This window comes from Schistocerca piceifrons, unplaced genomic scaffold, assembly GCF_021461385.2.
Source record: "Schistocerca piceifrons isolate TAMUIC-IGC-003096 unplaced genomic scaffold, iqSchPice1.1 HiC_scaffold_2196, whole genome shotgun sequence".
NCBI classification, from domain to species: domain Eukaryota; kingdom Metazoa; phylum Arthropoda; class Insecta; order Orthoptera; family Acrididae; genus Schistocerca; species Schistocerca piceifrons.
Genome location: NW_025728115.1, coordinates 322837 through 394925, shown reverse-complemented (window position 1 = coordinate 394925; position 72089 = coordinate 322837). Strand labels below are relative to the sequence as shown.

Sequence of the window (72089 nt, the reverse complement as noted above, 5' to 3'; positions counted from 1 at the left end):
GGCGATGAAACACCGAAATTGCATCGGAATTAAATACAAAAGGCACAATGCCGACTTAAGTACAAAAAGACTGACTCTTCTTACTGTCTATGTTTTGAACCATTCCTGTGACACTAGATATAGATTCCGATGCTTCACTTCAGGTTTACTGTATCCCTCTGACCTTCTTAGTGACGATGAAGCACAGAAATTGCATCGGAATTAAATACAAAAGGCACAATGCCGACTTAAGTACAAGATAACTGACTCTTCTTACTGACTATGATTTGAACCATTCCTGTGACACTGTTTATAGATTCCGGTGCTTCACATCAGGTTTACTGTATCCCTCTGAGCTTCTTATTGACGATGAAACACAGAAATTGCATCTGAATTATATACAAAAGGCTCAATGCCGACTTAAGTACAAGAAGACTGGTTCTTCTTACTGCCTATGTTTTGAATCATTCCTGTGACACTAGTTATAGATTCCGATGCTTCACTTCAGGTTTACTGTATCCCTTTCACCTTATCATTGACGATGAAACACAGAAATTGCATCTTAATTAAATACAAAAGGCACAATGCCGACTTAAGTACAAGAAGATTGACTCTTCTTACTCTCTATGTTTTGAACCATTCCTGTGACACTAGTTATAGTTTCCGATGCTTCACTTCAGGTTTACTGTATCTCTCTGACCGTATTATTGACGATGAAACACAGAAATTAAATCTTAATTAAATACAAAGGGCACAATGCCGACTTAAGTACAAGAAGACTGACTCTTCCTACTGTCTATGTTTTGAGCCATTCCTGTGACACTAGTTATAGATTCCGATGCTTCACTTCAGGTTTACTGTATCCCTCTGACGCTCTTATTGACGATGAAAAACAGAAGTTGCATCCGAATGAAATACAAAAGGCACAATGCCGACCCAAGTACAAGAAGACTGGCTCTTCTTACTGTCTATGTTTTGAACCATTCCTGTGACACTAGTTATAGATTCCGATGCTTCACTTCAGGTTTACTGTATCCCTCTGACCTTCTTATTGACGAAGAAACACATAAATTGAATCGGAATTAAATAAAAAGGCACAATGCCGACTCAAGTACAAGAAGACTGGCTCTTCTTACTGTCTATGTTTTGAACCATGTCAGTGACACTAGTTATAGATTCCGATGCTTCCCTTCAGGTTTACTGTTACTCTCAGACCTTCTTATTGACGAAGAAACACAGAAATTGCATCGTAATTATATTCAAAAAGCCCAATGCCGACTTAAGTACAAGAAAACTGACTCTTCTTACTGTCTATGTTTTGAACCATTCCTGTGACACTGGTTATAGATTCCGATGCTTCACTTCAGGTTTACTGTATCACTCTGACCTTCTTATTGTCGATGAAACACAGAAATTGCATCTTAATTAAGTACAAAAGGCACAATGCCGACTTCAGTACAAGAACACTAACTCATCTCACTCTCTATGGTTTGAACCATTCCTGTGACACTAGTTAAAGATTCCTATGCTTCACTTCAGGTTTACTGTATCCCTCTGACCTTCTTATTGACGATGAAACACAGAAATTGCATCGGAATTAAATACAAAAGGCACAATGTCGACTCAAGTACAAGAAGACTGGCTCTTCTTACTGTCAATGTTTTGAACCATTTCTGTGTCACTATTTATGGATACCGATGCTTCACTTCAGGTTTACTGTATCCCTCTGACTTTCTTATTGACGAAGAAACACAGATATTGCATCGGAACTTAATACAAAAGGCCCAATGCCGACTTAAGTATAAGAAGACTGACCCTTCTTACAGTCTATGCTTTGAACCATTCCTGTGACACTAATTATAGATTCCGATGCTTCACTTCAGGTTTACTGTATCCCTCTGACCTTCGTATTGACGATGAAACACAGAAACTGCATCGGAATTAAATACAAAAGGCACAATGCCCACTTAAGTACAAATAGACAGAGTCTTCACACTGTCTATGTTTTGAACCATTCCTGTGACACTAGTTATAGATTCCGATGCTTCACTTCAGGTTTACTGTATCCCTTTCACCTTCTTATTGACGATGAAACACAGAAATTGCATCTTAATTAAATACAAAATTCACAATGCGTTTTGAACCATTCCTGTGACACTAGTTATAGATTCCGATGCTTCACTTCAGGTTTACTGTATCCCACTGACCTTATTATTGACGATGAAAAACAGAAATTAAATCTTAATTAAATACAAAAGGCACAATGCCAACTTAAGTACAAGAAGACTGACTCTTCCTACTGTCTATGTTTTGAACGATTCCTGTGACACTAGTTATAGATTCCGTGCTTCACTTCAGGTTTACTGTATCACTTTGCCGCTCTTATATACGATGAAACACAGAAGTTGCATCCGAATTAAATACAAAAGGCACAATGCCGACCCAAGTACAAGAAGACTGGCTCTTCTTACTGTCTATGTTTTGAACCATTCCTGTGACACTAGTTATACATTCCGATGCTTCACTTCAGGTTTACTGTATCCCTCTGACCTTCTTATTCACGAAGAAACACATAAATTGCATCGGAAGTATATACAAAAGGCACAATGCAGACTCAAGTACAAGAAGACTGGCTCTTCTTACTGTCTATGTTTTGAACCATTTCTGTGTCACTAGTTATAGATTCCGATGCTTCCCTTCAGGTTTACTGTATCCCTCAGACCTTCTTATTGACGAAGAAACACAGAAATTGCATCGTAATTATATTCAAAAGGCCCAATGCCGACTTAAGTACAAGAAAACTGACTCTTCTTACTGTCTATGTTTTGAACCATTCCTGTGACACTAGTTGTAGATTCCGATGCTTCACTTCAGGTTTACTGTATACCTCTGACCTTCTTATTGACGATGAAACACGTAAATTGCATCGGAATTAAATACAAAAGGCACAATGCCGACTTAAGTACAAGAAGAATGAGTCTTCTTACTGTCTATGTTTTGAACCATTCCCGTGACACTAGTTATGGATTCCGATCGTTCATTTTCAGGTTTACTGTATCCCTTGGACCTTCTTATTGACGATGAAACACAGATATTGCATCGGAATTAAATTCAAAAGCCACAATGCCGGCTTACGTACAAGAAGACTGACTCTTGCAACTGTCTATGCTTTGAACCATTCCTGTGCCACTAGTTATAGATTCCGATGCTTCACTTCAGGTTTACTGTATCCCTCTGACCGTGTTATTGACGATGAATCACAGAAATTGCATCGTAATTAAATAGAAAAGGCACAATGCCGACTTAAGTACTAGAAGACTGACTCTTCCTACAGTCTATGTTTTGAACCATTCCTGTGACACTAGATATAGATTCCGATGCTTCACTTCAGGTTTACTGTATCCCTCTGACCTTCTTAGTGACGATGAAGCACAGAAATTGCATCGGAATTAAATACAAAAGGCACAATGCCGACTTAAGTACAAGATAACTGACTCTTCTTACTGACTATGATTTGAACCATTCCTGTGACACTGTTTATAGATTCCGGTGCTTCACATCAGGTTTACTGTATCCCTCTGAGCTTCTTATTGACGATGAAACACAGAAATTGCATCGGAATTATATACAAAAGGCTCAATGCCGACTTAAGTACAAGAAGACTGACTCTTCTTACTGTCTCTGTTTTGAATCATTCCTGTGACACTAGTTATAGTTTCCGATGCTTCACTTCAGGTTTACTGCATCCCTTTCACCTTTTCATTGACGATGAAACACAGAAATTGCATCTTAATTAAATACAAAAGGCACAATGCCGACTTAAGTACAAGAAGATTGACTCATCTTACTCTCTATGTTTTGAACCATTCCTGTGACACTAGTTACAGATTCCGATGCTTCACTTCAGGTTTGCTGTATCTCTCTGACCTTATTATTGACGATGAAACACAGAAATTAAATCTTAATTAAATACAAAAGGCACAATGCCGACTTAAGTACAAGAAGACTGACTCTTCCTACTGTCTATGTTTTGAGCCATTCCTGTGACACTAGTTATAGATTCCGATGCTTCACTTCAGGTTTACTGTATCCCTCTGACGCTCTTATTGACGATGAAACACAGAAGTTGCATCCGAATGAAATACAAAAGGCACAATGCCGACCCAAGTACAAGAAGACTGGCTCTTCTTACTGTCTATGTTTTGAACCATGTCAGTGACACTAGTTATAGATTCCGATGCTTCCCTTCAGGTTTACTGTTACCCTCAGACCTTCTTATTGACGAAGAAACACAGAAATTGCATCGTAATTATATTCAAAAAGCCCAATGCCGACTTAAGTACAAGAAAACTGACTCTTCTTACTGTCTATGTTTTGAACCATTCCTGTGACACTAGTTATAGGTTCCGATGCTTCACTTCAGGTTTACTGTATCCCTCAGACCTTCTTATTGTCGATGAAACACAGAAATTTCATCTTAATTAAGTACAAAAGGCACAATGCCGACTTCAGTACAAGAACACTAACTCATCTCACTCTCTATGGTTTGAACCATTCCTGTGACACTAGTTAAAGATTCCTATGCTTCACTTCAGGTTTACTGTATCCCTCTGACCTTCTTATTGTCGATGAAACACAGAAATTGCATCTTAATTAAGTACAAAAGGCACAATGCCGACTTCAGTACAAGAACATTAACTCATCTTACTGTCTATGGTTTGAACCATTCCTGTGACACTAGTTATAGATTCCGATGCTTCACTTCAGGTTTTCTGTATCCCTCTGACCTACTTATTGACGATGAAACACGTAAAGTGCATCGGAATTAAATACAAAAGGCACAATGCCGACTTAAGCACAAGAAGACTGACTCTTCTTACTGTCAATGTTTTGAACCAATCCTGTGACACTAGTTATAAATTACGATGCTTCACTTCAGGTTTACTGTATCCCTCTGACCTTCTTATTGACGATGAAACACAGAAATTGCATCGGAAGTAAATACAAAAGGCACAATGCCGACCTAAGTTGAAGAAAACTGACTCTTCTTACTGTTTATCTTCCATTCATTCCTGTGACACTAGTTATAGATTCCGATGCTTCATTTCAGGTTTACTGTATCCCTGTGACCTTCTTATTGACGATGAAACAAAGAAATTGCATCGGAATTAAATACAAAAGGCACAATGCCGACTTAAGTACAAGTAAACTGACTCTTCTTACTACCATGTTTTGAACCATTGCTGTTACACTAGTTATGGATTCCGATGCTTCACTTCAGGTTTACTGTATCCCTCTGACCTTCTTCTTCTTCTTCTATCGATTTCGGCCATCTTTGGACCACGTTCAACAATTCACTTGCCCGGCTTTTTGATCTTTTTCTATCTCTTCCCAATATTTCCTCATCTTTTTCGAGTGGTTCCTCCTCCGCTCTTCCGACCATTTCCTGTTATTATTCTTTAGTTTCGTTTCTTCTGGAAAACACTTAATTTCGTTCACTATTTGTCTAAACTTTTCCCTGTCCCTGATTGACTCACGGGTGACATTAAAATAGGCCAAATCCATTTTCACCATCTGTATCCATTTATTGTTGGTTTTTTCGTTCGTGTTACTATGTTCAAACACTTTTCTTGTTAGTCTGTTTCCATCCATCCTCGACAGGTGACCATAAAACGTTAGTCTGCGTTTACGCATCGCCTCACTCACTTTCTCAATAGTTTTGTATATTTCCTTATTACGCTTTAGCTTGTACTCTTCTCCAGTCTTTCTCGGTCCTAATATTTTTCTCAAAATTTTCCTTTCTTTCTTTCCCATGTTTTCTATTTCCCCCTTTTTGTTAAGAGTTATTCACTCCGATGCATACAGGCATTCTGGTCTAATGACAGTTTTATAATGTCTTAATTTAGCTTGAATCGAAATGTTTTTTTTGTTATATATGTCTTTGGTTTTTTGAAAAGCAAATTCCATTTTCCTTGCTCTCGCCTGGTTTGCACTCTTGTCTAAACCATTCACTTGAATTATTTCACCTAAATACTTAAATTTTTCTACTCTCTTAATATTGCCGTATTTAGTAATAAGATTTTTCTTGTTATTTCTATGATTAGACATATACACGGTTTTTTCAAATGAAATCTACAGTCCAGCTCTGGCCGAAACTTCTTGTAGTTTCTCCAGGTAGTTCTGAGCTATTTCTTCGTTTTCTGTAATTATTGCCAGATCGTCTGCAAAAGCTAAACAGTCCACTTCTATTTTTTCTTTTTTTGTTCCAATTCTGATGTCATTCTTGGTGCCTTTGAGTTCTTCTTTCCATATTCTGAATATCTTTTCCAGTACGCAGTTGAAGAGGATTGGGGATAAACCATCACCTTGTCTAACACCTGTTTTAATTTCGAACTTCCTTGAAATTTCACCCATAAATTTAACTTTGGCCTTACTGTTTGTTAGCGTCTGTTTGATAATTTGAATTGTTTTCGTATCGACCCCAAATTCTTCCAATACTTTCAGTAATGTTTCTCTATCTACCGAGTCGTATGCTTTTTTGAAATCTACAAATACTATTGCAAATCTCTGGCCTCTTGAGATTCTGTAACGAATTAGTGTTTTCAGGTTAAATATTTGTTCAACACAGGATCTACCTTGTCTAAAACCTGCTTGATATTCACCTATTTCTTTATCCAGAACTGGCTCCACGATTTGAAGTAATTTCCTTGACAAAATTTTGTATCCTACTGGTAGTAGCGAGATCCCTCTATAATTATTAACATTCATCTTATACCCCTTTTTGTGTAGTGGGTGTATCAGGGCACACTGCCAGTCTTCAGGAATTCTTTCTTCGTCCCAGATCTTCTTAAACATATGTTCCAAAACTTGTGGGAGGTTGGTATCCATTATTTTTAGGATTTCTGGTACTATGGAGTCTTCACCTGGGGCTTTATTGTTTTTTAGACTGTGTATTATGTGTTTTATTTCTTCAGCGTCTGGAGGTTTTGACTCGGTATTAGTATTTCGGTGGTTTTCAAAACTCATTTTATCTTTGGGTGGTTCACAATTTAGTAGATTCTCGAAATATTTTGCTAATATTTCACAATTAGTCTTGTTTGTCAAACCTAGCTTGTTCTCTTCATCTTTAAAACATAAATTTGGGGATTGGTATTTGGTTAGCTGTTTTCTAAAAGTTTTATAGAAATCTCTAGAATTATTTCTTTTAAAGTCTTCCTCAATCTGTTCTAGGTTATCCTGAAATTGTCTTCTTTTTTTATTACGGAAAAGCTTAGCTGTTTCTCTTCTCTGGATTTTAAAATTGTCAAGATCTTGAGGATCTTTTGTGGAGTTCCATTTCTGCCACAATTTCTGTCTCTTCTCCAGGTTCTCATCACATTCATTGTCCCACCATGGATGTCTTCTTACTCTTTTCACGAGACAATTTTCTTTTGCTATTTCAACTATTTCGTTTTTGATCTCCTCCCATCCCGCTTCCTTATTTATTGTGGATATGCCATCGCTATCTTTGTGCAATGCTCTTTGAAACCGTTGTTTAATTTCTTCATTTTTTAACGTTTCTGTGTTATATTTTGGAATTTTGTAAAAGATTTTCTTCTCTTTTCGAAATGGGAGTGGTCTGAATTTAATCGTAGTCAAATAGTGGTCTGAATCAACATCAAGGCTTTTCAGCACTTTAGTGTTTTGAATTTCTTCTTGACAATGAAGTGAGATAGCCACATGGTCAATTTGGAATTCTCCGAGAAGTGGATTTGGTGATCTCCATGTTTTAGTTTTTCGGCTCAGCTTTTTGAAATGTGTTGTCATTATTTTCAAGTTGAAATGCCTACATACCTCTATAAGCCTTTCTCCATTTTTTGAAGTTCTTTTGTGACCTGGGAAGAGGCCTACTGTTCCATGGTATTTTTTCTCCCTTCCTATTTGTGCGTTAAAATCGCCTACTAACATTTTTATGTTCTTCTTTGAGCATCTATCCAGTTCCATTTCAAGTATCTCCCAAAATTCTTCAACTTTCTCCGGGTTATTTTTGTTGTCCTGGTTTATGGGTGCATGGCAGTTGATTATAGAGTATCCTTTGTTTTTACATTTAATCTCAAGAATGGATAGTCTCTCAGAACTCGAGTAGAAGTTAGTAACTGAGTCTAAAATTGAGTGATGTACCAGAAATGCTGTTCCCAGGTATGGCATTTGTTTCATTAAGATTTTACCTGGTTTTCCTTTAAATAAACGATAGTTTTCAAAATCTAAAGCAGTTCCATCTAAAAACCTTGTTTCTTGTAATGCACATATTAAAATTTCTTTCTGGTTCAGCTTTTCAATCAATAATTTCAATTTTCCTACTTTAATTAGAGAGTTTACATTTAGGGTTGCAAACATAGTTGCTTTCTTAAATTTCAGTGTTGAGGGCTGCATACATGTTGGTTGGGGTCCTCCAAAATCCTTTGACCCCTTTGCATTGTTTCTACGAACAACGGAGGATTTGCCATTCGGTCTACCTCTTGGAGTAGTGTCTATCTTTGACGACGTTCCAATCATGCTTTGCAGTAATTGTTGGATAACAAATTGGGGGATCGGGTTGCCACGAATCCGAAATTAAAACCAAGGTAGTAAGCCCTGGAGTTAGCTCTTCCGCTCTCTCTGCCGTTGGGAAATTGTTCCTCTTCCGCCATTGAGACCGTTGGCTGGGTTTCACCTAGTAACCCTAGGCAGGGGCCCTATGACAGGGTGCTACCGTCTGGAGCCGGACGGACCCTGGTTTTTTTACGAGGTTGTTACTCCTCCACCTCCACACTTCCCCATCCTCTTGTTTTTAGATGGGCCCGGGCTTGGGACCGGCTTGCGGCGGTGTTTCTGACCTTCTTATTGACGATGAAACACGTAAATTGCATCGGAATTAAATACAAAAGGCACAATGCCGACTTATGTACAAGAAGACTGACTCTTCTTACTGTCTATGTTTGAACCATTCCTGTGACACTAGTTATAGATTACGATGCTTCACTTCAGGTTTACTGTATCCCTCTGACCTACTTATTGACGATGAAACACAGAAATTGCATCGGAATTAAATACAAAGGGCACAATGCCGACTTAAGTACAAGAAGGCTGGCTCTTCTTACTGTCTATGATTTGAACCATTTCTGTGACACTGGTTATAGATTCCGATGCTTCACTTCAGGTTTACTGTATCCCTCTGACCTTCTTATTGACGAAGAAACACAGATATTGCATCGGAATTAAATACAAGAGGCACAATGCTGACTTAGGTATAAGAAGACTGACCCTTCTTACTATCTATGCTTTGAACTACTCTTGTGACACCAGTTATAGATTCCGATGCTTCACTTCAGGTTTACTGTATCCCTCTGACCTTCGTATTGACGATGAAACACAGAAATGGCATCGGAATTAAATACAAAAGGCACAATGTCGGTTTAAGTACAAAAAGACTAACTTTTCTTACTGTCTATTTTTTGAACCATTCCTATGACACTAGTTATAGATTCCGATGCTTCACTTCAGGTTTACTGTATCCCTCTGACCTTCTTACTGACGATGAAACACAGAAATTGCATCGGAATTAAATACAAAAGGCACAATGCCGACTTAAGTACAAGATAACTGACTCTTCTTACTGACTATGTTTTGAACCATTCCTGTGACACTGGTTATAGATTCCGGTGCTTCACTTCAGGTTTACTGTATCCCTCTGAGCTTCTTATTGACGATGAAACACAGAAATTGCATCGGAATTATATACAAAAGCCACAATGCCGACTTAAGTACAAGAAGACCGACTCTTCTTACTGTCTATGTTTTGAACCATTCCCGTGACACTAGTTATAGATTCCGATGCTTCACTCCAGGTTTACTGTATCCCTCTGACCTCCTTATTGACGATGAAACACAGAAATTGCATCGGAATTAAATACAAAAGGCACAATGCCAACCTAAGTACAAGAAAAACTGACTCTTCTTACTGTTTATGCTTTGAACCATTGCTGTGACACTAGTTATAGATTCCGATGCTTCATTTCAGCTTTACTGTATCCCTGTGACCTGCTTATTGACGATGAAACAAAGAAATTGCATCGGAATTAAATACAAAAGGCACAATTCCGACTTAAGTACAAGAATACTGACTCTTCTTACTACCATGTTTTAAACCATTGCTGTAACACTAGTTATAGATTCCGATGCTTCACTTAAGGTTTACTGTATCCCTCTGACCTTCTTATTTACGATGAAACACAGAAATTTGCACGGAATTAAATACAAAAGGCACAATGCCGACTTATGTACAAGAAGACTGCCTCTTCTTACTGTCTATGTTTGAACCATTCCTGTGACACTAGTTATAGATTTCGATGCTTCTCTTCAGGTTTACTGTATCCCTCTGAGCTACTTACTGACGATGAAACACAGAAATTGCATCGGAATTAAATACAAAAGGCACAATGCCGACTCAAGTACAAGAAGGCTGGCTCTACTTACTGTCTATGTTTTGAACCATTTCTGTGACACTAGTTATAGATTCCGATGCTTCACTTCAGGTTTACTGTATCCCTCTGAACTTCTTATTGACGAAGAAACACAGATATTGCATCGGAATTAAATACAAAAGGCACAATGCTGACTTAAGTATAAGAAGACTGACCCTTCTTACTGTCTATGTTTGAACCATTCCTGTGACACTAGTTATGGATTCCGATGCTGCACTTCAGGTTTACCGTATCCCTCTGACCTTCTTATTGACGATGAAACACACAAATTGCATCGGAATTAAATACAAAAGGCACAATGCCGACTTAAGTACAAGAAGATTGTCTCTTCCTACTGTCTATGTTTTGAACCATTCCTGTGACACTAGTTATAGATTCCGATGCTGCACTTCAGGTTTACTGTATCCCTCTGACGCTCTTATTGACGATGAGACACAGAAGTTGCATCCGAATTAAATACAAATGCATAATGCCGACCCAAGTAAAAGAAAACTGACTCTTCTTACTGTTTATGTTTTGAACCATTTCTGTGACACTAGTTATAGATTCCGATGCTTCCCTTCAGGTTTACTGTATCCCTCTGATCTTCTTATTGACGAAGAAACACAGAAATTGCATCGTAATTATATTCAAAAGGCCCAATGCCAACTTAAGTACAAGAAAACTGACTCTTCTTAGTGTCTATGTTTTGAACCATTCCTGTGACACTAGTTATGGAATCCGATGCTTCGCTTCAGGTTTACTGTATCCCTCTGACCTTCTTATTGACGACAAATCAAAGAAATTGCATCTTATTTAAATACAAAAGACACAATGCAGACGTAAGGACAAGAAGACTGACTCTTCTTACTGTCTAAGATTTGAACCATTCCTGTGACACTAGTAATAGATTCCGATGCTTCACTTCAGGTTCTCTGTAACCCTCGGACCTTCTTATTGACGATCAAACACAGAAAATTCATCGGAATTAAATACAAAAGCACAATGCCGACTCAAGTACAAGAAGACTGGCTCTTCTTACTGTCTATGTTTTGAACCATTCCTGTGACACTAGTTATAGATTCCGATGCTTCACTTCAGGTTTACTGTATCCAGCTGTCCTTCTTATTGACGATGAAGCACAGAAATTGCATCAGAATTAAATACAAAAGGTACAATGCTGACTTAAGTACAAGAAGACTGACTCTTCTAAGTGTCTATGTTTTGAACCATTCCTGTGACACTAGTTATAGATTCCGATGCTTCACTTCAGTTTTACTGTATCCCTCTGACCTTCCTATTGACGATGAAACACAGAAATTGCATCGGAATTAAATACAAAATTCACAATGCCGACTTAAGTACAAGAATACTGACACTTCCTACTGTCTATGCTTTGAACCATTCCTGTGACACTAGTTTTAGATTCCGATGCTTCACTTCAGGTTTTCTGCATTCCTCTGACCTCCTTATTGACGATGAATCACAGAAATTGCATCTTAATTAAATACAAAAGGCACAATGCCGACTTAAGTACAAGAAGACTGACTCTTCTTACTGTCAATGTTTTCTACCATTCCTGTGACACTAGTTATAGATTCCGATGCTTCACTTCAGGTTTACTGTATCCCTCTGATCTTCTTATTGACAATGAAACACAGAATTTGCATCGGAATTAAATATAAAATGCACAATGCCGACTTAAGTACACAAAGACTGACTCTTCTTACTCTCAATGCTTTGAACCATTCCTGTGACACTAGTTATAGATTCCGATGCTTCACTTCAGGTTTACTGTATCCCTCTGACCTTCTTATTGTCGATGAAACACAAAAATTCCATCGGAATTAAATACAAAAGGCACAATGCCGACTTAAGTACAACAAAAGTGACTCTTCTTACTGTCTATATTTTGAACCATCCCTGTGACACTAGTAATAGATAACGATGCTTCACTTCTGGTTTACTGTATCCCTCTGACCTTCTTATTGACGATGAAACACAGAAATTGCATCGGAACTAATTACAAAAGGCACAATGCCGACTCAAGTACAAGAAGACTGGCTCTTCTTACTGTCTATGCTTTGACCCATTCCTGTGACACTAGCTATAGATTCCTATGCTTCACTTCAGGTTTACTGTATCCAGCTGACCTTCATATTGACGATGAAACACAGAAATTGCATCGGAATTATATACAAAAGGCATAATGACGACTTAACTACAAGAAGACTGACTCTTCCTACTGTCTATGTTTTGAACCATTCCTGTGACACTAGTTATAGATTCCGATGCTTCACTTCAGGTTTACTGTATCCCTGTGACCGTCTTATTGACGATGAAACTCAGAGATTGCATGGGAATTAAATACAAAAGGCACAATGCCGACTCATGTACAAGAAGTCTGGCTCTTCTTACAGTCTATGTTTTGAACCTTTTCTGTGAGACCGGTTTTAGATTCCGATGCTTCACTTCAGGTTTACTGTCTCCCTTGGACCTTCTTATTGACGACGAAACACAGAAATTGCATCGGAATTAAATACAAAAGGCACAATGCCGACTTAAGTACAATAAGACTGACTCTTCTTACTGTCTATGTTTTGAACCATTCCTGTGACACCAGTTATAAATTTCGATGCTTCACTTCAGTTTTACTGTATCCCTCTGACCTTGCTATTGACGATGAAACACAGAAATTGAATCGGAATGAAATACAAAATTCACAATGCCGACTTAAGTACACAAAGACTGACTCTTCTTACTCTCAATGTTTTGAACCATTCCTGTGACACTAGTTATAGATTCCGATGCTTCATTTCAGGTTTACTGTATCCCTCTGACTTCTTATTGTCGATGAAACACAGAAATTGCATCGAATTAAATACAAAATGCACAATGCCGACTTAAGTACATAAAGACTGACTCTTTTTACTGTCTATGTTTTGAACCATTCCTGCGACACTAGTAATAGATTCCGATGCTTCACTTCTAGTTTACTGTATCCCTCTGACCTTCTTATTGACGATGAAACACAGAAATTGCATCGGAATTAATTACAAAAGGCACAATGCCGACTCAAGTACAAGAAGACTGGCTCTTCTTACTGTCTATGCTTTGACCCATTCCTGTGACACTTGCTATATATTCCTATGCTTCACTTCCGGTTTACTGTATCCCTCTGACCTTCTTATTGACGATGAAACACAGATATTGCATCGGAATTATATACAAAAGGCACAATGCCGACTTAAGTACAAGAAGACCGACTCTTCTTACTGTCTATGTTTTGAACCTTTTCTGTGAGACCGGTTTTAGATTCCGATGCTTCACTTCATGTTTACTGTCTCCCTTGGACCTTCTTATTGACGACGAAACACAGAAATTGCATCGGAATTAAATACAAAAGGCACAATGCCGACTTAAGTACAATAAGAGTGACTCTTCTTACTGTGTATGTTTTGAACCATTCCTGTGACACAAGTTATAAATTTCGATGCTTCACTTCAGTTTTACTGTATCCCTCTGACCGTCTAATTGATGATGATACATAGAATTTGCATCGGAATTAAATACAAAACGCACAATGCCGACTCAAGTACAAGAAGTCTGGCTCATATTACTGTCTATGTTTTGAACCTTTCCTGTGTGACCGGTTTTGGATTGCGATGCTTCAATTCATGTTTACTGTATCCCTTGGACTTTCTTATTGTCGACGAAACACAGAAATTGAATTGGAATTAAATAGAAAAGGCACAATGCCGACATAAGTACAAGAAAACTGACTCTTCTTCCTGTCTATGTTTTGAACCATTCCTGTGACACTAGTTATAGATTCCGTTGCTTCACTTCTGTTTTACTGTATCCCCCTGACCTTCTTATTGACGATGAAACACAGAAATTGCATCGGAATTAAATACAAAAGGCACAATGCCGACTCAAGTACTAGAAGACTGACTCTTCTTACTGTTTTCACGTTTTTGTTTATTATTATTGCATATATACGAAAAGAGCCGAGTGAAATACTTTTAGCAATGCTGTGCTTTGCTTTTCTTTATCATCATTACCCTTTAGCGGAATAAAATGTATATATCGAAGTCTTATTGTTCTGGATCTGGCCTACAATTTAAGGAACGATTTTTCGTAACTGCAACTCATGCTAAGAATCAATAATCCTCCCTACTTCATAGTGATTAAAAGTTGAAATTACTTTGTTATGAGCACTGGTGTTACAGTCCATGTCATCGTTCAAAAACACAAGTTCGCAGTGGATTTTATTTCTCGTTAAAATGCTATTTCATACCACGACTAGCCCCAGAACATGAGACTCTCATTAAAAAAATACGTTGTCACTATAAAGTTTGCCAGATCAGAACGGAGCACAGCAAGATTCCTATCAGATCCTGAAGGTACATTAAATTATTTGCACTGTAAATTATATCCTATCAGCAGCCCGCGTCAATCTGCAACACATTATAAAATCTGCTGATCTTCAGTGCCAGTCTGGGAGCTAAAAGAAATAATATTATTTTACTATTATTTTACCGCTTCCTTGCGGTATGCTCGACTATATTGTAAGTCGTTTAAATACGCCGCGGCAGCGGCTCTTCGTTCTCCACGCAGCTCAGCACCACAGATAATATTTATATAACTGAAAAATGTCTCAACAGGATGGGATAATATGCAAGCAAGCTTAACAATAAATAATACAAGTTTTCATTTAAACAACTCTATTAAAACCTTTAAATATCTCAGTGATTACAGACCTTTGTGAATTCACACGTAATGGCGTACATTGCTTAGTCTCGACAAAAGAATGCTACACTAGCGTTCGCTACTACGACACAGGATATCTTATTCGTTCGACTCCCTGATGAAGAAGACAAAGAAATTGCTATTCGTCACGTATTATATACTAGTGACTTATTTTAATCTCTGTTTAACATTTATCTTCTGTGTCGGTTTTATTACTCGCCGACGCAGATATTCTCAAAATAAATAATAAAAAAAAATACAAAGTTTTATACAATGACACAATATGGTACATCTAATTCTCTAATTACTACATAATCTATTGTTTTTGTTTCTCTAGACGTTACAATGCCCCCTGGCAGCAATTGACTAACGTTGGAAATGTTCGGCAATATGCTGCCACTAACGTCTGTTTGGTTATTGTCTGTTACCTTGGTTGGATCATTCACTTTACACTTCTTAGTTCTTTTACACTGTAGGTTTAATTACACTTTTTATACTGTTCTTTCACTTTGCGAGGTGACCGTCAACCTAGTCCCAGGGTCATTACATTTATTTGGCTCCCCCATTCGGGCTACGTGCGATCAGAAAACCTGGGAAAACTGCGCCGGAGCCATGGTCATCTCGTCTGGTTTGTTTTAATACCCAGTTTGATCACAAAAAGTTCAGATTCTATCCAATGTTCACATATAACAAAGGCTATTTGTGAGAGCATGTTAAACCTTTAGTCTCTTTGTTACCCATATAATATTTGTGTTTTAGATTGTAATAAAAGTCACTTGTTACACATTTTTACAGTAGTATCATGAATCGTCCTTGCATTTGCTCACGACAATTGGTTTAAAATGTCCAGCATTCATGCGAGTATACTTCATTAACATGACGAAAACATATTATATCTATATATCACTGAACCAATGAATACTTTGAGTCCGTATTGAATAACTCAAGAAAAAAAAACAAATGTTTGTCACGTCATTTCGTGTCCACTAAACCCTATTCATGTTAGTGCATTAAACACATATTTGGTAGTTCATTTGAATGACAACAATGTTGTACGGAGCTGGCGGCGCGAAGCAATTGTTGAGTCGCGTCGTCTGGAACGCCGCGTGCCGACGGCCGCTGGGTTCGACGACCGGCTCTCAGTAACAGCGACGTCGTGCTGACGTGGCGCCCAAACAGTCGCGAACCGCGGCGAACCATTCGCCGATGTCGGCGAGTGGCAGTGGTTTACCGCGACCAGCTGGCTGGCGGCACGGCACTCGTCTCGGCTTCTCCGCATGGCTCCCCGTTGTAGCGCATGAAACAAACATTCCACAACGGTGTACTGTCTTTAAGGACACAGATTACTAGCTGTGGAAGAAGATGCAACTTGTTAAAAGCGTTTATTGTTCAGTAAGCCGTCGCTTCACTGGTATGCACAGGATGGTTTGGCGTGATAACAGGTTTCTTGTGGCATTGTGACACTGGTATTCAAGGTTCGTCACACGCACATTGTACTACACATTTTCACTCACTCCACGGTTGGTACACTGCCAGAGCGTCTTTCAACACGTGAAAATGTTTCGTAACACACATACTAAATGTCCCCGTCGAGCGATGTTCGTTTAACTCGACTCCGAACGGATCAATAACTACTGTTTTTATACACTGTCTATTGTTCGTTGAGCACTGCACTAGGACAGTCTGTCACTTAACATTAGACTTATCGACGTATATATTGGTGCAGATACAACAGTCATTTTCTGTCCCTGCTACACACAATATTCCGTCCTTTCCTCCATTGTTTATGCACACAGTTTATTTTTTAATACCTTTTAACTGTTCTTCGCATATTCACTCTCATCTACAGGGCGTCTATTTGTTTTTACCTATTCACAACACACTTTTCATATTGTTACTAGGCGTATATAGCCCTTTTGTAAAATTTTTTAATTTTCTTATCAGTGTAGCTTGCCTGGTTATCACCCATGTATCAAACAGATTTTACCATGTGCATGACAGCTTGACTTGGGCATATTGATCAATAAATACTTCATTTAGCACTAGCATTATTTTTAATGATTTTTCCTATATGACTACAGTGTAGGTTCCACATTGGTTGACTTAATTCGCGTATCGCGTAATGAATATTCAAGGGCGTGTACCAAGTACACAGGCTTCAATTGAAGCATTGTTATATACAAAGCGGATTTTCCACGGAACGGGCTTGTTTTTGGATTAGCTTATGCTCCATTGTCGTTCTCATATCACTACTGGCAGCAAACATCACATAATTGTTGCATATTACAAAGTCCATGTTTGGCTAGTCAAGACTCTCTTTCTCAGGGTTCCTTATCCTAATACAATTGCAACAGTTACCTTACTATATTAGATGGCATCATTAATTGCACTTACATACTACACATAGAAAATGGTTCAAGAAATTAATCCTTTGTATAATGATTCAAGAAATTAATCCTCACTTTGTCAACAAGAAGATTGTTCGTTGCTTAATGAGCCTATAATTTTTAAATGGCTCTAATTGTCTGTAAACAAAATCTTTCCTGTGTAAGCTATTGCCTACTTTCTGAATCCACTTCCTCCAAGTTTCATTACACACAAATTTCTTTCTTAATACTAACATACTTATATTCTAAAACACAATTAAAATCTTCTTACAACTATTACTCTTTATATGTGATATGTCACTGAATAAATAACTTCACATCTTTACGTGGATACAATCCTTTGATCTTCCCCGTATGGGGATGTGCTAACAAATAGCTACATTCGTGTGGCACGCTTATTACTTCAAAAGGCCCTGAATATAGCAATTGCCACTTACTATTCTGTTTTAAGGTGGCTGAGGATTTAGCGTGGTTACGAATAAGTACTAGATCCCCTACATTATATTTCTGTTCGTTAGTTACACCTCGGTCGTACTTCCTTTTCCTCTTTGCCGCACAGCTGGTTAGTCTGTTCCATATCTTTTTCATCTTTTCCTCCCTTGTTTCTGCCTTGACTGTTAGTCTCGGCAAAGGCATGAGCCATTCATTCGGTGTCTCACTAAATCCCTTCAATATCTCTACCGGTGGATAGCCTGTACTTGAATGGGGTGTTAAATTGTGTATTTCTACAAATTTCGGTACTAGCCCTGGCCATTTGGTATGTTGGTTCCCTATGTAGATTCTAAGGAACTTATTCAATTCTCTGAATATTCTTTCAACTAGACTGGCTTCGGGATGGAACCGGGATACCAGAATATGCTGTATATTTTGTTCCCGTAGGTAATTTTTCCAAGTTCGACCCGTGAAATAAGAAGCATTATCAGTCGTTATGGCTTCGGGTTTTCCCACTTGGGGCAAGTATTCTTGACTGATCCGCCTGACCATGGTTTTGGCAGTAGCTGATTTTATGCAATAAATTGCCAAGTATTTGGAAAAAATATCGTACATGGCCAGTATATATTTCATACCTCCTCTGGCCATGGGATAAGGACCGGCTACATCCACAGATACTATTTGAAGCGGCCTGAGTGGAACTATGGGATGTAGCTCAAACTTAGTGGATCTATTATAATGTTTTGCTTTTTGACATATCACGCAAGTTCTAACTGTTGCCTGAATCTGGTGTTTCATACGGGGAAAGTAGCAGTATCTCGCCATGATCTCTGCACACTTTCCAATCCCTGCATGGCCCCATGCCAAGTGCGTGTGCCATATCATCACTTTTACCGACTGGTTAGGTATACATACTGCCCAGCAGTCTTCTTTCGTACTAAGTTTATGATACAAAATATGGTTCACTATTTTAAAACCTTGCTCACCTCTATTGTTAACACTCTCTTCAATATTATTAATGATTTTTTTCCACATCGGATCTGCCCTTTGTAATTCGCAAATGTTTTTACATATATATAAAAAATCCTTCATGTAAGTATTGTCACGCACTAACAACACTTTATACTCCTCGGATTGCTCTAACATTTCTGCTAAATCCGGTAATCCTACCGGCAGTCGCGACAGAGCATCCGCTATTACGTTATCTTGGCCTTTTATGTACATAATCTTTATCCGGTATTCTTGTAGGACAAGCATCCATCTCCTCAGTCTAGTATGGAATAGTTTGCATGACATCAAAAAACTTAACGCCTGGTGGTCACTATACACTTTAATCTCCTTCCCTTGTAAATAATAATTAAACTTTTTCACAGCCCAGATTACTGCAAGTGCTTCCAATTCGGTTGCCGAGTAGGCTCTCTCGCAGCTAGTTAAGGTCCTACTGGCGAAGCCGATGATCTTTATTGTTGTCGGGTCGTTTCCTTCCTCCCACTGAAATAAGCACGCTCCCAGGCCATAGGAACATGAATCCGTCGCAAGACAAAAATCTTTTGACAGATCTGGGTGCTGCAAAATATTTGCATTCAGTAGGGCGGTTTTAATCGCTTCAAAAGCTTGTTGACATTTGTCAGTCCAAACCCACTGCACACTTTTTCGTAGCAGATTTAGTAGCGACGCGTCATTTAACAACTGATTGGGCACGAACCTTCTGAAAAAAGACGTGAGCCCAAGGAACGCTTTCAATTGCCTCTTAGTGCGGGGGCTTGGAAATTCTCGGATCGCCTCTAGTTTTTTGTTGTCTGGGTGTATACCAAGTGGTGTAATAAGATGGCCTAAAAATTTAATTTTATTTCGTCCAAATTTTGACTTTTCTAGGTTTGCTGTCACACCTGCTTGCTTAAATCTCTCTAGTACTCTACGCAACAATTCCATATGTTCGTCCCAAGTAGCAGTAGCGATTACCAGATCATCAACATATACAGTGATTTTTTCTAATAAGTCTGGACCCAGTACCGTGTCTAGTGCAGTAATAAACACTCCAACACTCACATTCAATCCGAAGGGAAGTACCTTGAATTGGTAACTCCGCCCTCCGAATATGAAAGCTGTGTACTTCCTGGATTCCGGTGTAAGGGGAATTTGCCAATATGAACTTTTCAGATCGACCGAGGTCAAGTACTGTGCTCCATGAAATTTTTGTATCTGCTCATCTAAATTCTCAGGGCGAGTCCGGACAGGTATGATAATTTTGTTAATGTCCCTCGCATCTAACACTAGCCTGATTTTTCCATTGGCTTTCGCCACTGTTACAAGAGGACTACTGTATGGAGAGAAGGAGGGCTCAATGATATCCCAATCTAACATCTTCCGAATCTCTTTAGCTACTAATTCCCTCCTCGACCAAGGGATGGAGTAAGTCGCGCGACAGTATGTTTTGTGTGGCATCACCTCTATGTGATAGTGGTACCCTTTGACTATTCCTGGTCGGTCGGTAAATACCATAGTGTATTCCGATAGCAGCTGCGTCAACTGTTGCTTTTGTTTATCGCTTAAACCTTCAGATTCCTGCACTTTGGTTTGAAATGCCTCAATATTTGTTTCAAAATTTCGATCCTCTAAATTCGGGTAATAGAGGTCTGCTGCATGTGACAAATCATCAAGGTGTAGTACCCAAGGGTTCCTACCCTTGATATTGATTCGATTGCAACACGGCACAAGTACCTCCTTCGATTTCATCATAGATAACTCAATCCTCCTACCCCTATTAACTATGCTTAATTTCCCCAAGGAGAGGTCGATCAATGCATCCCTCTCACGGAGATAATCTACTCCCAGAATGCAGGCCACCTTCAATCCTTTAACAACGAGGAACGAGCTCACTATGGCTTCGCCCTCCTTACAAATCTCCACCTGCACCTGGTACTTAACTGATTGGCTCTGTGCACCAATGGCTCCAGACACCTTACAATTATTAACCGGGAAAGTCGGAACGCTATGTCCTTTTCCCAGTGCCTTAAATAACTCCATACTCATTACACTTACCGAGGCACCTGTGTCGATGATTATATTCACTGCAACATCATTGATTTTCGCTTCGATAATAGCTTGCACATTTTCGTTATTATCTTTCTTACATTCGTGTGGTTCGTTCAGTAGATCTTTATCCATACTGACACCATCGTTGTATCGCAGCATACGTATCCCAGGTATATTATTATCACTCGTGTTGCTCTCACTCCATCTCTCGGCCATCGATGGAGAGCATATCGAGGCCGATTCTAGTTTGTTGGATTAGTTGCTTGTGAAGTACTTGGAAGGCTATTGTCCGCGACCTCCACTATATGTACACTCTGATTTGTCGGCCGCCACGGCTGCGCAATAGGCGCGTTTTGCGGCGGTGGTCTATTGTTGTCATACCGGTCATTACCCTGTCGCTCTGGGCTTCTTCGCTGATTTTGCTGCCAATTTCGTTTACTATCACTATAATTGCTCTGCCACTGACCTCGCGCATTTTTCCCGCGGTTGGTCCCTGACATTCCAGATTCGTACCGGTCGTCAAATCGACGTCTTTTGTTATAGGTTGTTTGTCCATACCCGTTCTGGCCTCTACCATTACTACCATTTTGCGAATGTTCTTGCCGCTTGTTACCACCCCCACCATTTCCTTGGTTGTGGTTTTGTGCACTACTATTTCTGTCATGTTTACATCCTGACCCATTATTCCGCGAGTGATCACACGCTGATTTTGCGTCTTCCTGTATCAAGTCTATAGAATCTAGAACAGACAGGAAGTTTTCCATATCGCTTTCTGGTACGTGTATTAATTTCTCTTTGATATGAATGGGTAAATGTGATTTTAGTAGTCTTATTATGTCTCTTGGTGATATAGGCTCGTCCCAGTAGCGTGTTTTGTTTATATATTTTTCAAAATACCGTCTCAAATTCCCCAGACGAGGTGAGTACGGTTCGGGATTATATACTTCTTTTCTTAGCCGCTCTTGTATACAAGGCGACCAATATTTCGATAGAAATGCCCTTTCGAATTGTTCATATGTCATGCAGCTGTCTGCTACTTCTGTAGCCCACAACGCTGCGTCACCTTGAATGTACGACTTTACGTATTGAATTTTCTGTGTTTCGTTCCACACACTGGGCAAGATATTTTTAAAGCTTTTTATGAATACTACTGGGTGTACTGATTTCCGTTCAGTAGTAAACGTTTGAAATTGTCTATTTTTGATTAAACTTTCTTCCACTAATATTTTTGAACTACATGGTTTTGCTCCTTGGACATATGCTGTGTGCTCCGAACCGAAGCTACAGCTCTTCGCATTATCGACTACAGATTCCCCATTGTTGTATCGCGTATAAGTTTGTGCGTTGCCAAAACCATGGGCTGTTGGCGACAGAGGTTCCTGTTCCAAATGTTTTCTGCTTTGTGCTAAACCCTTCTCCAGGTCGGATATCCGTTTGTTCATATTCACTTGCCACTGCGGAATATCCTCACTGAGTATTTGTTTGATGGTTTGCACGTCGTTCTGTACCTGACTATTCACTGCGGTACTGAACGATTCGGATCCTCTATTTGCTATGGCTGCTTGTACTTTGGAATTAATGTTCTTGTCAACCTCACACTCCTTCACTTCTAGCCATGAGTTGAATTCTGTTTCAATTTTAGTTGCTTGTTCGTTCCACTTCTGCTCTACAAGCTGCGTGGAATCTGTTTCTAGCTTTTCTACTCGATTGGCTAATACACCTATTTCGTCTACCCTGTTAGTGTTTGCTACTAGCAGGTTGTTGACCTGTTCAGTCAGCTCCTGCACGGCCTTAGGTATCGACTCAAAATTCTGTTCCATATCTGCAATCTCTTTTTTCATGTTCTCTAACGATTGCACAAGTTGCTGGTCCCGCTCAGCTTGCCGGCGATCTGGCTCAGCTTGCTGGGCAAGTAAATTTTCTGCTAGCCTACGATCTCGCTCAGCTTGCTGGCGGTCTCGCTCGACTTGCTGTTGCGCAAATTCTGCCTGGTAATTCAGCACGCGCTCTAATATAGCCTGAAGCGAATACCCACCAGGCAGATTACCACTCTCTGGTTCCTGCTTTTCTGGTGGTGGTACAACTTCTTTCTCTACATCCCCTTGAGGACTAGTGGGCGGTGGCACCACTTCCTGTGCCCCTGCCCCCACATTCTCACATGTTATATCCTCAAAGAGAGTACTAGTACTACTTGAGGTACCCGGTTCCACATTTCCTGCACTAACTAATTGTTGCTCCTCAGTATCCATATTGCTCGGACGTTGACTACGCAACTTAACCATATTCATAAATTGCTTACTAAACCACAAAGTCTGACAGTTTTGCCCCTTGCACACAAAATACGTTAATTTATCTACACTAACTGCACACTAAAAATTACTGTCTACCATCAACTTTGTCCTGTCACAAACACTAACGTCAAACTACGCACAATATGCACACCACTAGCGAAATGAGATCACTTCACTGGAGCTCGACTTCTACAAACAGGACAACTACACTGTAGTCTTACCTTTAGTTTATCTTATCTCGGGGTTCGGCTGCCCCCGGATTACGTAGTCGTTACAGCTTCTCAGTACTATCAGGATCGTCTTCTCAGACTCGTTTGCAGTAGTACGATTTGTCATGAAAGAGTGTTTACACATTCATTAATACATAGCATTGATCATGCTATACATACATACATTTATCACTAAATACATATATATCTACACATACATAACAATCAACACTGAAAGAAAAATACATAAAATTTTATATTAGTGGCCACTGCAATTTCGGGCCCCGCGTTTTTGGGCGACAGTTTCACGTTTTTGTTTATTATTATTGCATATATACGAAAAGAGCCGCGTGAAATACTTTTAGCAATGCTGTGCTTTGCTTTTCTTTATCATCATTACCCTTTAGCGGAATAAAATGTATATATGGAAGTCTTATTGTTCTGGATCTGGCCTACAATTTAAAGAACGATTTTTCGTAACTGCAACTCATGCTAAGAATCAATAATCTTCCCTACTTCATAGTGATTAAAAGTTGAAATTACTTTCTTATGAGCACTGATGTTACAGTCCAAGTGATCGTTCAAAAACACAAGTTCGCAGTGGATTTTATTTCTCGTTAAAATGCTATTTCATACCACGACTAGCCCCAGAACATGAGACTCTCATTAAAAAAATACGTTGTCACTATAAAGTTTGCCAGATCAGAACGGAGCACAGCAAGATTCATATCAGATCCTGAAGGTACATTAAATTATTTGCACTGTAAATTATATCCTATCAGCAGCCCCTGTCAATCTGCAACACATCATAAAATCTGCTGATCTTCACTGCCAGTCTGGGAGCTAAAAGAAATAATATTATTTTACTATTATTTTACCGCTTCCTTGCGGTATGCTCGACAATATTGTAAGTCGTTTAAATACGCCGCGGCAGCGGCTCTTCGTTCTCCACGCAGCTCAGCACCACAGATAATATTTATATAACTGAAAAATGTCTCAACAGTATGGGATAATATGCAAGCAAGCTTAACAATAAATAATACAAGTTTTCATTTAAACAACTCTATTAAAACCTTTAAATATCTCAGTGATTACAGACCTTTGTGAATTCACACGTAATGGCGTACATCGCTTAGTCTCAACAAAAGAATGCTACACTAGCGTTCGCTACTACGACACAGGATATCTTATTCGTTCGACTCCCAGATGAAGAAGACAAAGAAATTGCTATTCGACACGTATTATATACTAGTGACTTATTTTAATCTCTGTTTAACATTTATCTTCTGTGTCGGTTTTATTACTCGCCGACGCAGATATTCTCAAAATAAATAATAAAAAAAAATACAAAGTTTTATACAATGACACAATATGGTACATCTAATTCTCTAATTACTAGATAATCTATTGTTTTTGTTTCTCTAGATGTTACACTGTCTATGTTTTGAACCATTCCTGTGACCCTACTTATAGATTCCGATGCCTCACTTCAGATTTACTGTATCCCCCCGACCGTCGTATTGACGATGAACACAGAAATTGCATCGGAATTAAATACAAAAGGCACAATGCCGACTCAAGTACAAGAAGACTGGCTCTTCTTCCTGTCTATGTTTTGAACCATTCCAGTGACACTAGTTATAGATTCAGATGCTTCACTTCAGGTTTCCTGTATCCAGCTGACCTTCTTATTGACGAAGAATCACAGAAATTGCATCGGAATTAAATACAAAATGCACAATGGCGACTTAAGTACAAGAAGACTGACTCTTATTATTGTCTATGTTTTGAACCATTAGTGTGACACTAGTTTTACATTCCGATGCTTCACTCCAGGTTCACTGTATCCCTCTCACCTCCTTATTGACGAAGAGACACAGAGATTGCATCTTAATTGAATACAAAAGGCACAGTGCCGACTTAAGTACAAGAAGACTGATTCTTCTTACTGTCTATGTTTTGAACCATTCCTGTGACACTAGTTATAGATTCCGATGCTTCACTTCAGGTTTACTGTATCCCTCTGACCTTCTTATTGACGATGAAACACAGAAAATGCATCGGAATTATATAGAAAAGGCACAATGCCGACTTAAGTAAAAAAAGACTGTCTCTTCTTACTCTCTATGTTTTGAACCATTCCTGTGACACTAGTTGTAGATTACGATGCTTCACTTCAGGTTTACTGTATCCCTCTGACCTTCTTATTGACGATGAAACACAGAAATTACATCGGAATTAAATACAAAAGGCACAATGCCGACTTAAGTACAAGAAGACTGACTCTTCTTACTGTCTATGTTTTGAACCATTCCTGTGACACTAGTTATAGATTCCGATGCTTCACTTCAGTTTTACTGTATCCCTCTGACCTTCTTATTGACGATGAAACACAGAAATTGCATCGGAATTAAATACAAATGCACAATGCCGACTTAAGTACAAGTAGACTGACTCTTCTTACTGTCTCTGTTTTGAACCATTCCTGTGACACTAGTTATAGATTCCGATGCTTCACTTCAGTTTTACTGTATCCCTCTGACCGTCTAATTGATGATGATACACAGAATTTGCATCGGAATTAAATACAAAAGGCACAATGCCGACTCAAGTACAAGAAGTCTGGCTCATATTACTGTCTATGATTTTGAACCTTTCCTGTGAGACCGGTTTTGGATTTCGATGCTTCTATTCAGGTTTGCTGTATCCCTCGGACTTTCTTATTGACGATGAAACACAGAAACTGAATTGGAATTAAATAGAAAAGGCACAATGCCGACATAAGTACAAGGAAACTGACTCCTCTTCCTGTCTATGTTTAGAACCATTCCTGTGACACTAGTTATAGATTCCGATGCTTCACTTCAGGTTTACTGTATGCAGCTGACCTTCTTATTGACGATGAAACACAGAAATTGCATCGGAATTATATACAAAAGGCAAAATGCCGACTCAACTACAAGAAGACTGACTCTTCCTACTGTCTATGTTTTGAACCATTCCTGTGACACTAGTTATAGATTCCGATGCTTCACTTCAGGTTAACTGTATCCCTCTGGCCGTCTTATTGACGATGAAACACAGAGATTGCATGGGAATTAAAAACAAAAGGCACAATGCCGACTCAGGTACAAGAAGTCCGGCTGTACTTACTGTCTATGTTTTGAACCATTCCTGTGACACTAGTTATAGATTCCGATGCTTCACTTCAGTTTTACTGTATCCCCCTGACCTTCTTATTGACGATGAAACACAGAAATTGCATCGGAATTAAATACAAAAGGCACAATGCCGACTCAAGTACTAGAAGACTGACTCTTCTTACTGTCTGTGTTTTGAACCATTCCTGTGACCCTAGTTATAGATTCCGATGCTTCACTTCAGATGTACTGTATCCCCCCGACCGTCGTATTGACGATGAACACAGAAATTGCATCGGAATTAAATACAAAAGGCACAATGCCGACTCAAGTACAAGAAGACTGGCTCTTCTTCCTGTCTATGTTTTGAACCATTCCAGTGACACTAGTTATAGATTCAGATGCTTCACTTCAGGTTTCCTGTATCCAGCTGACCTTCTTATTGACGAGAATCACAGAAATTGCATCGGAATTAAATACAAAATGCACAATGGCGACTTAAGTACAAGAAGACTGACTCTTATTATTGTCTATGTTTTGAACCATTACTGTGACACTAGTTTTACATTCCGATGCTTCACTCCAGGTTCACTGTATCCCTCTGACCTCCTTATTGACGAAGAAACACAGAAATTGTATCTTAATTGAATACAAAAGGCACAGTGCCGACTTAAGTACAAGAAGACTGATTCTTCTTAATGTCTATGTTTTGAACCATTCCTGTGACACTAGTTATAGATTCCGATGCTTCACTTCAGGTTTACCGTATCCCTCTGACCTTCTTATTGACGATGAAACACAGAAAATGCATCGGAATTGTATAGAAAAGGCACAATGCCGACTTAAGTAAAAAAAGACTGTCTCTTCTTACTCTCTATGTTTTGAACCATTCCTGTGACACTAGTTGTAGATTACGATGCTTCACTTCAGGTTTACTGTATCCCTCTGACCTTCTTATTGACGATGAAACACAGAAATTACATCGGAATTAAATACAAAAGGCACAATGCCGACTTAAGTACAAGAAGACTGACTCTTCTTACTGTCTATGTTTTGAACCATTCCTGTGACTCTAGTTATAGATTCCGATGCTTCACTTCAGTTTTACTGTATCCCTCTGACCTTCTTATTGACGATGAAACACAGAAATTGCCTCGGAATTAAATACAAATGCACAATGCCGACTTAAGTACAAGTAGACTGACTCTTCTTACTGTCTCTGTTTTGAACCATTCCAGTGACACTAGTTATAGATTCCGATGCTTCACTTCAGTTTTACTGTATCCCACTGACCGTCTAATTGATGATGATACACAGAATTTGCATCGGAATTAAATACAAAAGGCACAATGCCGACTCAAGTACAAGAAGTCTGGCTCATATTACTGTCTATGTTTTTGAACCTTTCCTGTGAGACCGGTTTTGGATTCCGATGCTTCTATTCAGGTTTGCTGTATCCCTCGGACTTTCTTATTGACGATGAAACACAGAAACTGAATTGGAATTAAATAGAAAAGGCACAATGCCGACATAAGTACAAGGAAACTGACTCCTCTTCCTGTCTATGTTTTGAACCATTCGTGTGACACTAGTTATAGATTCCGATGCTTCACCTCAGGTTTACTGTATCCAGCTGACCTTCTTATTGACGATGAAACACAGAAATTGCATCGGAATTATATACAAAAGGCAAAATGCCGACTTAACTACAAGAAGACTGACTCTTCCTACTGTCTATGTTTTGAACCATTCCTGTGACACTAGTTATAGATTCCGATGCTTCACTTCAGGTTAACTGTATCCCTCTGGCCGTCTTATTGACGATGAAACACAGAGATTGCATGGGAATTAAAAACAAAAGGCACAATGCCGACTCAGGTACAAGAAGTCTGGCTGTACTTACTGTCTATGTTTTGAACCATTCCTGTGACACTAGTTATAGATTCCGATGCTTCACTTCAGTTTTAATGTATCCCCCTGACCTTCTTATTGACGATGAAACACAGAAATTGCATCGGAATTAAATACAAAAGGCACAATGCCGACTCAAGTACTAGAAGACTGACTCTTCTTACTGTCTGTGTTTTGAACCATTCCTGTGACCCTAGTTATAGATTCCGATGCTTCACTTCAGATTTACTGTATCCCCCCGACCGTCGTATTGACGATAAACACAGAAATTGCATCGGAATTAAATACAAAAGGCACAATGCCGACTCAAGTACAAGAAGACTGACTCTTTTTTCCAGTCTATGTTTTGAACCATTCCTGTGACACTAGTTATGGATTCCGATGCTTCACTCCAGGTTTGATGCATCCCTTGGACCTTCTTATTGACGATGAAACACAGATATTGCATCGGAATTAAAAACAAAAGCACAATGCCAACTTAAGTACAAGAAGGCTGACTCTTCTTACTGACTATGGTTTGAACCATTCCTGTGACACTAGTTATAGATTCCGATGCTTCACTTCAGTATTACTGTATCCCTCTGACCCTCATGTTGACAATGAAACACAGAAATAGTATTGGAATTAATTACAATAGGCACAATTCCGACGTAAATACAAGATGACTGACTCTTCTTACTGTCTATGTTTTGAACCATTCCTGTGACACTAGTCATAGATTCCGATGCTTCACTCCAGGTTTACTGTGTCCCACGGACCTTCTTATTGACGATGAAACACAGAAATTGCATCGGAAATAAATACAAAAGCCACAAGGCCGACTTAAGTACAAGAAAACTGACTCTTCTTACTGACTATGTTTTGAACCATTCCTGTGACACTAGTTATAGATTCCGATGCTTCACTTCAGGTTTACTGTATCCCCTGGACCTTCTTATTGACGATGAAACACAGAAATTGCATCGGAATTAAATAGAAAAAGCACAATGCCGATTTAAGTACAAGAAGACTGACTCTTCCTACTGTCTATCATTTGAACCTTTCCTGTGACACTAGTTTTAGATTCCGATGCTTCACTTCAGGTTTGCAGTATCCCTCTGACCTTCACATTGTCGATGAAACACATAAATTGCATCGGAATTAAATACAAAAGGCTCAATGCCGACTTAAGTACAAGAAGACTGACTCTTCTTACTGACTGTTTTGATCCATTCCTGTGACACTAGTTATAGATTCCGATGCTTCACTTCAGGTTACTGTATCCCTTGGACCTTCTTATTGACGATGAAACACAAAAATTGCATCGGAATTAAATACAAAAGGCACAATGCCGACTTAAGTACAAGAAGACTGACTCTTCTCACTGTCTATGTTTGAACCATTCCTGTGACACTAGAAAGAGTTTCCGATGCATCACTTCAGGTTTACTGTATCCCTCAAACCTTGTTATTGACGACGAAACACAGAAATTGCATCGGAATAAAATACAAAAGGCACAATGCCGACATAAGTACAAGAAGACTCACTCTTCCTACTGTCTACGTTTTGAACCACTCCTGTGACACTAGTTATAGATTCCGATGCTACACTTGGGGTTAACTGTATCCCTCTGACTTTCTTATAGACGATGAAACACGGAAATTGCGTCGGAATGAAATACAAAAGGCACAATGCCGACTTAAGTACAAGCAGACTGACTCTTCCAACTTTCTATGTTTTGAAACATTCCTCCGACACTAGTTATAGATTCCCACGCTTCACTCCAGGTTTACTGTATCCCTTGTACCCTCTTATTGACGATGAAACACAGAGATTGCATCGGAATTAAATAGTAAAGGCACAATGCCGACTTAAGTACAAGAAGACTGACTCTTCTTACTGTCTATGTTTTGAACCATTCCTGTGACACTAGTTATAGATTCCGATGCTTCACTTCCGGTTTAAAGTATCCCTTGGACCTTGTTGTTATCGATGAAACACAGAAATTGCATCTTAATTGAATACAAAAGGCACAGTGCCGACTTAAGTACAAGAAGACTGACTCTTCTTACTGTCTATGTTTTGAACCATTCCTGTGACACTAGTTATAGATTCCGATGCTTCACTTCAGGTTTACTGTATCCCTCTGACATTCTTATTGACGATGAAACACAGAAGATGCATCCGAATTATATAGAAAAGGCACAATGCCGACATAAGTAAAATAAGACTGTCTCTTCATACTCTCTATGTTTTGAACCATTACTGTGACACTAGTTGTAGATTACGATGCTTTACTTCAGAATTACTGTATCCCTCTGACCTTCTTATTGACGATGAAACACAGAAATTGCATCGGAATTAAATACAAAAGGCACAATGCCGACTTAAGTACTAGAAGACTGACTCTTCTTACTGTCTATGTTTTGAACCATTCCTGTGACACTAGTTATAGATTCCGATGCTTCACTTCAGTTTTACTGTATCCCTCTGACCGTCTAATTGATGATGATACACAGAATTTGCATCGGAATTAAATACAAAGGCACAATGCCGACTTAAGTACAAGAAGATTGACTCTTCTTACTGCCTATGTTTTGAACCATACCTGTGACACTAGTTATGGATTCCGATGCTTCACTCCAGGTTTGCTGTATCCCTTGGACCTTCTTATTGACGATGAAACACAGAAATTGCATCGGAATTAAATACAAAAGGCACAATGCCGACTTAAGTACAAGAAGACTGACTCTTCTTACTGTCTATGTTTTGAACCATTCCTGTGACACTAGTTATAGATTCCGATGCTTCACTTCAGTTTTACTGTATCCCTCTGACCTTCTTATTGACGATGAAACACAGAAATTGCATCGGAATTAAATACAAATGCACAATGCCGACTTAAGTACAAGTAGACTGACTGTTCTTACTGTCTCTGTTTTGAACCATTCCTGTGACACTAGTTATAGATTCCGATGCTTCACTTCAGTTTTACTGTATCCCTCTGACCGTCTAATTGATGCTGATACACAGAATTTGCATCGGAATTAAATACAAAAGGCACAATGCCGACTCAGGTACAAGAAGTCTGCCTGTACTTACTGTCTATGATTTGAACCATTTCTGTGAGACCGGTTTTAGATTCCTATGCTTCACTTCAAGTTTACTGTCTCCCTTGGACCTTCTTATTGACGACGAAACACAGAAATTGCATCGGAATTAAATACAAATCGCACAATTCCGACTTAAGTACAAGAAAACAGACTCTTCTTAATATCTATGTTATGAACCATTCCTGTGACACTAGTAATAGCTTCTGATGCTTCACTTCAGGTTTACTGTACCCAGCTGACCTTATTGACGATGAAACACAGAAATTGCATTGGAATTAAATACAAAAGGCACAATGCCGACTTAAGTACAAGATGACTGACTCTTCTTACCGTCTATATGTTGAACCATTCCTGTGACACTAGTTATAGATTCCGATGCTTCACTTCAGTTTTACTGTATCCCTCTGACCTTCTTATTGACGATGAAACACAGAAATTGCATCGGAATTAAATACAAAAGGCACAATGGCGAGTGAAGTACAAGAAGACTGACTCTATCAATTGTCTATGTTTTGAACCATTACTGTGACACTAGTTTTACATTCCGATGCTTCACTCCAGGTTTACTGTATCCCTCTGACCTCCTTATTGACGATGAAAGACAGAAATTGCATCGGAATCAAATACAAAAGGCACAAAGCCGACTTAAGTACAAGAAAACTGACTCTTCTTACTGTTTATGTCTTGAACCATTCCTGTGACACTAGTTATAGATTCCGATGCTTCACTCCAGGTTTGATGCATCCCTTGGACCTTCTTATTGACGATGAAACACAGATATTGGATCGGAATTAAGAACAAAAGCACAATGCCGACTTAAGAACAAGAAGACTGACTCTTCTTACTGTCTATGTTTTGAACCATTCCTGTGACACTAGTTATGGATTCCGATACTTCACTTCAGGATTATTGTATCCCTCTGACCCTCTTATTGACAATGAAACACAGAAATTGCATTGGAATTAATTACAAAAGGCACAATTCCGACGTAAGTACAAGATGACTGACTCTTCTTACTGTCTATGTTTTGAACCATTCCTGTGACACTAGTTATAGATTCCGATGCTTCACTCCAGGTTTACTGTGTCCCACGGACCTTCTTATTGACGATGAAACACAGAAATTGCATCGGAATTAAATACAAAAGGCACAATGCCGACTTAAGTACAAGAAGACTGACTCTTCTTACTGACTATGCTTTGAACCATTCCTGTGACACTAGTTATAGATTCCGGTGCTTCACTTCAGGTTTACTGTATCCCTTGGACCTTCTTATCGACGATGAAACACAGAAATTGCATCGGAATTAAATAGAAAAGGCACAATGCCGACATAAGTACAAGATAACTGACTCAACTTCCTGTCTATGTTTTGAACCATTCCTGTGACACTACTTATTGATTCGGATGCTTCACTTCAGGTTTACTATATCCAGCTGACCTTCTTATTGACGATGAAACACAGAAATTGCATCGGAATTATATACAAAAGGCAAATTGCCGACTTAACTACAAGAAGATTGAGTATTCCTACTGTCTATGTTTTGAACCATTCCTGTGACACTAGTTATATATTCCGATGCTTCACTTCAGGTTAACTGTATCCCTATGGCCGTCTTATTGACGATGAAACACAGAGATTGCATGGGAATTAAAAACAAAAGGCACAATGGCTACTCAGGTACAAGAAGTCTGGCTGTACTTACTGTCTATGTTTTGAACCATTTCTGTGGGACCGGTTTTAGATTCCTATGCTTCACTTCAAGTTTACTGTCTCCCTTGGACCTTGTTATTGACGACGAAACACAGAAATTGCATAGGAATTAAATACAAAACGCACAATTCCGACTTAAGTACAAGAAAACAGACTCTTCTTAATATCTATGTTATGAACCATTCCTGTGACACTAGTAATAGCTTCTGATGCTTCACTTCAGGTTTACTGTACCCAGCTGACCTTCTTATTGACGATGAAACACAGAAATTGCATCGGAATTAAGTACAAAAGGCACAATGGCGACATAAGTACAAGGAGACTCACTCTTCCTACTGTCTACGTTTTGAACCATTCCTGTGACACTAGTTATAGATTCCGATGCTACTCTTGGGGTTAACTGTATCCCTCTGACTTTCTTATTGACGATGAAACACAGAAATTGCGTCGGAATGAAATACAAAAGGCACAATGCCGACTTAAGTACAAGAAGACTGACTCTTCCAACTTTCTATGTTTTGAACCATTCGTCTGACACTAGTTATAGATTCCCACGCTCCACTCCAGGTTTACTGTATCCCTTGTACCCTCTTATTGACGATGAAACACAGAGATTGCATCGGAATGAAATAGTAAAGGCACAATGTCGACTTAAGTACAAGAAGACTGACTCTTCGTACTGTCTATGTTTTGAACCATTCCTGTGACACTAGTTATAGATTCCGATGCTTCACTTCAGGTTTAAAGTATCCCTTGAACCTTGTTGTTGACGATGAAACACAGAAATTGCATCGGAATTAAGTTCAAAAGGCACAATGCCGACTTAAGTACAAGACGACTGTTTCTTCTTACTGACTATGTTTGATTCATTCCTGTGGCACTCGTTATAGATTCCGTTGCTTCACTCCAGGTTTACTGTATTCCTTTGACCTTCTTATTGCTGATGAAGCACAGAAATTGCATCGGAATTAAATACAAAAGGCACAATGCCGACTTAAGTACAAGAAGACTGACTCTTCTTACTGACTATGTTTTGAACCATTCCTGTGACACTAGTTATAGAGTCCGATGCTTCACTTCTAGTTTACTGTATCCCTCTGACCTTCTTATTGACGATGAAACACAGAAATTGCATCAGAATTAAATACAAAAGGCACAATGCCGACTTAAGTACAAGAATACTGACTCTTCTTACTGTCTATGCTTTTAACCATCGCTGAGACACTAGTTATAGATTCCGATGCTTCACTCGAGGTTTACTGTATCTCTTGAACATTCTTATTGACGATGAAACACAGAAATTCCATCGGAATTAAATACAAAAGGCACAATGCCGACTTAAGTACTAGAATACTGACTCTTCTTATTGTCTATGTTTTGAACCATCCCTGTGACACTAGTTATAGAATCCGATGCTTCACTCCAGGTTTACAGTATTATTTGGACCTTCTTATTTACGATGAAACACAGAAATTGCATCGGGATTAAATTGGAAAGGCACAATACCGACTTAAGTACAAGAAAACTGACTCTCCTTACTGTTTATGTTTTGAACCATTCCTGTGACACTAGTTATAGATTCCGATGCTTCACTTCAGGTTTACTATATCCCTGTGACCTCCTTATTGAATATAAATCACAGAAATTGCATCGGAATAAAATACAAAAGGCGCAATGCCGACTTAAGTACAAGAAAACTGACACTTCTTACTGTCTATGTTTTAAACCATTCCGGTGACACTAGTTATAGATTCCCATGCTTCACTTCAGGGTTATTGTATCCCTCTGACCTTCTTATTGACGATGAAACACAGAAATTGCATCGGAATTAAATACAAAAGGCACAATGCCGACTTGAGTAAAAAAAGACTGTCTCTTCTTACTCTCTATGCTTTGAACCATTCCTGTGACACTAGTTATAGGTTCCGATGCTTCACTTCAGTTTTACAGTATTTCTCTGACCTTCTTATTGACGATGAAACACAGAAATTGCATCGGAATTAAATACCAAAGGCACAATGCCGACTTAAGTACAAGTAGACTGACTCTTCTTACTGTCTCTGTTTTGAACCATTCCTGTGACACTAGTTATAGATTCCGATGTTTCACTTCAGTTTTACTGTATCCCTCTGACCGTCTTATTGATGATGAAACACAGAAATTGCATCGGAATTAAATACAAAAGGCACAATGACGACTCAAGTATAAGAAGTCTGGCACTTCTTACTGTCTATGTTTTGAACCTTTCCTGTGAGACCGGTATTGGATTCCGATGCTTCAATTCAGTTTTACTGTGTCCCTTGCACTTTCTTATTGACGACGAAACACAGATATTGAATTGGAATTAAATAGAAAAGGCACAATGCCGACCTAAGTACAAGAAAACTGACTCTTCTTCCTCTCTATGTTTTGAACAATTCCTGTGACACTAGTTATAGATTCCGATGCTTCACTTCAGGTTTACTGTATCCAGCTGACCTTCTTATTGACGATGAAACACGTAAATTGCATCGAAATTATATACAAAAGGCAAAATGCCGACTTAAATACAAGAAGACTGACTCTTCCTACTGTCTATGTTTTGAACCATTCCTGTGACACTAGTTATAGATTCCGATGCTTCACTTCAGGTTTACTGTACCCCTCTGAGCGTCTTATTGACGATGAAACACAGAGATTGCGTGGGAATTAAATACAAAAGGCACAATGCCGACTCAGGTACAAGATGTCTGGCTCTTCTTACTGTTTATGATTTGAACCTTTTCTGTGAGACCGGTTTAAGATTCCGATGCTTCACTTCAGGTTCACTGTCTCCCTTGGACCTTCTTAATGACGACGAAACACAGAAATTGCATCGGAATTAAATACAAAAGGCACAATTCCGACTTAAGTACAAGAACACTGACTCTTCTTACTGACTATGTTTTGAACCATTCCTGTGACACTAGTTATTGATTACGATGCTTCACTTCACTTTTACTGTATCCCTCCGACCTTCTTATTGACGATGAAACACTGAAATTGCATGGGAATTAAATACAAAAGGCACAATGCCGACTTAGGTACAAGAACACTGACTCTTCTTACTGTCTATGTTTTGAACCATTCCTGTGACACTAGTTATAGATTACGATGCTTCACTTCACTTTTACTGTATCCCTCTGACCTTCTTATTGACGATGAAACACTGAAATTGCATCGGAATTTAATACAAAAGGCACAATGCCGACTCAAGTACAAGAACACTGACTCTTCTTCCTGTCTATGTTTTGAACCATTCCTGTGACACTTGTTGTAGATTCAGATGCTTCACTGCAGGTTTACTGTATCCAGCTGACCTTCTTAATGACGAAGAATCACAGAAATTGCATCGGAATTAAATACAAAAGGCACAATGGAGACTTAAGTACAAGAAGACTGGCTCTTCTTATTGTCTATGTTTTGAACCATTACTGTGACACTAGTTTTACATTCCGATGTTTCACTCCAGGTTTACTGTATCCCTCTGACCTCCTTATTGAAGATGAAACATAGAAATTGCATCTTAATTGAATACAAATGGCACAATGCCGACTTAAGTACAAGGAGACTGACTCTTCTTACTGTCTATGTTTTGAACCATTCCTGTGACACTAGTTATAGATTCCGATGCTTCACTTCAGGTTTACTGTATCCCTCTGACCTTCTTATTGGCGATGAAACGCAGAAATTGCATTGGAATTAAAACAAAAGGCACAATGTCGACTTAAGTACAAGAAGACTGACTCTTCTTACTGACTATTTTGAACCGCACCTGTGACACTAGTTATAGGTTCCGATGCTTCACTTCCGGTATACTGTATCTAGCTCACCTTCTTATTGACGATGAAACACAGAAATTGCATCGGAATTAAGTACAAGAGGCACAATGCCGACTTAAGTACAAGAAGACTGACTCTTCCTACTGTGTATGATTTGAACCATTCCTGTGACACTAGTTTTAGATTCCAATGCCTCACTTCAGGTTTCCTGTATCCTCTGACCATCTCACTGACGATGAAACACAGAAATTGCGTCGGCATTAAATACTAAAGGCGCAATGCCGACTTAAGTACAAGAACCCTGACTCTTCTTACTGACTATGTTTTGAACCATTCCTGTGACACTAGTTATAGATTCCGATGCTTCACTTCAGGTTTACTGTATCCCTTGGACCTTCTTATTGACGATGAAACACAGAAATAGCATCGGAATTAAATACAAAAGGCACAATGCCGACTTAAGTACAAGAAGACTGTTTCCTCTTACTGTCTATGATTGAACCATTACTGTGACACTAGGTATAGATTCCGATGCTTCACTTCAGGTTTTCTGTATCCCTCTGACCTTCTTATTGACGATGAATCACAGAAATTGCATCGGAACTAAATACAAAAGGCACAATGCCGACATAAGTACAAGAAGACTGACTCTTCCTACTGTCTAAGTTTTGAACTATTCCTGTGACACTAGTTATAGATTCCGATACTTCACTTCAGGTTTACTGTATCCAGCTGACCTTCTTATTGACGATGAAACACTGAAATTGCATGGGTATTAAATACATAAGTCACAATGCCGACTTAAGTACAAGAAGACTGACTCTTCTTACTGTCTATGTTTTAAACCATTCCTGTTACACTAGTTATAGATTACGATGCTTCACTTCGCTTTTACTGTATCCTTCTGTCCTTCTTATTGACGATGAACACAGAAATTGCATCAGAATTAAATACAAAAGGCACAATGCCGACTCAAGGACAAGAAGACTGGCTCTTCTTCCTGTCTATATTTTGAACCATTCCTGTGACACTAGTTATAGATTCAGATGCTTCACTGCAGGTTTACTGTATCCAGCTGAACTTCTTATTGGCGACGAAACACAGAAATTGCATCGGAATTAAATACAAAAGGCACAATGGATACTTAAGTACAAGCAAGATGACTCTTCTTATTGTCTGTGTTTTGAACCATTACTGTGACACTAGTTTTACATTCCGATGCTTCACTCCAGGTTTACCGTATCCCTCTGATCTCCTTATTGACGATGAAACACAGAAATTGCATCTTAATTGAATACAAAAGGCACAATGCCGACATAAGTACAAGAAGACTGACTCTTCTTACTGTCTATGTTTTGAACCATTCCTGTGACACTAGTTATAGATTCCGATGCTTCACTTCAGGTTTACTGTATCCCACTGACCTTCTTATTGGCGACGAAACACAGAAATTGCATTGGAATTAAAACAAAAGGCACAATGCCGACTTAAGTACAAGAATACTGACTCTTCTTACTGTCTATGTTTTGAACCATCCCCGTGACACTAGTTATAGATTCCGAAGCTTCACTCCAGGTTCACTGTATCCCTTGGACCTTCTTCTTTACGATGAAACACAGAAATTGCATCGGAATTAAGTACAAAAGGCACAATGCCGACTTAAGTACAAGAAGACTGACTCTTCCTACTGTCTATGATTTGAACCATTCCTGTGACACTAGTTATAGATTCCGACGCTTCACTTCAGGTTTACTGTATCCAGCTGACCTTCTTATTGACGATGAAACACATAAATTGCATCGGAATTATATACAAAGGCAAAATGCCGACTTAACTACAAGAAGACTGACTCTTCATACTTTTTATGTTTTGAACCATTCCACTGACACTAGTTATAGATTCCGAAGCTTCACTCCAGGTTCACTGTATCCCTTGGACCTTCTTCTTTACGATGAAACACAGAAATTGCATCGGAATTAAGTACAAAAGGCACAATGCCGACTTAAGTACAAGAAGACTGACTCTTCTTACTGTCTATGTTTTGAACCATTCCTGTGACACTAGTTATAGATTCCGATACTTCACTTCAGGTTTACTGTATCCCACTGACCTTCTTATTGGCGACGAAACACAGAAATTGCATCGGAATTAAATACAACAGGCACAATGCCGACTTAAGTAAAAGAAGTCTGACTCTTCTTACTGTCTATGTTTGAACCATTCCTGTGACACTAGTTATAGATTCCGAAGCTTCACTTCAGGTTTACTGTATCCCTCAGACCTTGTTATTGACGATGAAACACAGATATTGCGTCGGAATAAAATTTAAAAGGCACAATGCCAACATAAGTACAAGGAGACTGACTCTTCCCACTGTCTATGTTTTGAACCATTCCTGTGACACTAGTAATAGATTCCGATGCTTCACTTAGGGTTAACTGTATCCCTCTGACCTTCTTATTGACGATGAAACACAGAAATTGCATCGGAATTAAACACAAAAGGTACAACGCCGACTTAAGTACAAGAAGACTGACTCTTCATACTTTTTATGTTTTGAACCATTCCACTGACAATAGTTATAGTTTCCCATGCTTCCCTCCAGGTTTACTGTATCCTTTTACCTTCTTATTGACGATGAAACACAGAGATTGCATCGGAATTAAATAGAAAAGACACAATGCCGACTTAAGTCCAAGAAGACTGACTCTTCTTACTGTCTATGTTTTGAACCATTCCTGTGACCCTAGTTATAGATTCCGATACTTCACTTCAGGTTTAATGTATCCCTTGGACCTTGTTGTTGACGATGAAACACAGAAATTGCATCGGAATTAAATACAAAAGGCCCAATGCCGACTTAAGTGCAAGAAGACTGATTCTTCTTACTGACTATGTTTTGATTCATTCCTGTGACACTAGTTATAGATTCCGATGCTTCACTCCAGGTTTACTGTATCCCTTGGACCTTCTTATTGACGATGAAGCACAGAAATTGCATCGGAATTAAGTACAAAAGGCACAATGCCGACTTAAGTACAAGAAGACTGACTCTTCCTACTGTCTATGATTTGAACCATTCCTGTGACACTAGTTATAGATTCCGACGCTTCACTTCAGGTTTACTGTATCCAGCTGACCTTATTATTGACGATGAAACACGTAAATTGCATCGGAATTATATACAAAGGCAAAATGCCGACTTAACTACAAGAAGACTTACTCTTCCTACTGTCTATGTTTTGAACCATTCCTGTGACACTAGTTATAGATTCCGATGCTTCACTTCAGGTATACTGTATCCCTCTGACCGTCTTATTGACGATGAAACACAGAGATTGCATAGGAATTAAATACAAAAGGCACAATGCCGACTCAGGTACAAGAAGTCTGGCTCTTCTTACTGTCTATGTTTGGAACCTTTTCAGTGAGACCGGTTTTATATTCCGTTGCTTCACTTCAGGTTTACTGCCTCCCTTGGACCTTCTTATTGACGACGAAACACAGAAATTGAATCGGAATTAAATACAAAATGCACAATTCCGACTTAAGTACAAGAAAACAGACTCTTCTTAATATCTATGTTTTGAACCATTCCAGTGACACTAGTTATATATTCTGATGCTTGACTTCAGGTTTACTGTATCCAGCTGACCTTCTTATTGACGATGAAACACAGAAATTGCATGGGAATTAAATACAAAAGGCACATTGCCGACTTAAGTACAAGAAGACTGACTCTTCTTACTGTCTATGTTTTAAACCATTCCTGTTACACTAGTTATAGATTACGATGCTTCACTTCACTTTAACTGTATCCTTCTGTCCTACTTATTGACGATGAACACAGAAATTGCATCGGAATTAAATACAAAAGGCACAATGCCGACTCAAGGACAAGAAGACTGACTCTTCTTACTGTCTATGTTTTGAACCATTACTGTGACACTAGTTTTACATTCCGATGCTTCACTCCAGGTTTACTGTATCCCTCTGAACTCCTTATTGACGATGAAACACAGAAATTGCATCTTAATTGAATACAAAAGGCACAATGCCGACTTAAGTACAAGAAGACTGACTCTTCTTACTGTCTATGTTTTGACCCATTCCTGTGACACTAGTTATAGATTCCGATGCTTCACTTCAGGTTTACTGTATCCCACTGACCTTCTTATTGGCGACGAAACAGAAATTGCATTGGAATTAAAACAAATGGCACAATGCCGACTTAAGTACAAGAATACTGACTTTTCTTACTGTGTATGATTTTAACCATCGCTGAGACACTAGTTATAGATTCTGATGCTTCACTTCAGGTTTAATGTATTCCTTGGACCTTGTTGTTAACGATGAAACACAGAAATTGCATCGGAATTAAATACAAAAGGCACAATGTCGACTTAAGTACAAGAATACTGACTTAAGTACAAGATGACTGACACTTCCTACTGTCTATGTTTGAACCATTCCTGTGACACTAGATACAGATTCCGATGCTTCACTCTAGGATAACTGTATCCCTGGGACCTTCTTATTGACGATGAAACACAGATATTGCATCGGAATTAAATACAAACGGCACAATGCCGACTTAAGAACAAGCAGACGGGCTCTTCTTACCGTCCATGATTTGAACCTTTCCTGTGAGACCAGTTTTAGATTACGAAGCTTCACTTCAGGTTTACTGTATCCCTTGGACCTTCTTATTAACGATGAAACACAGAAATTGCATCGGAATTATTTAATAAATGCACAATGCCTTCATAAGTACAAGAAGACTGACTCTTCTAACTGTCTGTTTTGAACCTACCCTGTGAGACCAGTTTTAGATTCCAATGCTTCACTTCAGGTTTACTGTATCCCTTGGACCTTCTTATTGACGATGAAACACAGAAATTGCATAGGAATTAAATACAGAATGCACAATGCCGACTTAAGTACAAGAAGTCTGACTCTTCTTACTGACTACGTTTTGAACCATTCCTGTGACACTAGTTATAGATTCCGATGCTTCACTCCAGGTTTACTGTATCCCTTGGACCTCCTTATTGACGATGAAACATAGAAATTGCATCGGAATTAAATACAAAAGGTACAATGCCGACTTAAGTACAAGAAGACTGACTCTTCTTACTGTCAATGCTTTGAACCATTCCTGTGACACTAGTTATAGATTCCGATGCTTCACTCCAGGTTTACTGTATCCCTCAGACCTTCTTATTGACGATGAAACACAGAAACTGCATCCGAATAAAATACAAAAGGCACAATGCCGACTTAAGTACAAGAAGACTGACTCTTCCTGCTGTCTATGATTTAACCATTCCTGTGACACTAGTTACAGATTCCGATGCTTCACTTCAGGTTTAATGTATCCCTAGGACCTCCTTATTGACGATGAAACACAGAAATTGCATCGGAATTAAATAGAAAAGGCACAATGCCGACTTAAGTACAAGAAGACTGATTCTTCCAACTGTCTATGTTTGAACCATTCCTGTGACACTAGTTATAGATTCCGATGCTTCACTTCAGGTTTACTGTATGCCTTGGGCCTTCTTATTGACGATGAAACACAGATATTGCATCGGAATTAAATACAAACGGCACAATGCCGACTTAAAAACAAGCAGACGGGATCTTCTTACCGTCTATGTTTTGAACCTTTCCTGTGAGACCAGTTTTGGATTACGAAGCTTCACTTCAGGTTTACTGTATCCCTTGGAGCTTCATATTGACGATGAAACAAAAAAATTTCATCGGAATTAAATACAAAAGGCACAATGCCGACTTAAGTACAAGAAGACTGACTCTTCTTACTGACTATGTTTTGAACCATTCCTGTGCCACTACTTATAGATTCCGATGCTTCACTTCAGGTTTAGTGTACCCCTTGGACCTTCTTACTGACGATGAAACACAGAAATAGCATCGGAATTAAATACAAAAGGCACAATGCCGACATAAGTACAAGAAGACTGACTCTTCTTACTGTCTATGATTGAACCATTCCTGTGACACTAGCTATAGATTCCGATGCTTCACTTCAGGTTTACCGTATGCCTGTGACCTTAGTATTGACGATGAAACACAGAAATTGCATCGGAAATAAATACAAAAGGCACAATGCCGACACAAGTACGAGAAGACTGACTCTTCCTACTGTCTATGTTTTGAACCATTCCTGTGACACTAGTTATCGATTCCGATGCTTCACTTCAGGTTTACTGTATCCCTCTGACCTTCTCATTGCCGGTGAAACACAGAAATTGCATCGGAATTAAATACAAAAGGCACAATGCCGACTTAAGTACAAGAAGAGTGCCTCTTCCTAACGTCTATGTTTTGAACCATTCCTCTGACACCAGTTATAGATTCCGATGCTTCACTCCAGGATTACTGTATCCCTTGGACCTTCTTATTGATGATGAAACACAGACCTTGCATCGGAATTGAATACAAAAGGCGCAATGTCGACTTAAGTACAAGAAGACTGACTCTTCTTACTGACTATGCTTTGAACCATTCCTGTGACACTAGTTATAGATTCCGATGCTTCACTCCAGGTTTACTGTATCCCTTGGACCTTATTATTGACGACGAAACACCGAAATTGAATCGGAATTAAATAGAAAAGGTACAATTCCGACATAAGTGCAAGAAAGCTGACTCTTCCTACTGTCTATGCTTCGAACCATTCCTGTGACACTAGTAGTCGATTCTGATGCTTCCCTTCAGCTTTTCTGTATCCCTTGGACATTCCTATTGACGGTGCAGCACAGAAATTGCATCGGAATTAAATAGAAAAGACACAATGCCGACTTAAGTACAAGAAGAATGACTCTTCCTACTGTGTACGTTTTGAAGTCTTCCTGTGACAGTAGTTATAAATTACGATGCTTCACTTCAGGTTTACTGTATATCTTGGACCTTCTTATTGACGATGAAACACAGATATTGCATCGGAATTAAATACAAACGGCACAATGCCGACTTAAGAAATAGCAGACGGGATCTTCTTACCGTCTATGTTTGAACCATTCCTGTGAGACCAGTTTTAGATTACGAAGCTACGCTTCAGGTTTACTGTATCCCTTGGACCTTCTCATTGACGATGAGACACAGAAATTGCATCAGGATTAAATACAAAAGGCACAATGCCGAATTACGTACAAGAAGACTGACTCTTCTTACTGATTATGTTTTGAACCATTCCTGTGACACCAATTATAGATTCTGATGTTTCACTTCAGGTTTACTGTATCCCTCTTACCTTCTTATTGACGATGAAACACAGAAATTGCATCGAAATTAAATACAAAAAGCACGATGCTGACTTAAGTACAAGGAGACTGACTCTTCCAAATGTCTATGTTTTGAACCATTCCTGTGACACTAGTTATAGATTCCGATGCTTCACTCCAGGTTTACTGTATCCCTTGGACCTTCTCATTGACGATGAAACAAAAAAATTGCATCGGACTTAAATACAAAAGGCACAATGCCGACTTAAGGACTAGAACACTGACTCTTCCTACTGTGTATGTTTTGAAAGATTCCTGTGGGACCAGTTTGGATTACGATGCTTCACTTCAGGTTTACTGTATCCATTGGGCCTTCTTATTGACGATGAAACACAGAAATTGCTTCGGAATTAAATACAAAGGGCACAATGCCGACATAAGTACAAGAAGACTGACTCTTCTTACTGTCTATGTTTTGAACCATTCATGTGACACTAGTTATAGATTCCGATGCTTCACTCCAGGTTTACTGTATCCCTTGGAGCTTCTCATTGACGATGAAACACAGAAATTGCATCAGAATTAAATACAAAAGGCACAAGGCCGAATTATGTACGAGAAGACTGACTCTTCTTACTGATTATGTTTTGAACCATTCCTGTGACACTAGTTATAGATTCCGACGCTTCACTCCAGCTTTACGGTATCCCTTGGACCTTCTTATTGACGATGAAACACAGAAATTGCATCGGAATTAAATACAATAGGCACAATGCCGACTTAAGAACAAGAAGGCTGACTCTTTATACTGTCTATGTTTTGAACCTGTCATGTGACACTAGTTATAGATTCCGATGCTCCACTCCAGGTTTACTGTATCCCTTGGACCTTCGTTTTGACGATGAAACAGAGAAATCGGATCGGAATTAAATAGAAAAGGCACAATGCAGACTTAAGTACAAGAAGACTGACTCTTCTTACTGACTATGATTTGAACAATTCCTGTGACACCAGTTATAGATTCCGATGCTTCACTTCAGGTTTACTGTAATCATTGGAGCTTCTTGTTGACGATGAAAGACAGAAATTGCATCGGAATTAAATACAAAAGGCACAATGCCGACTTAAGTACAAGAAGACTGACTCTTCTTACTGACTATGTTTTGAACCTGTCATGAGACACTAGTTATAGATTCCGATGCTTCACTCCAGGTTTTCTGTATACCTTGGACCTCCTTATTGACGATGAAATACAGATATTGCATTGGAATTAAATACAAAAGGCACAATGCCGACTTAAGTACAAGAAGACTGACTCTTCTTACTGTCTATGTTTTGAACCATTCCTGTGACGCTAGTTATAGATTCCGATGCTTCACTCCAGGTTTACTGTATCCCTTGGACCTTCTTATTGATGATGAAACAAAGACCTTGCATCGGAATTACATACAAAAGGCACAATGCCGACTTAAGTACAAGAAGACTGACTCTTCTTACTGACTATGCTTTGAACCATTCCTGTGACACTGGTTATAGATTCCGATGCTTCACTCCAGGTTTACTGTAACCCTTGGACCTTATTATTGACGACGAAACAATGAAATTGAATCGGAATTAAATAGAAAAGGCACAATGCCGACTTAAGTACAAGAAGAATGACGCTTCATACTGTGTACGTTTTGAAGTCTTCCTATGACAGTAGTTATTAATTACGATGCTTCACTTCAGGTTTACTGTATATCTTGGACCTTCTTATTGACGATGAAACACCGAAATTGCATCGGAATTAAATACAAACGGCACAATGCCGAATTAAGTACAAGAAGACTTACTCTTCTTACTGATTATGTTTTGAACCATTGCTGTGACACCAATTATAGATTCTGATGCTTCACTTCAGGTTTACTGTATCCCTCTTACCTTCTTATTGACGATGAAACACAGAAATTGCATCGAAATTAAATACAAAAAGCACGATGCCGACTTAAGTACAAGAAGACTGACTCTTCCAAATGTCTATGTTTTGAACCATTCCTGTGACACTAGTTATAGATTCCGATGCATAACTTCAGGTTTACTGTATCCCTCTGACCTTCTTATTGACGATGAAACACAGAAATTGAATCGGAATTAAATAAAAAGACACAATGCCAACTTAAATTCAAGAAGAATGACTTTTCCTACTGTCTATGTTTTGAACCATTCATGTGACACTAGTTATAGATTCCGATGCTTCACTTCAGGTTAACTGTATCCCTCTGACCTTCTTATTGACGATGAACCACAGAAATTGGATCGGAATTAAATACAAAACGCACAATGCCGACTTAAGTACAAGAAAACTGACTCTTCCAACTGTCTATGTTTTGAACCATTCCTGTGACACTAGTTATACATTCCGATGCTTCACTCCAGGTTTACTGTATCCCTTGGACCTTCTCATTGACGATGAAACAAAAAAATTGCATCGGACTTAAATACAAAAGGCACAATGCCGACTTAAGAACTAGAAGACTGACTGTTCTTACTGTGTATGTTTTGAAAGATTCCTGAGGGACCAGTTTAGATTACTATGCTTCACTTCAGGTTTACTGTATCCATTGGGCCTTCTTATTGACGATGAAACACAGAAATTGCATCGGAATTAAATACAAAGGGCACAATGCCGACATAAGTACAAGAAGACTGACTCTTCTTACTGTCTATGTTTTGAACCATTCATGTGACACTAGTTATAGATTCCGATGCTTCACTCCAGGTTTACTGTATCCCTTGGAGCTTCTCATTGACGATGAAACACAGAAATTGCATCAGAATTAAATACAAAAGGAACAATGCCGAATTGAGTACGAGAAGACTGACTCTTCTTACTGATTATGCTCTGAACCATTCCTGTGACACTAGTTATAGATTCCGACGCTTCACTCCAGCTTTACGGTATCCCTTGGACCTTCTTAGTGACGATGAAACACAGAAATTGCAACGGAATTAAATACAAAAGGCACAATGCCGACTTAAGTACAAGAAGACTGATTCTTCTTACTGACTATGATTTGAACCACTCCTGTGACAGTAGTTATAGATTCCGATGCTTCACTTCCGGTTTACTGTATCCCTTGAACCTTCTTAATGACGAAGAAACACAGAAATTGCATCGGAATTAAATACAAAAGGCACAATGCCGACTTAAGTACAAGAAGACTGACTCTTCTTACTGACTATGTTTTGAACCTGTCATGAGACACTAGTTATAGATTCCGATGCTTCACTCCAGGTTTTCTGTATACCTTGGACCTCCTTATTGTCGATGAAACACAGATATTGCATTGGAATTAAATACAAAAGGCACAATGCCGACTTAAGTACAAGAAGACTGACTCTTCTTACTGTCTATGTTTTGAACCATTCCTGTGACGCTAGTTATAGATTCCGATGCTTCACTCCAGGTTTACTGTATCCCTTGGACCTTCTTATTGACGATAAAACACAGAAATTGCATCGGAATTAAATACAAACGGCACAATGCCGACTTAAGTACAAGAAGACTGACCCTTCTTGCTGACTATGTTTTGAACCATTCCTGTGACACTAGTTATAGATTCCGATGCTTCACTTCAGGTTTACTGTATCCCATGGACTTTCTTATTGATGATGAAGCACAGAAATTGCATCGGAATTAAATAGAAAAGGCACAATGCCGGCTTAAGTACAAGAAGACTGACTCTTCTTACTGACTATGATTTGTACCATTCCTGTGACACTAGTTATAGATTCCGATGCTTCACTTAAGGTTTACTGTATTCCTTGGACCTTCTTATTGACGATGAAACACAGAAATTGCATCGGAGTTAAATACAAAAGGCACAATGCCGACTTAAGTACAAGATGACTGTCTCTTCTTACTGTCTATGTTTTGAACCGTTCCTGTGTCACTAGTTACAGATTCCGATGCTTCACTCCAGGTTTACTGTATCCCTTGGAACTTCTTATTGACGATGAAACACAGAAATTGCATTGGAATTAAATACAAACGGCACAAGGCTGACATAAGTGCAAGAAAACTGACTCTTCTTACTGACCATGTTTTGAACCATTCTGTGACACTAGTTATAGATTCCGATGCTTCACTCCAGGTTTACTGTATCCCTTGGACCTTCTTATGGTCGATGAAACACAGAAATTGTATCGGAATAAAATACAAAAGTTACAATGCCGACTTAAGTACAAGAAGACTGACTCTTCTTACTGACTATGTTTTGAACCATTCCTGTGACACTAGTAACAGTTTCCGATGCTTCATTTCAGGTTTACTGTATCCCTTGGACCTCCTTATTGACGATGAAACACAGAAATTGCATCGGAATTAAATAGAAAAGGCACAATGCCGACTTAAGTACAAGAAGACTGACTCTTCCTACTGTCTATGTTGTGAACCATTCCTGTGACAGTAGTTATAGATTCCGATGCTTCACTTCAGGTTCACTGTATCCCTTGGAGCTTCTTGTTGACGATGAAACACAGAAATTGCATCGGAATTATATACAAAAGGCACAATGCCGACTTAAGTACAAGAAGACTGACTCTTCTTACTGACTATGTTTAGAACCATTCCTGTGACACTAGTTATCGATTCCGATGCTTCACTCCCAGTTTACTGTATCCCTTGGACCTTCTTATTGACGATGAAAGACAGAAATTGCATCGGAATTAAATACAAAACGCACAATGCCGTCTTAAGTACAAGAAGACTGACTCTTCTTACTGACTATGCTTTGAACCATTCCTGTGACACTAGTTATCGATTCCGATGCTTCACTCCCAGTTTGCTGTATCCCTTGGACCTTCTTATTGACGATGAAACACAGAAATTGCATCGGAATTAAATACAAAAGGCACAATGCCGACTAAAGTACAAGAAGACAGACTCTTCTAACAGACTATGTATTGAACCAATCCTGTGACACTAGTTATAGATTCCGATGCTTCACTTCAGGTTTACTGTATCCCTTGGACTTTCTTATTGACGATGAAGCACAGAAATTGCATCGGATTTAGATAGAAACGGCACAATGCCGACTTAAGTACAAGAAGACTGACTATACCTACTGTCTATGTTTAGAACCATTCCTGTGACACTAGTTGTAGAATCCGATGCTTCACTACAGGTTTACTGTATCCCTCCGACCTTCTTATTGACGATGAAACACAGATATTGCGTCGGAATTAAATAAAAAGACACAATGCCGACTTAAGTACAAGAAGAATGACTCTTCTTACTGTCTATGTTTTGAACCATTCATGTGACACTAGTTATAGATTCCGATGCTTCACTCCAGGTTTACTGTATCCCTTGGACCTTCTCACTGACGATGAAACACAGATATTGCATCGGAATTAAATACAAACTGCACAATGCCGACTTAAGAACAAGCAGACGGGATCTTCTTACTGTCTATGTTTGAACCATTCCTGTGAGACCAGTTTTAGATTACGAAGCTACACTTCAGGTTTACTGTATCCCTTGGACCTTCTTAACAACGATGAAACACAGAAATAATTTAGGAATTATTTACTAAATGCACAATGCCGTCATAAGTACACGAAGACTGACTCTTCTTACTGTCTGTTATGAACCTACCCTGTAAGACCAGTTTTAGATTCCGATGCTTCACTTCAGGTTTTAGGTTAGATGGCCTTGGGCAAGTACAGAAAGGGCAACAGCCTCAACGGGTGCGGGGCAAAGTCAGGACATGCGGGGACCAAGCAGCAATCGGTATTGTAATTGTCAACTGTCGAAGCTGCGTTGGTAAAGTACCGGAACTTCAAGCTCTGATAGAAAGCACCGAAGCTGAAATCGTTATAGGTACAGAAAGCTGGCTTAAGCCAGAGATAAATTCTGCCGAAATTTTTACAAAGGATAGATTGCATGCAACCGGGGGTGGAGTGTTCATCGCTGTTAGTAGTAGTTTATCCTGTAGTGAAGTAGAAGTGGATAGTTCTTGTGAATTATTACGGGTGGAGGTTACACTAAACCACCGAACTAGGTTCATAATTGGCTCCTTTTACCGACCTCCCGACTCAGCAGCATTAGTGGCAGAACAACTGAGAGAAAATTTGGAATACATTTCACATAAATTTTCTCAGCATGTTATAGTCTTAGGTGGAGATTTCAATTTACCAGATATAGACTGGAACACTCAGATGTTTAGGACGGGTGGTAGGGACAGAGCATCGAGTGACATTATACTGAGTGCACTATCCGAAAATTACCTCGAGCAATTAAACAGAGAACCAACTCGTGGAGATAACATCTTAGACCTACTTATAACAAACAGACCCGAACTTTTCGAATCTGTATGTACAGAACAGGGAATCAGTGATCATAAGGCCGTTGCATCATCCCTGAATATGGAAGTTAATAGGAATATAAAAAAAGGGAGGAAGGTTTATCTGTTTAGCAAGAGTAATAGAAGGCAGATTTCAGACTACCTAACAGATCAAAACGAAAATTTCTGTTCCGACACTGACAATGTTGAGTGTTTATGGAAAAAGTTCAAGGCAATCGTAAAATGCGTTTTAGACAGGTACGTGCCGAGTAAAACTGTGAGGGACGGGAAAAACCCACCGTGGTACAACAACAAAGTTAGGAAACTACTGCGAAAGCAAAGAGAGCTCCACTCCAAGTTTAAACGCAGCCAAAACCTCTCAGACAAACTGAAGCTAAACGATCTCAAAGTTAGCGTAAGGAGGGCTATGCGTGAAGCGTTCATTGAATTCGAAAGTAAAATTCTATGTACCGACTTGACAGAAAATCCTAGGAAGTTCTGGTCTTACGTTAAATCAGTAAGTGGCTCGAAACAGCATATCCAGACACTACGGGATGATGATGGCATTGAAACAGAGGATGACACGCGTAAAGCTGAAATACTAAACACCTTTTTCCAAAGCTGTTTCACAGAGGAAGACCGCAATGCAGTTCCTTCTCTAAATCCTCGCACAAACGAAAAAATGGCTGACATCGAAATAAGTGTCCAAGGAATAGAAAAACAACTGGAATCACTCAATAGAGGAAAGTCCACTGGACCTGACGGGATACCAATTCGATTCTACACAGAGTACGCGAAAGAACTTGCCCCCCTTCTAACAGCCGTGTACCGCAAGTCTCTAGAGGAACGGAGGGTACCAAATGATTGGAAAAGAGCACAGATAGTCCCAGTCTTCAAGAAGGGTCGTCGAGCAGATGCGTAAAACTATAGACCTATATCTCTTACGTCGATCTCTTGTAGAATTTTAGAACATGTTTTTTGCTCGCGTATCATGTCATTTCTGGAAACCCAGAATCTACTGTGTAGGAATCAACATGGATTCCGGAAACAGCGATCGTGTGAGACCCAACTCGCCTTATTTGTTCATGAGACCCAGAAAATATTAGATACAGGCTCCCAGGTAGATGCTATTTTTCTTGACTTCCGGAAGGCGTTCGATACAGTTCCGCACTGTCGCCTGATAAACAAAGTAAGAGCCTACGGAATATCAGACCAGCTGTGTGGCTGGATTGAAGAGTTTTTAGCAAACAGAACACAGCATGTTGTTATCAATGGAGAGCCGTCTACAGACGTTAAAGTAACCTCTGGCGTCCCACAGGGGAGTGTTATGGGGCCATTGCTTTTCACAATATATATAAATGACTTAGTAGATAGTGTCGGAAGTTCCATGCGGCTTTTCGCGGATGATGCTGTAGTATACAGAGAAGTTGCTGCATTAGAAAATTGTAGCGAAATACAGGAAGATCTGCAGCGGATAGGCACTTGGTGCAGGGAGTGGCAACTGACATTTAACATAGACAAATGTAATGTTTTGCGAATACATAGAATGAAGGATCCTTTATTGTATGATTATATGATAGCGGAAGAAACACTGGTAGCAGTTACTTCTGTAAAATATCTGGGAGTATGCGTACGGAGCGATTTGAAGTGGAATGCTCATATAAAACTAATTGTTGGTAAGGCGGGTACCAGGTTGAGATCCATTGGGAGAGTGCTTAGAAAATGTAGTCCAACAACAAAGGAGGTGGCTTACAAAACACTCGTTCGCCCTATACTTGAGCATTGCTCATCAGTGTGGGATCCGTACCAGGTCGGGTTGACGGAGGAGATATAGAAGATCCAAAGAAGAGCGGCGCGTTTCGTCACTGGGTTATTTGGTAACCGTGATAGCGTTACGGAGATGTTTAATAAACTCAAGTGGCAGACTCTGCAAGAGAGGCGCTCTGCATCGCGGTGTAGCTTGCTCGCCAGGTTTCGAGAGGGTGCGTTTCTGGATGAGGTATCGAATATATTGCTTCCCCCTACTTACACTTCCCGAGGAGATCACGAATGTAAAATTAGAGAGATTAGAGCGCGCACGGAGGCTTTCAGACAGTCGTTCTTCCCGCGAACCATACGCGACTGGAGCAGGAAAGGGAGGTAATGACAGTGGCACGTAAAGTGCCCTCCGCCACACACCGTTGGGTGGCTTGCGGAGTATCAATGTAGATGTAGATGTAGATGTAGATGTAGACTGTATCCCTTGGACCTTCTTATTGACGATGAAACAAAAAAATTGCATCGGACTTAAATACAAAAGGCACAATGCCGACTTAAGAACTAGAAGACTGACTCTTCTTACTGTCTATGTTTTGAAAGATTCCTGTGGGACCAGTTTAGATTACGATGCTTCACTTCAGGTTTACTGTATCCATTGGGCCTTCTTATTGACGATGAAACACAGAAATTGCATCGGAATTAAATACAAAGGGCACAATGCCGACATTAGTACAAGAAGACTGACTCTTCTCACTGTCTATGTTTTGAACCATTCATGTGACACTAGCTATAGATTTCGATGCTTCACTCCAGGTTTACTGTATCCTTTGGTCCTTCGTATTGACGATGAAACACAGAAATTGCATCGGAATTAAATAGAAAAGGCACAATGCAGACTTAAGTACAAGAAGACTGACTCTTCTTACTGACTATGTTTTGAACCATTCCTGTGACACCAATTATAGATTCCGATGCTTCACTTCAGGTTTACTGTATCCCTTGGACTTTCTTATTGACGATGAAACACAGAAATTGCATTGGAAATAAATAGAAAAGGCACAATCCCGACATAAGTACAAGAAGACTGACTCTTCCCACTGTCTACGTTTTGAACCATTCCTGTGACACTAGTTATAGATTCCGATGCCTCACTTCAGGTTTACTATATCCCTCTTACCTTCTTATTGACGATGAAACACAGAAATTGCATCGAAATTAAGTACAAAAAGCACGATGCCGACTTAAGTACAAGAAGACTGACTCTTCCAACTGGCTATGTTTTGAACCATTCCTGTGACACTAGTTATAGATTCCGATTCTTCTCTTCAGGTTTACTGTATCCCTTGGAGCTTCTTGTTGACGATGAAAGACAGAAATTGCATCGGAATTAAATACAAAAGGCACAATGCCGACTTAAGTACAAGAAGACTGACTCTTCTTACTGACTATGTTTTGAACCATTCCTGTGACACTAGTAACAGTTTCCGATGCTTCATTTCAGGTTTACTGTATCCCTTGGACCTCCTTATTGACGATGAAACACAGAAATTGCATCGGAATTAAATAGAAAAGGCACAATGCCGACTTAAGTACAAGAAGACTGACTCTTCCTACTGTCTATGTTGTGAACCATTCCTGTGACAGTAGTTATAGATTCCGATGCTTCACTTCAGGTTCACTGTATCCCTTGGAGCTTCTTGTTGACGATGAAACACAGAAATTGCATCGGAATTATATACAAAAGGCACAATGCCGACTTAAGTACAAGAAGACTGACTCTTCTTACTGACTATGTTTAGAACCATTCCTGTGACACTAGTTATCGATTCCGATGCTTCACTCCCAGTTTACTGTATCCCTTGGACCTTCTTATTGACGATGAAAGACAGAAATTGCATCGGAATTAAATACAAAACGCACAATGCCGTCTTAAGTACAAGAAGACTGACTCTTCTTACTGACTATGCTTTGAACCATTCCTGTGACACTAGTTATCGATTCCGATGCTTCACTCCCAGTTTGCTGTATCCCTTGGACCTTCTTATTGACGATGAAACACAGAAATTGCATCGGAATTAAATACAAAAGGCACAATGCCGACTAAAGTACAAGAAGACAGACTCTTCTAACAGACTATGTATTGAACCAATCCTGTGACACTAGTTATAGATTCCGATGCTTCACTTCAGGTTTACTGTATCCCTTGGACTTTCTTATTGACGATGAAGCACAGAAATTGCATCGGATTTAGATAGAAACGGCACAATGCCGACTTAAGTACAAGAAGACTGACTCTACCTACTGTCTATGTTTAGAACCATTCCTGTGACACTAGTTGTAGAATCCGATGCTTCACTACAGGTTTACTGTATCCCTCCGACCTTCTTATTGACGATGAAACACAGATATTGCGTCGGAATTAAATAAAAAGACACAATGCCGACTTAAGTACAAGAAGAATGACTCTTCTTACTGTCTATGTTTTGAACCATTCATGTGACACTAGTTATAGATTCCGATGCTTCACTCCAGGTTTACTGTATCCCTTGGACCTTCTCACTGACGATGAAACACAGATATTGCATCGGAATTAAATACAAACTGCACAATGCCGACTTAAGAACAAGCAGACGGGATCTTCTTACTGTCTATGTTTGAACCATTCCTGTGAGACCAGTTTTAGATTACGAAGCTACACTTCAGGTTTACTGTATCCCTTGGACCTTCTTAACAACGATGAAACACAGAAATAATTTAGGAATTATTTACTAAATGCACAATGCCGTCATAAGTACACGAAGACTGACTCTTCTTACTGTCTGTTATGAACCTACCCTGTAAGACCAGTTTTAGATTCCGATGCTTCACTTCAGGTTTTAGGTTAGATGGCCTTGGGCAAGTACAGAAAGGGCAACAGCCTCAACGGGTGCGGGGCAAAGTCAGGACATGCGGGGACCAAGCAGCAATCGGTATTGTAATTGTCAACTGTCGAAGCTGCGTTGGTAAAGTACCGGAACTTCAAGCTCTGATAGAAAGCACCGAAGCTGAAATCGTTATAGGTACAGAAAGCTGGCTTAAGCCAGAGATAAATTCTGCCGAAATTTTTACAAAGGATAGATTGCATGCAACCGGGGGTGGAGTGTTCATCGCTGTTAGTAGTAGTTTATCCTGTAGTGAAGTAGAAGTGGATAGTTCTTGTGAATTATTACGGGTGGAGGTTACACTAAACCACCGAACTAGGTTCATAATTGGCTCCTTTTACCGACCTCCCGACTCAGCAGCATTAGTGGCAGAACAACTGAGAGAAAATTTGGAATACATTTCACATAAATTTTCTCAGCATGTTATAGTCTTAGGTGGAGATTTCAATTTACCAGATATAGACTGGAACACTCAGATGTTTAGGACGGGTGGTAGGGACAGAGCATCGAGTGACATTATACTGAGTGCACTATCCGAAAATTACCTCGAGCAATTAAACAGAGAACCAACTCGTGGAGATAACATCTTGGACCTACTTATAACAAACAGACCCGAACTTTTCGAATCTGTATGTACAGAACAGGGAATCAGTGATCATAAGGCCGTTGCATCATCCCTGAATATGGAAGTTAATAGGAATATAAAAAAAGGGAGGAAGGTTTATCTGTTTAGCAAGAGTAATAGAAGGCAGATTTCAGACTACCTAACAGATCAAAACGAAAATTTCTGTTCCGACACTGACAATGTTGAGTGTTTATGGAAAAAGTTCAAGGCAATCGTAAAATGCGTTTTAGACAGGTACGTGCCGAGTAAAACTGTGAGGGACGGGAAAAACCCACCGTGGTACAACAACAAAGTTAGGAAACTACTGCGAAAGCAAAGAGAGCTCCACTCCAAGTTTAAACGCAGCCAAAACCTCTCAGACAAACTGAAGCTAAACGATCTCAAAGTTAGCGTAAGGAGGGCTATGCGTGAAGCGTTCATTGAATTCGAAAGTAAAATTCTATGTACCGACTTGACAGAAAATCCTAGGAAGTTCTGGTCTTACGTTAAATCAGTAAGTGGCTCGAAACAGCATATCCAGACACTACGGGATGATGATGGCATTGAAACAGAGGATGACACGCGTAAAGCTGAAATACTAAACACCTTTTTCCAAAGCTGTTTCACAGAGGAAGACCGCAATGCAGTTCCTTCTCTAAATCCTCGCACAAACGAAAAAATGGCTGACATCGAAATAAGTGTCCAAGGAATAGAAAAACAACTGGAATCACTCAATAGAGGAAAGTCCACTGGACCTGACGGGATACCAATTCGATTCTACACAGAGTACGCGAAAGAACTTGCCCCCCTTCTAACAGCCGTGTACCGCAAGTCTCTAGAGGAACGGAGGGTACCAAATGATTGGAAAAGAGCACAGATAGTCCCAGTCTTCAAGAAGGGTCGTCGAGCAGATGCGTAAAACTATAGACCTATATCTCTTACGTCGATCTCTTGTAGAATTTTAGAACATGTTTTTTGCTCGCGTATCATGTCATTTCTGGAAACCCAGAATCTACTGTGTAGGAATCAACATGGATTCCGGAAACAGCGATCGTGTGAGACCCAACTCGCCTTATTTGTTCATGAGACCCAGAAAATATTAGATACAGGCTCCCAGGTAGATGCTATTTTTCTTGACTTCCGGAAGGCGTTCGATACAGTTCCGCACTGTCGCCTGATAAACAAAGTAAGAGCCTACGGAATATCAGACCAGCTGTGTGGCTGGATTGAAGAGTTTTTAGCAAACAGAACACAGCATGTTGTTATCAATGGAGAGCCGTCTACAGACGTTAAAGTAACCTCTGGCGTCCCACAGGGGAGTGTTATGGGGCCATTGCTTTTCACAATATATATAAATGACTTAGTAGATAGTGTCGGAAGTTCCATGCGGCTTTTCGCGGATGATGCTGTAGTATACAGAGAAGTTGCTGCATTAGAAAATTGTAGCGAAATACAGGAAGATCTGCAGCGGATAGGCACTTGGTGCAGGGAGTGGCAACTGACATTTAACATAGACAAATGTAATGTTTTGCGAATACATAGAATGAAGGATCCTTTATTGTATGATTATATGATAGCGGAAGAAACACTGGTAGCAGTTACTTCTGTAAAATATCTGGGAGTATGCGTACGGAGCGATTTGAAGTGGAATGCTCATATAAAACTAATTGTTGGTAAGGCGGGTACCAGGTTGAGATCCATTGGGAGAGTGCTTAGAAAATGTAGTCCAACAACAAAGGAGGTGGCTTACAAAACACTCGTTCGCCCTATACTTGAGCATTGCTCATCAGTGTGGGATCCGTACCAGGTCGGGTTGACGGAGGAGATATAGAAGATCCAAAGAAGAGCGGCGCGTTTCGTCACTGGGTTATTTGGTAACCGTGATAGCGTTACGGAGATGTTTAATAAACTCAAGTGGCAGACTCTGCAAGAGAGGCGCTCTGCATCGCGGTGTAGCTTGCTCGCCAGGTTTCGAGAGGGTGCGTTTCTGGATGAGGTATCGAATATATTGCTTCCCCCTACTTACACTTCCCGAGGAGATCACGAATGTAAAATTAGAGAGATTAGAGCGCGCACGGAGGCTTTCAGACAGTCGTTCTTCCCGCGAACCATACGCGACTGGAGCAGGAAAGGGAGGTAATGACAGTGGCACGTAAAGTGCCCTCCGCCACACACCGTTGGGTGGCTTGCGGAGTATCAATGTAGATGTAGATGTAGATGTAGATGTAGACTGTATCCCTTGGACCTTCTTATTGACGATGAAACAAAAAAATTGCATCGGACTTAAATACAAAAGGCACAATGCCGACTTAAGAACTAGAAGACTGACTCTTCTTACTGTCTATGTTTTGAAAGATTCCTGTGGGACCAGTTTAGATTACGATGCTTCACTTCAGGTTTACTGTATCCATTGGGCCTTCTTATTGACGATGAAACACAGAAATTGCATCGGAATTAAATACAAAGGGCACAATGCCGACATTAGTACAAGAAGACTGACTCTTCTCACTGTCTATGTTTTGAACCATTCATGTGACACTAGCTATAGATTTCGATGCTTCACTCCAGGTTTACTGTATCCTTTGGTCCTTCGTATTGACGATGAAACACAGAAATTGCATCGGAATTAAATAGAAAAGGCACAATGCAGACTTAAGTACAAGAAGACTGACTCTTCTTACTGACTATGTTTTGAACCATTCCTGTGACACCAATTATAGATTCCGATGCTTCACTTCAGGTTTACTGTATCCCTTGGACTTTCTTATTGACGATGAAACACAGAAATTGCATTGGAAATAAATAGAAAAGGCACAATCCCGACATAAGTACAAGAAGACTGACTCTTCCCACTGTCTACGTTTTGAACCATTCCTGTGACACTAGTTATAGATTCCGATGCCTCACTTCAGGTTTACTATATCCCTCTTACCTTCTTATTGACGATGAAACACAGAAATTGCATCGAAATTAAGTACAAAAAGCACGATGCCGACTTAAGTACAAGAAGACTGACTCTTCCAACTGGCTATGTTTTGAACCATTCCTGTGACACTAGTTATAGATTCCGATTCTTCTCTTCAGGTTTACTGTATCCCTTGGAGCTTCTTGTTGACGATGAAAGACAGAAATTGCATCGGAATTAAATACAAAAGGCACAATGCCGACTTAAGTACAAGAAGACTGACTCTTCTTACTGATTATGTTTTGAACAATTCGTGTGACACTAGTTATAGATTCCGATGCTTCACTCCCGGTTTACTGTATCCCTTGGACCTTCTTAATGACGATGAAACACAGAAATTGCATCGGAATTAAATACAAAAGGCACAATGCCGACTTAAGTACAAGAAGACTAACTCTTCTTACTGACTATGTTTTGAACCTGTCATGTGATACTAGTTATAGATTCCGATGCTTCACTTCAGGTTTACTGTATCCCATGGACTTTCTTATTGATGATGAAGCACAGAAATTGCATCGGAATTAAATAGAAAAGGCACAATGCCGGCTTAAGTACAACAAGACTGACTCTTCCAACTGTCTATGATTTGAACCATTCCTGTGACACTAGTTATAGATTCCGATGCTTAACTTCAGGTTTAATTTATCCCTCTGACCTTCTTAATTACGATGAAACACAGAAATTGCATCGGAATTAAATACAAAAGGCACACTGCCGACTTAAGTACAAGAAGACTGACTCTTCTTACTGACTATGATTTGAACCATTCCTGTGACACTAGTTATAGACTCCGATGCTTCACTTAAGGTTTACTGTATCCCTTGGACCTTCTGATTGACGATGAATCACAGAAATTGCATCGGGATTAAATACCAAAGGCACAATGCCGACTTAAGTACAAGAAGACTGTCTCTTCTTACTGTCTGTGTTTTGAACCGTTCCTGTGTCACTAGTTACAGATTCCGATGCTTCACTCCAGGTTTACTGTATCCCTTGGAACTTCTTATTGACGATGAAACACAGAAATTGCATCGGAATTAAATACAAACGGCACAAGGCCGACATAAGTACAAGAAAACTGACTCTTCTTACTGACCATGTTTTGAACCATTCCTGTGACACTAGTTATTGATTCCGATGCTTCACTCCAGGTTTACTGTATCCCTTGGACCTTCTTATGGCCGATGAAACACAGAAATTGTATCGGAATAAAATACAAAAGGCACAATGCCGACTTAAGTACAAGAAGAATGATTCTTCTTACTGACTATGTTTTGAACCATTCCTGTGACACTAGTTACAGATTCCGATGCTTCACTTCAGGTTTTCTGTATCCGTTGGACCTTCTTATTGACGATGAAACACAGAAACAGCATCGGAATTAAATAGAAAAGGCACAATGCCGACTTAAGTACTTGAAGACTGACTCTTCCTACTGTCTATGTTTTGAACCATTCCTGTGACTCTAGTTATAGATTCCGATGCTTGACTTCAGGTTTACTGTATCCCTTGGAGCTTCTTGTTGACGATGGAACACAGAAATTGCATCGGAATTATATACTAAATGCACAATGCAGACTTAAGTACAAGAAGACTGACTCTTCTTACTGACTATGATTTGAACCATTACTGTGACACTAGTTATCGATTCCGATGCTTCACTCCCAGTTTACTGTATCCCTTGGACCTTCTTATTGACGATGAAACACAGAAATTGCATCGGAATTAAATATAAAAGGCACAAAGCCGACTAAAGTACAAGAAGACAGACTCTTCTTACAGACTATGTATTGAACCATTCCTGTGACACTAGTTATAGATTCCGATGCTTCACCCCAGGTTTACTGTATACCTTGGACCTCCTTATTGACGATGAAACACAGAAATTGCATCGGAATTAAATACAAAAGGCACAATGCCGACGTATGTTCAAGAAGACTGACCCTTCTTACTGTCTATGTTTTGAACCATTCCTATGACACTGGTTATAGATTCCGATGCTTCACTTCAGGTTTACTGTATCCCTTGGACTTTCTTATTGACGATGAAGCACATAAATTGCATCGGATTAAGATAGAAACGGCACAATGCCGACTTAAGAACAAGAAGACTGACACTTCCTACTGTCTATGTTTAGAACCATTCCTGTGACACTAGTTATAGAATCCGATGCTTCACTACAGGTTTTCTGTATCCCTCCGACCTTCTTAATGACGATGAAACACAGATATTGCATCGGAATTAAATAGAAATGCACATTGCCGACTTAGTACAACAATACTGACTCTTCCTACTGTCTATGTTTGAACCATTCCTGTGACACTAGTTATAGATTCCGATGCTTCACTTCAGGTTTACTGTATCCCTTGGACCTTCTTATTGACGATGAAACACAGAAATTGCATCGGAATTAAACACAAAAGGCACAATGCCTACTTAAGTAAAAGAAGACTGACTCTTCTTACTGACTATGTTTTGAACCATTCCTGTGACACTAGTTATAGATTCCGGTGCTTCACTTCAGGTCTAATGTATCCCTTGGACCTTCTTATTGACGATGAAACACAGAAATTGCAACGGAATTAAATACAAAAGGCTTAATGCCGACTTAAGTATTAGAATACTGACTCTTCTTACTGTCTATGTTTTGAACCAACCCTGTGACACTAGTTATAGAATCCGATGCTTCACTCCAGGTTTACTGTATCCCTTCTACCTTCTTATTGACAATGAAACACAGAAACTGCATCGGAATTAAATAAAAATGTCACAATGCCGACTTAAGTACAAGAAGACTGACTCTTCTTACTGCCTATGTTTTGAACGATTCCTGTGAGACTAGTTATAGATTCCGATGCTTTACTTCAGGTTTACCGTATCCCTCTGACCTTCTTATTGACGATGAAACACATAAATTGCATCGGAATTAAATACAAAAGGTACAATGCCGATTTATGTACAAGAAGACTTACTCCTCCCACTGTCTATGTTTTGAACCATTCCTGTGACACTAGTTATAGATTCCGATGCTTCACTCCAGGTTTACTGTACACCTTGGACCTCCTTATTGACGATGAAACACAGGAATTGCATCGGAATTAAATACAAAAGGCACAATGCCGTCTTAAGTACAAGAAGACTGACTCTTCTTACTGACTATGCTTTGAACCATTCCTGTGACACCAGTTAAAGACTCTGATGCTTCACCTCAGATTTACTGTATCCGTTGGACCTTCATATTGAAGATGAAACACAGAAATTGCATCGGAATTAAATACAATAGGCACAATGCCGCCTTTAGTACAAGGAGACTGACTCTTCTTACTGACTACGTTTTCAACCATTCCTGTGACACTAGTTATAGATTCCGATGCTTCACTCTAGGTTTACTGTATCCCTCTGACCTTCTTATTGACGATGAAACACAGAAATTGCATCGGAATTAAATGAAAAAGGCACAATGCCGCCTTAAGTACAACAAGACTGACTCATCTTACTCTCTAGGTTTTGAACCATTCCTGTGCCGCTAGTTACAGAATCCGATGCTTCACTCCAGGTTTACTGTTTCCCTTGGACCTTCTTATTGACGATGAAACACCGAAATTGCATCGGAATTAAATACAAAAGGCACAATGCCGACATAAGTACAAGAAGACTGACTCTTCTTACCAAGTTGTTTTGAAACATTCCTGAAACACTAGTTATAGATTCCGATGCTTCACTCCAGGTTTACTGTATCCCTTGGACCTTCTTATTTACGATGAAACACAGAAATTGCGTCAGAATTTAATACAATAGGCACAATGCCGACTTAAATACAAGAAGACTGACTCCTCTTACTGACTATTTTTTGAACCATTCCTGTGACACTAGTTATGGATTCCGGTGCTTCACTTCAGGTTTACTGGATCCCTTGGACCTACTTATTGACGATGAAACACAGAAATTGCATCGGTATTAAATACAAAGGGCACAATGCCGACTTAAGTACAAGAACACTGACTCTTCTTACTGACTATGTTTTCAACCATTCCTGTGACACTAGTTATAGATTCCGATGCTTCACTACAGGTTTATTGTATACCTCTGACCTTCTTATTGACGATGAAACACAGAAATTGCATCGGAATTAAATACAAAAGGCACATTGCCGACATAAGTACAAGAAGACTGACGATTCTTACTGTCTATGTTTGAACCATTCCTGTGACACTAGTTATAGATTCCGATGCTTCACTTCAGGTTTACTGTATCCCTGTAACCTTCTTTTTGTCGATGAAACACAGAAATTGCATCGGAATTAAATCCAAAATGCACAGTGCCGAATTAAGTACAAGAAGACTGACTCTTCTTACCAAGTTGTTTTGAACCATTCCTGAAACACTAGTTATAGTTTCCAATGCTTCACTCCAGGTTTACTGTATCTTTTGGACCTTCTTATTTACGATGAAACACAGAAATTGCATCGGAATTTAATACAAAAGGCACAATGCTGACTTAAATACAAGAAGACTGACTCCTCTTACTGACTATTTTTTGAACCATTCCTGTGACACTAGTTATGGATTCCGGTGCTTCACTTCAGGTTTACTGGATCCCTTGGACCTACTTATTCACGATGAAACACAGAAATTGCATCGGAATTAAATACAAAGGGCACACTGCCGACTTAAGTACAAGAACACTGACTCTTCTTACTGACTATGTTTTCAACCATTCCTGTGACACTAGTTATAGATTCCGATGCTTCACTACAGGTTTATTGTATACCTCTGACCTTCTTACTGACGATGAAACACAGAAATTGCATCGGAATTAAATACAAAAGGCCCATTGCCGACATAAGTACAAGAAGACTGACGATTCTTACTGTCTATGTTTGAACCATTCCTGTGACACTAGTTGTAGATTCCGATGCTTCACTCCAGGTTTACTGTATCCCTCAGACCTTCTTATTGACGATGAAACACAGAAATTGCATCGGAATAAAATATAAAAGGCACAACGCCGACTTAAGTACAATAAGACTGACTCCTCCTACTGTCTATGTTTTGAACCATTCCTGTGATACTAGTTATAGATTCCGATGCTCCACTTCAGGTTTACTGTATCCCTCTGTCCTTCTTATTGACGATGAAACACTGAAACTGCAACGGAATTAAATACAAAAGGGACAATGCCGACTTAAGTACAAGATGACTGACACTTCTTCTGTCTATGTTTTGAACCATTCCTGTGACACTAGTTATAGATTCCGGTGTTTCATTTCAGGTTTATTGTATCCCTTGGACCTTCTTATTGACGATGAAACACAGAAATTGCATCGGAATTAAATACAAAAGCCACAATGCCGACTTAAGTACAAGAAGACTGACTCTTCATACTGACTATGTATGAACCATTCCTGTGACACTAGTTATAGATTCCGATGCTTCACTTCAGGTTTACTGTATCCCTCTGACCTTCTTATTGACGATGAAACACAGAAATTGCATCGGAATTAAATACAAAAGGCACAATGCCGAATTAAGTACAAGAAGACTGACTCTTCTTACTGTCTATGTTTTGAACCATTCATGTGACACTAGTTATAGATCCCGATGCTTCACTTCACGTTTACTTATACCATGGACCTTCTTATTGACGATGAAACACAGAAATTGCGTCGGAATTAAATACAGAAGGCACAATGCCGACTTAAGTACAAGAAGAAAGACTCTTCTTACAGACTATGTTTTGAACCATTACTGTGACACTAGTTATAGACTCTGATGCTTCATTTCAGGTTTAATGTATCCCTTGGACTTTCTTATAGAAGATGAAACACTTAAATTGCATCGGAATTAAATACAATAGGCACAATGCCGACTTAAGAACAAGAATACTGTCTCTTCTTACTGTCTATGTATTGAACCATCCCTGTGACACTAGTTATAGATTCCGATGCTTCTCTCCAGGTTTACTTTATCCCTTGGATCTTCTTATTTACGATGAAACACAGAAATTGCATCGGAATTTAATACAAAAGGCACAATGCCGACTTAATTACAAGAAGACTGACTCTTCCTACTGTCTATGCTTTGAACGATTCCTGTGACACTAGTTATAGATTCCGATGCTTTACTTCAGGTTTACCGTATCCCTCTGATCTCCTTATTGACGATGAAACACAGGAATTGCATCGGAATTAAATACAAAAGGCACAATGCCGTCTTAAGTACAAGAAGACTGACTCTTCTTACTGACTATGCTTTGAACCATTCCTGTGACACCAGTTAAAGACTCTGATGCTTCACCTCAGATTTACTGTATCCGTTGGACCTTCATATTGAAGATGAAACACAGAAATTGCATCGGAATTAAATACAATAGGCACAATGCCGCCTTTAGTACAAGGAGACTGACTCTTCTTACTGACTACGTTTTCAACCATTCCTGTGACACTAGTTATAGATTCCGATGCTTCACTTCAGATTGACAGTATCCCTCTGACGTTCTTATTGACGATGGAACACGGAAATTGCGTCGGAATTAAATACAAAATGCAAAATGCCGAATTAAGTACAAGAAGACTGACTCTTCTTCCTGTCTATGTTTTGAACCATTCCTGTGACACTAGTTATAGATTCCGATGCTTCACTCTAGGTTTACTGTATCCCTCTGACCTTCTTATTGACGATGAAACACAGAAATTGCATCGGAATTAAATGAAAAAGGCACAATGCCGACTTAAGTACAACAAGACTGACTCATCTTACTCTCTAGGTTTTGAACCATTCCTGTGCCGCTAGTTACAGATTCCGATGCTTCACTCCAGGTTTACTGTTTCCCTTGGACCTTCTTATTGACGATGAAACACCGAAATTGCATCGGAATTAAATACAAAAGGCACAATGCCGACATAAGTACAAGAAGACTGACTCTTCTTACCAAGTTGTTTTGAAACATTCCTGAAACACTAGTTATAGATTCCGATGCTTCACTCCAGGTTTACTGTATCCCTTGGACCTTCTTATTTACGATGAAACACAGAAATTGCGTCAGAATTTAATACAATAGGCACAATGCCGACTTAAATACAAGAAGACTGACTCCTCTTACTGACTATTTTTTGAACCATTCCTGTGACACTAGTTATGGATTCCGGTGCTTCACTTCAGGTTTACTGGATCCCTTGGACCTACTTATTGACGATGAAACACAGAAATTGCATCGGTATTAAATACAAAGGGCACAATGCCGACTTAAGTACAAGAACACTGACTCTTCTTACTGACTATGTTTTCAACCATTCCTGTGACACTAGTTATAGATTCCGATGCTTCACTACAGGTTTATTGTATACCTCTGACCTTCTTATTGACGATGAAACACAGAAATTGCATCGGAATTAAATACAAAAGGCACATTGCCGACATAAGTACAAGAAGACTGACGATTCTTACTGTCTATGTTTGAACCATTCCTGTGACACTAGTTATAGATTCCGATGCTTCACTTCAGGTTTACTGTATCCCTCTAACCTTCTTTTTGTCGATGAAACACAGAAATTGCATCGGAATTAAATCCAAAATGCACAGTGCCGAATTAAGTACAAGAAGACTGACTCTTCTTACCAAGTTGTTTTGAACCATTCCTGAAACACTAGTTATAGTTTCCAATGCTTCACTCCAGGTTTACTGTATCTTTTGGACCTTCTTATTTACGATGAAACACAGAAATTGCATCGGAATTTAATACAAAAGGCACAATGCTGACTTAAATACAAGAAGACTGACTCCTCTTACTGACTATTTTTTGAACCATTCCTGTGACACTAGTTATGGATTCCGGTGCTTCACTTCAGGTTTACTGGATCCCTTGGACCTACTTATTGACGATGAAACACAGAAATTGCATCGGAAATTAAATACAAAGGGCACACTGCCGACTTAAGTACAAGAACACTGACTCTTCTTACTGACTATGTTTTCAACCATTCCTGTGACACTAGTTATAGATTCCGATGCTTCACTACAGGTTTATTGTATACCTCTGACCTTCTTACTGACGATGAAACACAGAAATTGCATCGGAATTAAATACAAAAGGCCCATTGCCGACATAAGTACAAGAAGACTGACGATTCTTACTGTCTATGTTTGAACCATTCCTGTGACACTAGTTGTAGATTCCGATGCTTCACTCCAGGTTTACTGTATCCCTCAGACCTTCTTATTGACGATGAAACACAGAAATTGCATCGGAATAAAATATAAAAGGCACAATGCCGACTTAAGTACAATAAGACTGACTCCTCCTACTGTCTATGTTTTGAACCATTCCTGTGATACTAGTTATAGATTCCGATGCTCCACTTCAGGTTTACTGTATCCCCTCTGTCCTTCTTATTGACGATGAAACACTGAAACTGCAACGGAATTAAATACAAAAGGGACAATGCCGACTTAAGTACAAGATGACTGACACTTCTTCTGTCTATGTTTTGAACCATTCCTGTGACACTAGTTATAGATTTCGATGCTTCACTTCAGGTTTATTGTATCCGTTGGACCTTCTTATTGACGATGAAACACAGAAATTGCATCGGAATTAAATCCAAAATGCACAGTGCCGAATTAAGTACAAAAAGACGACTCTTCTTACCAAGTTGTTTTGAACCATTCCTGAAACACTAGTTATAGATTCCGATGCTTCAGTCCAGGTTTACTGTATCCCTTGGACCTTCTTATTTACGATGAAACACAGAAATTGCATTGGAATTTAATACAAAAGGCACAATGCCGACTTAAATACAAGAAGACTGACTCCTCTTACTGACAATTTTTTGAACCATTCCTGTGACACTAGTTATGGATTCCGGTGCTTCACTTCAGGTTTACTGGATCCCTTGGACCTACTTATTGACGATGAAACACAGAAATTGCATCGGAATTAAATACAAAGGGCACAATGCCGACATAAGTACAAGAACACTGACTCTTCTTACTGACTATGTTTTCAACCATTCCTGTGACACTAGTTATAGGTTCCGATGCTTCACTACAAGTTTATTGTATACCTCTGACCTTCTTATTGACGATGAAACACAGAAATTGCATCGGAATTAAATAAAAAGGCACATTGCCGACATAAGTACTAGAAGACTGACGATTCTTACTGTCTATGTTTGAACCATTCCTGTGACACTAGTTATAGATTCCGATGCTTCACTGCAGCTTTACTGTATCCCTCAGACCTTCTTATTGACGATGAAACCCCAGATATTGCATCGGAATAAAATACAAAAGGCACAATGCCGACTTAAGTACAATAAGACTGACTCTTATTACTGTCTATGTTTTGAACCATTCCTGTGACACTAGTTATAGATTCCGATGCTTCACTTCAGGTTTACTCTATCCCTCTGACCATCTTATTAACGATGAAACACAGAAATTGCATCGGAATTAATACGAAAGGCACATTGCCGACATAAGTACAAGAAGACTGACTCTTCTTACTGACTAAGTTTGAACCATTCCTGTGACAATAGTTATAGATTCCGATGCTTCACATCAGGTTTACTGTATCCCTTGGACCTTCTTATTGACGATGAAACACACCAATTGCATCGGAATGAAATAGAGCAGGCACAATGCCGACTTAAGTACAAGAAGACTGACTCTTCCTACTGTCTATGTTTTGTACCATTCCTGTGACACTAGTTATAGATTCCGATGCTTCACTACAGGTTCACTGTATGCCTCTGCCCGTCTTATTGACGATGAAACACTGAAATTTCAACGGAATTAAATACAAAAGGACAATGCCGACTTAAGTACAAGATGACTGACACTTCTTCTGTCTATGTTTTGAACCATTCCTGTGACACTAGTTATAGATTTCGATGCTTCACTTCAGTGTTATTGTATCCCTTGGGCCTTCTTATTGACGATGAAACACAGAAATTGCTTCGGAATTAAATACAAAACGCCCAATGCCGACTTAAGTACAAGAAGACTGACTCATCTTACTGACTATGTTTAGAACCATTCCTGTGACACTAGTTATAGATTCCGATGCTTCACTTCAGGTTTACTGTATCCCTCTGACCTTCTTATTGACGATGAAACACAGAAATTGCATCGGAAATAAATCCAAAATGCACAGTGCCGAATTAAGTACAAGAAGACTGACTCTTCTTACCAAGTTGTTTTGAACCATTCCTGAAACACTAGTTATTGATTCCGATGCTTCACTCCAGGTTTACTGTATCCCTTGGTCCTTCTTATTTACGATGAAACACAGAAATTACAACGGAATTTAATACAAAAGGCACAATGCCGACTTAAATACAAGAAGACTGACTCCTCTTACTGACTATATTTTGAACCATTCCTGTGACACTAGTCATGGATTCCGGTGCATCACTTCAGGTTTACTGGATCCCTTGGACCTACTTATTGACGATGAAACACAGAAATTGCATCGGAATTAAATACAAAGGGCACAATGCCGACTTAAGTACAAGAACACTGACTCTTCTTACTGACCATGATTTCAACCATTCCTGTGACACTAGTTATAGATTCCGATGCTTCACTACAGGTTTATAGTATACCTCGGACCTTCTTGTTGACGATGAAACACAGAAATTGCATCGGAATTAAATACAAATGGCACATTGCCGACATAAGTAAAAGAAGACTGACGATTCTTACTGTCTATGTATGAACCATTCCTGTGACACTAGTTATAATTTCCGATGCTTCACTCCAGGTTTACTGTATCCCTCAGACCTTCTTATTGACGATGAAACACAAAAATTGCATCGGAATAATATACAAAAGGCACAATGCCGACCTAAGTACAATAAGACTGACTCTTCCTACTGTCTATGTGTTGAACCATTCCTGTGACACTAGTTATAGATTCCGATGCTTCACTTCAGGTTTACTGTATCTCTTGGACCTTGTTATTGACGATGAAACACAGAAATTGCATCGGAATTAAATACAAAGGGCACAATGCCGATTTAAGTACAAGAAGACTGACTCTTCTTACTGACTACGCTTTGAACCATTCCTGTGACACCAGTTGAAGACTCTGATGCTTCACCTTAGATTTACTGTATCCCTTGGACCTTCTTATTGAAGATGAAACACAGAAATTGCATCGGAATTAAATACAAAAGGCACAATGCCGACTTAAGTACATCAATACTGACTCTTCTTACTGTCTATGCTTTGAACCATCCCTGTGACACTTGTTATTGATACCGATTCTTCACTCCAGGTTTACTGTATCCCTTGGGCCTTCTTATTGACGATGAATCACAGAAATTGCATCGGAGTTAAATACATTAGGCACAATGCAGACTTTAGTCAAGGAGACTGACTCTTCTTACTGACTACGTTTTCAACTATTCCTGTGACACTAGTTATAGATTCAGATGCTTCACTTCAGATTTACTGTATCCCTCTGACGTTCTTATTGACGATGAAACACGGAAATTGCGTCGGAATTAAATAAAAAAGGCACAATGCCGACTTAAGTACTACAAGACTGACTCATCTTACTGTCTATGTTTTGAACCATTCCTGTGCCGCTAGTTACTAATTCCGATGCTTCACTCCAGGTTTACTGTTTCCCTTGGACCTTCTTATTGACGATGAAACACCGAAATTGCATCGGAATTAAATACAAAAGGCACAATGCCGACATAAGTACAAGATGACTGACTTTTCTTACTGACTATGTTTGAACCATTCCTGTGACACTAGTTATACATTCAGATGCTTCACATCAGGTTTACTGTATCCCTTGGACCTTCTTATTGACGATGAAACACACCAATTGCATCGGAATTAAATAGAGCAGGCACAATGCCGACTTAAGTACAAGAAGACTGACTCTTCCTACAGTCTATGTTTTGAACCATTCCTGTGTCACTAGTTATAGATTCCAGCGCTTCACTCCAGGTTTACTGTATCCCTTGAACCTCCTTATTGACGTTGAAACACAGAAATTGCATCGGAATTAAATACAAAAGCACAATGCCGACTTAAGTACAAGAAGACTGACTCTTCTTACTGACTATGTTTAGAACCATTCCTGTGACACTAGTTATAGATTCCGGTGCTTCATTTCAGGTTTATTGTATCCCTTGGACCTTCTTATTGACGATGAAACACAGAAATTGCATCGGAATTAAATACAAAAGCCACAATGCCGACTTAAGTACAAGAAGACTGACTCTTCATACTGACTATGTATGAACCATTCCTGTGACATTAGTTATAGATTCCGATGCTTCACTTCAGGTTTACTGTATCCCTCTGCCCATCTTAATGACGACGAAACACAGAAATTGCATCGGAATTAAATACAAAAGCACAATGCCGACTTGAGTACAAGAAGACTGACTCTTCTTACTGACTATGCTTTGAACCATTCCTGTGACACTAGTTATAGATTCCGATGCTTCACTTCAGGTTTACTGTATCCCTCTGACCTTCTTATTGACGATGAAACACAGAAATTGCATCGGAATTAAATACAAAAGGCACAATGCCGAATTAAGTACAAGAAGACTGACTCTTCTTACTGTCTATGTTTTGAACCATTCATGTGACACTAGTTATAGATCCCGATGCTTCACTTCACGTTTACTTATACCATGGACCTTCTTATTGACGATGAAACACAGAAATTGCGTCGGAATTAAATACAGAAGGCACAATGCCGACTTAAGTACAAGAAGAAAGACTCTTCTTACAGACTCTGTTTTGAACCATTACTGTGACACTAGTTATAGACTCTGATGCTTCATTTCAGGTTTAATGTATCCCTTGGACTTTCTTATTGAAGATGAAACACAGAAATTGCATCGGAATTAAATACAATAGGCACAATGCCGACTTAAGAACAAGAATACTGTCTCTTCCTACTGTCTATGTATTGAACCATCCCTGTGACACTAGTTATAGATTCCGATGCTTCACTCCAGGTTTACTTTATCCCTTGGATCTTCTTATTTACGATGAAACACAGAAATTGCATC

At 39.3% G+C, this 72089-nt stretch overlaps 1 protein-coding gene across 1 annotated transcript; it reads right to left on the bottom strand.

The window, feature by feature from the left end:
• Positions 1-21309: 21309 nt before the first annotated feature.
• Positions 21310-23349, bottom strand: LOC124742198 (hepatoma-derived growth factor-related protein 2-like). Its single transcript, XM_047248769.1, has 2 exons — positions 22305-23349; positions 21310-21806 (listed from the first exon to the last, which is right to left on the bottom strand). The coding sequence occupies exons 1-2, from the start codon at positions 23347-23349 to the stop codon at positions 21310-21312; spliced, it is 1542 nt and encodes a 513-aa protein (XP_047104725.1).
• Positions 23350-72089: the final 48740 nt, after the last annotated feature.

Coding starts and splice junctions, on each gene's coding strand:
- LOC124742198 (XM_047248769.1), bottom strand. CDS start 23,349: ATGGTTAAGTTGCGTAGTCAACGTCCGAGCAATATGGATACTGAGGAG. Junction 21,807..22,304: donor TGTCCAAGGAGCAAAACCAT/GTAGTTCAAAAA, acceptor TGTCTGTTCTAG/ATTCTATAGACTTGATACAG.